The 72,089-nt window shown below is 40.3% G+C and overlaps 1 protein-coding gene across 1 annotated transcript; it reads left to right on the top strand.

Moving 5' to 3' along the window:
• Positions 1–21,826: 21,826 nt before the first annotated feature.
• LOC145405572 (glutamate receptor ionotropic, kainate 4-like) lies at positions 21,827–56,809 on the top strand. The gene is made up of 7 exons (XM_080276902.1): positions 21,827–21,987; positions 23,041–23,199; positions 38,558–38,648; positions 39,331–39,631; positions 39,826–40,046; positions 40,622–40,720; positions 56,699–56,809. Exons 1-7 carry the CDS (start codon positions 21,827–21,829, stop codon positions 56,807–56,809), a joined length of 1,143 nt encoding a protein of 380 aa, XP_080133028.1.
• The last annotated feature ends 15,280 nt before the right edge of the window (positions 56,810–72,089 follow it).

Genomic DNA, 72,089 nt, shown 5'->3' with positions numbered 1-72,089 from the left:
TGTACTGTAACTTATCATCATTATTTTGTGTAGCTTTATATTTATGGTATGCCTGTTTTTTGGCTATTAAGTTACTTTTTACTTCACTGGACCACCACTTTGGTTTACTATTTCCAGCTGGACGTCTGTTACGTAGTGGCACACATGACTTTACCACTTCATTAAATTTTTCGGTGAATATTACCCATGCTTGGTTTATGTCATCGGTTTCAGACATTTGATTCCAATCTGCAGTTGCAAGTAGCGCTCTGAGCCTGCTGAAATTAGCTCTACGATAATCTGGGACCTTTTCTTTGCTCTCCGTTTCTTTTACTTTTTCAGTAGTAATATTAAACTGTATAAGTTCGATGATCACTGGAACTAAACTCAGGTCCTATTTCAACGTTGTTGACTAGGTTATCATTTGTAGTCAAGATGATGTCTAGGATATTGTTTCCTCTCGTTGGGTATTCTACGTGTTGGGAAAGGGCACTTTCTTGAAGATTCATATAAAGCTCTTGTCCTGAGTGTGCCGTCAGTGGTTCACCCCACTTTTTTACTGGTAGATTAAAGTCTCCAAAAATTAAGCTATCCTCTTGACAACAAATTTCCGCAATTTGATCATAAAGTTTTCCATCTGTCTCAGTTGACTGTGCTGGAGGACGATAGATGAGACATATATTTATTTTGTGTGAATTAATACTTAGCTGAACATAACTGGCATCTATGTTGGTAATACTGGGTTTGGATAGCACAAGGGGATGGAGACTAGTTTTCACATATAGTAAAACACCGCCACCAGCTCGATGTGGTCGCTCACAGCTGAAAATATTTTACCCTGTTAATGAGTATTCCGCTAGAAAGTCACGGTCAGATGTGTTAATCCAGGACTCTGTGATGCCAATGATGTCATAATTTTCTAGGTAAATTAGAGATTCTAAATCCTCAAACTTGTTACGTAGACTACGTGCGTTAACATAGCAGACTCTAATTCCGTTCCAAACAGTTGGTGATCTGACTTTGTGGGTATTTACGTTAAGGTTACTGTTCCTGGACGTGCCGCGTTTTTTGATCTGAAGAGGGCGACTTTATCGTGTAGAAGTCTACCTAGCCGTGCCGCTCCTACTGAGTTCAAATGGAGACCATCTTTCTGGAACAGAGTATGTTGCTCATAAAACTGGTCCCACAGATTGACAAAGTCGACTTCCTCTTGCGGAGAGAGTTAGTGGGCAAGAGTCAGTCACAGTCATAGAGGCAGTAAGAGAGTTTGTTAGTGTGTGAGAGTCAGACGTTGAAAGTTAGTCAAAGCAGGACGGAGTAGTCTGTCAGAGACTGACAGTCCGTCAGTCAGTGAAGGGACAGTGAGTGAGTAATAGTGACTGAGGACGGAGGCAGCATGAGAAAGACTCAGTTTTCCCTGAAGTAATAAAACCGGGAAGTGCTGAACAGCTTTTGATTAACATTCTTTTTTGTCTACGCATCGTGCTTGATCTATCAACGAATATTATGGTGCAACAATTTAGTACCGGGAGTAGGGATACGTACTGAGAGATGGAGTTCCGTGGATAAGCTGCCACAACGGCAGACATATCTCTGTCAGATATACTTGCAGTGCTGAGAGCACAGAAGAAAGAACAAAATACTTACAATGTTGAGAATATTTCACGATGAGTAAGAGAAATATTACGAAGAACAAAAGAAATATCAAGAACAAAAGAAATATCAAGAGCTAAGGAAATATTCAGACACAGCAAAGAGAGAGAGAGAGAGAGAGAGAGAGAGAAGATGAAAAGGAATAACAAGAAGCACAGCAGAATGAACAAAAAAAAAAGTCAAGAAAAAAAATATCGGGGACAGCAAGAACAATAGAAATATCAAGGAGAACAACTGAAATACCAAGAAGAACAACAGAAATATCTAGAAGAACAGATGAAATATCTAGAAGAACCAAAAGAAGCTCAAGCACAACACTACTATACTCCGTTCTTTTTATCGAGGCGAAGATGCACTAGACAGATTGGTGATTATTGACTGAATGCAACATCACTTCATAATCTAGAATTATTAACTAACAACAAATACCTGAGGGGGAAATTTGGGTTAGTAAATATTTTTTGGACATGTTGCATTCAGCCAATCATCAACAACCTGTCAAGTGCATCATCGCCTCAATAAAAAAAAACGGAGTATAAGTGAACAGAGACAGAAACTTCACCAGCTATGCAAGGAGCTGCAGAATGGGACCAGGAAACTGAAGCAACAAGAAACGGTGGCGTACAGCAAGGTAAGAGAATAAGCAACAAGCTAAGAGAAAAAGGAAAGAGGTTTCCTGTACAGTGGAGGATAATGTGAGACGAGAAATACAGGAAGTGTGCAACAGAATCGAAGTCCTTGAACAGTGTTTGGCTGAGAGTCAGCACCCAGCACGCCCCTTAGGTGCCAGCGACAGGTGCATGGAGGGGGATGGTGAGATTTAGGGAGCAGTGTACCCAGTGGCCATCAACACAAGTCAGTGAGGATTTTGGTAAGGCAATTATCGGCAACTTCCAGAGACTTTGCAGCGGCTGTGTGGAGTTGCAGGGAACTGCACTGAGTTTGAGGGACCGTTGGGTGTCGAGATGCAGCTGAAAATAAAAGGAGGAAACCCTGACAGTGTGTGTTGCTGGCACTGGGGACCACTGCATCCTGGGCTTGGAATGCAGGGTGCCTCCCCCCCCCCCCTGCTGCCATCTTGACTTCTATTTGATGTGAATGCGGCTAGGAGGAAGAAGCGTTCCACTGGGGGCCATGGTGCATGAAAGTCTACTAGTGACGACCTGATGGACTGCAGTTATTCTCTCTGTGTCAGAGATGCTGCTGCCCTGCAAGATCAATGATATGTTGCTCACTGTGCTGGGATTGGTGAAGCACAGAAGCCATGGCATGATAGAAGAGCAGGTGATGCTGGGCAGGACTTTGGTTGCCCCTTCAGGGGGAGGACTACTCGTCATTGCCAGTTTTTCACTTCATCTTAAGATGCATAAGGGCACAGTTGTGGAATTATGCCAAGAAGTCTGTCAGGACCCACCAAGCAGTACATGCAAGAGAAGTAAGGTTAAGCTGCAGAAAGAGCTATTTGACCACTTGTGTGATCTGTTTGCAAGGAGTGTCCAGTGTCTGGAGAAGCCACAGATGGAGCAACCGAAAGGTTCTTAGTGACATATGCTGATGAATTTTCTACAGGAGACCTGGGCCTGGAAGATACTCTTGGAGTGAAGCTGAGGGCCTATTGGACACCGGAGATGAAAGGAGGGCCCAGGAGAGTGACAGGGCCATTGCCGGCACTGGCAATCAAGGTCTTCTCACAGTGGGCACAGAGGTGGTCAGCCTTCCCTTGCTCAGCACTCAGGTTACTGCAGTTAGAAGGAATGACCCAATGGGCAGTTCAGGAACAGAGGTTGCTCTGAACTCCGTGGTACCTAGACAGCTGAGGCGACGGCAAAGACCTGCTAGTCTGGAAGCTTATATATATATAATTATACATAGATTAGGTGGTTGTGTCGGTCACAATACAGTTTTGAGGCAGGGGCAGTGTTGTGGTGGTAGGATTTGGTTAATGGTTTATATCTGGATATATGAGGAACATTTTAGAAGTTCCGACATGTCTGTTTAATTTTCTTTCTCTCTTAGCTTAAGAATTCATTCTTGCAATTACTGTTATTGTGTATTGAAAATTAAGTGTATTATTGTATAATGTGAATTCTTTCCTAGGCTGCAGAGTATGCATTATTGTCCGAGAAAACGAGTTCTCCCCTAGGCTCAAGAATGTTTTGTGCTGTTCATGTGGTGGAGAAGGGGAAGTTTAAAGGAACCATCCCACCTCCAAGTCAGTCAGCTAGTCAGTGATGGATGGACAGTGACAGAGAAGGGTTAGTGAGCGGGAGTCAGTGACATTCAAAGAGGCAGTAATGGACAAAATTAGTTACTTGGTGAGAGACAGACAGGGAGAATTAGTCAGTGAAGGATGGAGTGCTCAGTCAGAGAGCCGTTAGCGACAGTCAACAAATGAACGAACAGTGAGCGAGTAGTAGTAAGTAAGGATGAAGGTAATGTGAAAGAGAGAGATGCCACATTGTTTTGCTAATGCTCCTCAGCTTTGCCTGGAGGGAATAAAAGCCTGAAATGTTTATCAGCCCTTTATTAACATTTTGGCTTTCTCGACGTATAGACGTACACTGCGATGTATAAATAATTTTCTGTTAATATCATGTAAGGATATTACTGTAAAGTAATCTGCAGCTTTGACCATTCAACTTGGAATCAGCTACAAATAAAATATTTGGATGAAGGGTTTAAGATAATTAAGTTAGAAATTTTTTCTAAATATAACCGAACGTATATGTTCAATATTTTTTTTTCCAATTTGTGGTTTGTACTTCTCATGTTAAATCCAATCAAATATTCACAAGGCAAAACTGGTGATCCAAGTACACCAGTATATCAATTCACTATAATAACAAGTTATTTTACTAATGTAAAGCTGTGAATGGTGGCTACTGGAGTGAAATGCTGACTTACACTTTGCTGGGACATGAACTTCAAGGAAGGACTTGGAAAATACAGTGGTTTACAAAACTCAAAGAGTACAAAGCATTATTACTGCCAACTGTGCCCTTCTTAAAGATATTCGTTGATTCATTTGAAATATCGTATGGAGTTAAAAATTATTCCAATGTACCAACACAGAATCAACGAGCTTTTATGTGATTAACATTTTATTTATTAATTTACCAATCCCTAACTTTCACTCAACAGCTTCATGATGTTGGTGATATTGGAGCAGTACTGGGTGTGCATGTTTTGGGTTTGGGTGTGTTGGGTGTGGATGTGGATGGCCAGAACACCAATGTGACGAAGGCACAGCTCTCCCGAGTGGTCAGTCAGGCTCGCCAGGTAAGTCACAGTGACATACCTGCTCAGCCGGGTAAGTAACATTCTCTCATTACTGCTGAGGCAGGTAGGTCACTGTCACATCACTGCTGAGAGAGGTAGGACACTGTCACACAACTGCTGAAGCACATAGGTCACTGTCACACAACTGTTGAAGCACATAGGTCACTGTCACATTACTGATTAGGTGGGTAGGTCACTGTCACGCTACTGCTAAGGCGGGTAGGTCACTGTCACATTACTGCTGAGGCGGGTAGGTCACTGTCACATTACTGCTGAGGCGGGTAGGTCACTGTCACATTACTGCTGAGGCGGGTAGGTCGCTGTCACATTACTGCTGAGGCGGGTAGGTCACTGTCACATTACTGCTGAGGCGGGTAGGTCACTGTCTCGCTACTGCTGAGGCGGGTAGGTCACTGTCACATTACTGCTGAGGAGGGTAGGTCGCTGTCACATTACTGCTGAGGAGGGTAGGTCACAGTCACATTACTGATGAGGCGGGTAGGTCACTGTCTCGCTACTGCTGAGGCGGGTAGGTCACTGTCACATTACTGCTGAGGCGGGTAGGTCACTGTCACATTACTGCTGAGGCGGGTAGGTCACTGTCACATTACTGATGAGGCGGGTAGGTCACTGTCTCGACACTGCTGAGGCGGGTAGGTCACACTAACCCTTCTAATGAGGCTAGTAAGTCACTCTAACATTACTGCATTCGTGGGTAGGTCACTCTCACATTGTTGTGGCAGTAGGTCACTGTCGCAATACCAGATCACAATATCCACCATCATGTTGAGGTGGGCAGTGTACTGAGATTTCATACAGTTCAAAAAGACATATTATTTCAGAAGAAATCATACAAGGGGTGCACAAACAGCGCCCCAAAGTCTGACGGTGAGTCAGTTGGGATCAGCGTGCCTACCGTTGTCCCCATTCAAGCAGTATCAACTTATTATTCATAATCCAGATTTAATATTGATTCATGTAGATCGATTTTGTGGGAAGACTGTGACTTGGCAGAAGTTATATGCCTGCTTTAATGACACTCGTGTGATTGATTGACGCAAATCTTAAAACAGCTTCCTTTGCTTCGTCATCAGCTGCTTCAAACCTCAGCGTCTGTGACAGTGGTGGTGGTGAGTGATGACCCAGTCTTCCTAGCAGACATTACCGAGCTATTGTACAAAAATCGCCTCCTGGTGTGGCCTACAAGATATCTCGTCCTCACACGTATCCCGTACAGCCGCCTTCAGCACCTCCGTAAGACTCTATCCATGACGAACTCTCTTCTGCTGATTCTTCTCCGAACACGAACACTTGGGTTTGTATTACATTTAACATTTTCACTATGGTGTTAGAAGGACAATTTACAGCTTCAGAACTAAAAGCACTGCACCAATTATACTGTGGCGTTTGAAAGAATATTTATGGGTTTAAAAAGTACAAAAAAAAAAAAAAATCACCGGAGTATGCTGTGACACTGATGGCTGTGTTGGTTTTATATATTAGGCTACTGCGACGAGAGGGGAGGAAATGGAATCGTCAAAAGCAATTGGTTGGACCTTTATTATACCCCTATTCCGTATGTAAAGGAACACAACGAAATAAGAACAGAGTAGTGACACTAAAGGCGGGAATAAATGCCATGGAAAAATTAGGTGCGCCGCTCAGCCACTTTATTTGGGTCTTTGAGCCTGTGATGTGATATTCAGCCACTATTTTGGGATACAAGGCCACATCATCACCCAAGTTACCACAGTTCGCTCTCTCAGATGTTATCCTTGGCCCAGGTGACTGTACCTACCGACCCATAAACGATGGCTGGACACCTGAGTCGAGTGATACATGTGACATGTGGTGGCAGACCAAGGCCGGTATTTTCGTCGGTTAGGGAGGCTTCCTAGCACCTCTTCCTTAGCTATTTATGTTTAGATATTGCTAGTCAATATCCTTTTGCAAGTAATGTATGTAGTGTGAGGCGATATAAGAATTTAAGTAACAGAAGAGAATATTAAGGTGTAATAAGCAAAACAAATCGCAAAAGAAAATGTGTGAGGGTGCTTCCTTAACCGAGGAAAATAGTGGCATAAGTAAAGAATATAGAGAAAGATAAGAGGGGACAGTCGCACGAGTCTCTATGGCAGGAGTGGGGAACCTTTCTCCTATTAGGGGCCATTAGGTTATTATTAACATTATTCGCGGGCCATACAAAATTATCAGCTTAAAATCAACTGTAGTCTAGTACATAATATTCTTTCTCTCTCTCTCTCTCTCTCTCTCTCTCTATTCATTTAATGAGTTTATGAAATTGCATTTATGAATTGCCTCGCGGGCCTGATCAAATGGTCTTGCGGGCCTTATACGGCCCGGAGGCCGGACGTTCCCCACCCATGCTCAATAGGAAAATTGTAACTCTGGGAACGGTGGCGCCACCCGACGGCGGGCGCGGAAATTGTGATACCAGTCGTTAGTGCTGGTTCACACCACACCAATGTTTAAGGCGAATATTAGCACTTATGTGGGTTGTAACAATCTCTTCTGCACCATTATATATATATATATATATATATATATATATATATATATATATATATATATATATATATATATATAGATATATATATATATATATATATATATATATATATATATATATGTATATACAGTATATATATATATACGATGCACTAATTTGGAAATCTTACTAAATATTTTGCAGAAAAAAATGAGTAAATAAATACAAATGAGAGTGGCGCTCGTCACTGACAGCTCATACCTCTCGACTTGACACACTGGCCTCTGACTGTGGTTTACATCTTCATTTGAAGCTCCTGGCACTAAATCAAATGTCATTCAAAAGATTGAGACGTAGGGAGTAAATAAATGAGATATATCAGGCCAAACTATTAAGAAATTGAAACGCTTCATTGCAAACTGACATATCATTTTTAGCCCACTGCATTGCTATCTTCTCACTTTTTTTTTTTTTTTTTTAAGTTGACAGTAGCTTTATTCAGGCTTGAAAAGTTACTGCTACACAGAATACACTCCAAGTAATGTATATGAAAATGAGATATTACTCAACCTGAACAATTATATTAGCAATATCACAGTATGCCTAGTAGAAAGCATTTTCAGGAAGTTATACTGGGAGAACATAGCAATATACATAGATGGAGGAAAGTTTATTGGTAGGTGGGGGCGCTCACCATCCACTCATTCAATGTAAAGCTGCTCTCGGGTGTCTGCTCTTTCCTCTCTTCCCTTCTTTCCTTCCTTCCTCTTCTGTGTTTCTTAACTTCATTCTTTCCTCGTCCTTATGCATACGGGTGACTTTACACTCCCTCTTTTGTCGTTCTTTCTTTCATTCTTTCCTGTTCCTTTTGCCTATGGGTGACTCTTCACTGAGTGACAGGCCGAATGGTTTGCTGTACACCAGGAAACCATTTACTATGCTGGGTGGTTACCATATAATCAAATTATGGCGCCTGGTGGTTTAATGGGTAATTACGGTGCTCGATTCGGATTAAGCCGGTGAAGGTTTATATCCAAGGAATGGTTGGGGTTACTGCTCACGTAATGCCTCTCAGGGATGAGTGAGGCTGGTTACTCTCATGTTAAATGTCAGGACCAACTTGCCTAGCCCCGGGCTCCTATGCTTCTCATGGGGCATTATAGGATTGGATGATGGATGGATGGTTGGAGAAAAGTTTATTCATTTAAGATTCGCAGATGACAGAGTCCCAATTTTAGAAACAGCAGAGACGTTTGCAAGAAGTGTTAAATTATCTTATTAGAGAAAGTCTCAAAATAGGGCTAAATATGAACCGGGGTAAGGTTACAGTACACCAAAAAGCGTCATCAAAATAGGGAAAGAAACTCTTGAAGAAGTTAAGGAGTACAGTTTCTTGGGGCAATCACTAAACCTAACGAAAGACCATAAAGGTGAAATAAAAAGACGTATTACAATTGGATAGAGAGATTTTCGTAAACAAAGAGACATCATGAAAAGTACGCTACCAGTATGTAAGAAATGAAAAACATACAATGAATGCATAATCCCAACCATGACGTTCGTGAAAGATAACCGATTGAGCAACAGGGTAAACTGGACTCCACGAGATCGCAAGTGTAGCAGAAAAAGACCAGACAAGAGATGAGGATGAAATATATTAGTTTGCAGGCAAAGCCTGGCAGATTTTAGCTCAATCAAGGAACCCATGTAGAAGGTTGGGGAGACCTTGGATTCTAAATGGATGATGCAGATCATTGCATCACTGTTCACAGTCATACATTGAACGCAACTAAATTATTTATGGAAGGTTGGGGAGGCCTTGGATTCTAAATGGATGATGATGATCATTGGATCACTGTTCACAGTCATACACTGAACGCAACTAAATTGGTTATGGATTTCTAGCACAACATAACAAGTGGTGCAAGCACGTCACACCTCGCCCAGGCCGATAACAATTATTCTAGTGTTGGTAAATACTGATTAAAGTCTACTGTAATGGCGCAACTAACTTCAACTTAGAGTTTCAACAACTAACCCCATGAAACTTTGAACTTGTGTTTCACCTTTTAAACTTGAAAGACATTATCACCACAATTAAATCAGTTGCTTTTGGGACCCATCTCCTTGACCCATAACCAATGGCGTACCGAGGGAGGAGGGGATGCGGCCATGGCCCCCACTTTACAATATATATATATATATATATATATATATATATATATATATATATATATATATATATATATATATACTTTCATTTAGTTAATTTCCTCTCTCCACTGTCTGGTTCCTGCGAGTCACTGGCACTGGCTCCAGGATAAAATATTTTACTGCCTAAGAAATCTTGATGAACTCTGGTGACGAAGCAATGGCCCTCAGTTCCGTGCAGCCCTTAAATGGGCAGGGGGTGCTAAGAATCCCACGATGTAAAAATAAGTTCATAAATCCAAAAAGAACCTTAAGAATAGGAAACTGGAATGTTCGAACTCTCAATCAGGCTGGTAAAATGGAAGAACTTATTTCAGTGTTCAAGGAATACAAGATGGATATTTGTGCTCTTACAGAAACGAGGTTGTTTGGAGTTATAAAATGAATTTGGAAGATGGTATTACTATGTTGGTTTCTGGTAGGAGTGATGGAAATCATTACCAAGGAGTAGGCTTACTGCTGAGTAGAGATGCTTGCAAGGCACTATGTGAGTTTGAACCAATTAATGAGCGCTTGCTTTATGCTCGCTTAAAATCTGACCATGGTAATATCAGTATGGTTGTAGGATACGCTCCGACAAATGAGGCTGCTGATGAAATGAAGGATGACTTTTATGAGAAGCTGCAGGATGTAGTGAATAGAGTGGCAAGACATGATGTGTTAGTTTGCATTGGTGATTTTAATGCGATTGTTGGCAGTAGTAGGGATGGCTTTGAAGATTGTATGGGTAAGGAGGGTGTTGGTATAAGAAACGAAAATGGGGTGCTACTTGCAAGCTTTTGTTTGGCAAATGACCTTATAATTGGTGGAACTACCTCTGAGCATAGAAAAATACATAAGACTACTTGGATTTCACCATGTGGTAAATATTGTAACCAGACTGACCACATTGCAATTAGCAGAAGGCATAGGAGTTATTTGCAAGATGTTTGCGTAAGGAGGGGGGCAGATATAGGTAGTGATCATCAACTTGTTGTGTCAAAGATTAAAAAAAAACTTAAGAGAAACGTTAATGGTAATTGTACAGGAGGTAATAATTATGATTTTGATGAGCTGAGAAGTGATGAGAGCACGAGGGAAAAGTTTCGGTGCGAATGTAGAAACAGGTTTCTAGTCCTGCAGACTTTGATGGAATCTGAAGACAATGATATTAATCAAATGTGGAGAGAGGTAAAAGAGGTTTTGCATGAGAGTGCTAAGGTTACTATTAAGAAAAAGGGAAAAGCGAGAAGGAAAAAGTGGATGTCAGATGAAACATGGAATGTAATTCAGAAAAGGAAAGAGGCTAAGTTAAGAAGTGAAGAACAACATGTTGATGGCCAGGTAGTTGAAGTACTTAGAGCAATGTACTGGAGTTTACATTCTGAAGTAAAAAGACTCGTTAGACGTGATAAGAGGAGACTATATGATGAAAAGGCGACAGAGACAGATTTTAAATTAAGCAAAAATGACGGTCAAAGTACAAGAGCAGCGTATCAGGCCATAAAGGAGTTAACTGCGACTGAAAAGAGCAGGAAGGAAATACCTGTACGAGATAGAAATGGTAATTTGATGACTAAAGATTTGGATATAAAAGGAAGATGGAAAGAGCACTTTGAATCTGTTCTAAATAGACCAATCCCAGCTGAAGAGGACATTTTGCCAGCCGAGAGAGATTTGCAGATAGAAACAGGGGATATAACTTTGGAAGAGGTAGCAAAATCTATAAAGGAGTTAAAGAATTTTAAGGCTCCAGGTGAGGATGGAATATTCCCTGAAATGCTTAAGGTGGAAAATGACGAGTTGATGAATGCGCTTTTGAAACTTTGTAATGTGGCTTGGGATAATGGTGGAATTCCAGAAGAGTGGAAAAATGGAGTGATTATAAAAATACCAAAAAAGGGAGATTTAAGTGTGTGTGGCAATTGGAGGGGGATAACTTTGACACCTGTAGTTGCAAAAGTCTTTTCCAAAATCTTGTTGAACAGAATAGAGCCAGTAATTGATAAAATTTAAAGAGAAGAACAAGCGGGATTTAGAAAGGGTCGAGGTTTTAATGATCAGATTTTTATTGTAAGGCATCTAATGCAGCAAGCTAATGAGATGAAAATGCCACTTAACATGTGTTTTGTGGATTTTGAAAAGGCGTTTGATAGTGTTTCACGTGGAGCTATGTTGAAAATTATGAGATTCTATGGTATACCAGAAAAGTTTGTAAATATTATTAGAAGCCTGCATGAAGGTACTTTTTGTAAGGTAATGGTGGGTGGTTCTTTGAGTGATCCATTTCAAGTTAGGTCAGGAGTGATTCAAGGAGGAGTTCTTTCGCCATTGTTGTTTGTTTTGGTTATGGATTATTTTATGAAAAAGGTTGTAAGGAGAACAGATGCAGGAATTAACTGGAAAGAAAATAAGAAGCTGATGGATTTGAACTATGCTGATGATATTGTACTCATTTGCGGAAGTATTTACGAGATGCAGAGGGTGCTCGATTGTCTGGTGGAGGAAGGAGAAAAAGTGGGATTGGTAATAAATTGTGGAAAGACTGAAATTATTAATATGAACGTGGAGAACCAAATCGATTGTGTAATTGGGAATAATGTGGTGAAGAATGTAGAAAACTTTAAATATCTGGGAACGATTGTATCATCTAATGGATCATTAAACAATGAAATTGAGGAGAGGATTAGACAGGCTTGGCGAGCTGTTGGAATGTTGAAATCTGTTTGGAATAATAATATGCTTTCGGTACATACTAAAGTGAAAATTTACAAGTCCATGGTTAGACCAATATTAATTTACGGGCATGAGTCATGGTACAGTACAATTGCAACAGATCAGAAATTATTAGGATTTGAGAATAAAATACTGAGAAGGATTCTTGGGGTAAAGTGGCAAGACAGAGTTACAAATGCAAGAGTAAGGGATATTACGAGAGTGGAACCAGTTAATGTATATGTGAGACTGTCTCGCTGGAAGTGGCTGGGGCAAATATACAGAAAAGAAGGTTGTTTAATACAGGATGTGCCAGAGTGCATTGCTAGAGGAAGAAGAGGTAGAGGTAGGCCGAGGGAAACCTAGTTGAGGACAATGAAAAAAGAAGCAGGAGAGGAGTGTTGGTGGGACCTGAAGGAGATGGCAAGAGACAAATATTGGTGGAGAGAGTTCATTGAGACCCGTGGGGTGCCACAGGAAATGACTGATTGATATATATATATATATATATATATATAGTATTTCTCTCTCTCTCTCTCTCTCTCTCTCTCTCTCTCTCTCTCTCTATATATATATATATATATATATATATATATATATATATATATATATATGTATAAGCAGTTCTAAAGGAAAAAGTGCAGTTCTGAAGGTAAATGTTTGCAGAACATATTACAGAAATAACAAGAACAATGTTTCCTCAAATAACATTAAAATACTTTCTCATATTACTTATATTCCCCTATTTACATATGCTGACAACAAAAACAGTCTTAAAATCCAGCTTAAATAATGCCTACCTGAATAAACCGCTTATCTATTATCTATCTATATACCTAGGCTGCTTCCCCCAAGGAAAGGGAGGTAGCCGAGACAACGACACACTCCCCATTTACTGATCCATTCAAACACATTCATTCGCATCTTAGCCCCAAAGGGGAGAAGGGGCAAAACCTCACCGCACCACACCGCACAAGGGTCAACTGCACAGTGCAATCAGTGATATCCACAACAGGGCCCGACAGCAGAGCTGGTTTACCCCTGGCACATCATAATAGACCCATCCCTTTACCCGCACCTGACCTGACTAGCTGATCAGACCAAATGCGGGAGAATATCCCCTCAGGGCTGCGTCATCATTTATTCATTCACAATTTCTCTCCATTTATTTCTGTCACGCACAGCCACTCTTCCTTGCTCAACAGACATCCCTCTCGCATCCAGCGCTCTCTTAACACTGTCCATCCATCCAGTTCGTGGTCTCCCTCTCAGCCTTACACCTCTCACATCAGATCTATTTATCTTTTTCACCAATCGCTCATTATCCATTCTCTCCATATGCCTAAACCATCGCAACACCCTCTGCTCAACTCTACCAGCCATCTCCCAAACAACTCCAGTTCTCCTTCACACTTCATCATTTCGCACTCGATCCATTTGCGTCACTCCACACATACTCCTCAGGCACCTCATCTTCAGTACATTCAAACTTTTCCTCTCTGCTACACCCATATTCCATGTTTCAGCCCCATATAACGCAGTCGGTACCACAATACCCTCATACAGCCTTCTCTTTACATCCCTTCTAAGCGAACGACATCTAAACACTTTTTCATTCCTCCCATCACCTTACCTACTTCATTCATTCTAAACTTCACTTTTGCATTTATTCTTCCATCCACAGCAACATGTGACCCTAGATATTTAAAACACTCTACCTCCTCAAACAACTCACCATTCAAAACTATATTCATCTCCCTGCCATCTACCAACCTCGTACACTTCATCACTTTACTCTTATTCTCATTTACTTTCAATTTCCTCCTTTCACACACCCTTCCAAACTCCTCTACCAACTGTCTCAATTTCTCCTCTGAATCAGCCACCAGTGCAGTATCATCTGCAAACAGCAGCTGCTTCAGATTCCACTCTCCACCATCAACATTTACCAGACTCAGACCTCCACCTAAAACTCTTGCATTCACCTCCCTTACAACACCATCCATATAAATATTAAACAACCAAGGCGACGTCACACATCCCTGTCGCAGCCCCACTCTCACGGGAAACCAATCACTCACAGCATTTCCCACTCTTAAACACGCTTTACTATTTACATAAAAAACTTTTCACCCTTTTTAGTAACCTACCATCAAGTCCATACAATCTTAAAACAGTCCACAAAGCCTCCCTATCAATTCTATCATACGCTTTCTCTAAATCCATGAATGCCCAAAACACATGCTTGCCTTTCGCTATATACTTTTCACACACTTGTCTCACAGCAAACACCTGATCCACGCTTCCCCTCCCTCTCCTAAAGCCACACTATTCATCACCAATCACTCCCTCTGTACCCTCTCTATCTCTCATAATTAACATTCTACAAAACACCTTACCTAAAACACTCAACAGACTTATACCCCTAAAGCTAGTACATTCTTACTTATCACCCTTGCCTTTATACAACGGGACCACACAAGCACTTGCCCAGTCAGCTGGCACCATGCCTTTCACAAAGCATACATTCAACAATCTTACTAAACAGTCAATAATAGTCACTCTACCACCCTTCAGGCATTCCACAGCACACCCATCCATACCTGCAGTTTTCCCTGTTTTCATCTCCTTCATAGCCTTCTCCACTTCCTCCTTCGTGATCAAAGAATCATTCAACTCTTCCAACACATTTATTTCTTACACCCTTCCACCCACCACAATTTCAGCCACCCTTTCCTCCCCTACATTTAACAATCTTTCAAAATACTCTGCCCATCTCTTCCTTACTGCATCCATCTCAATTAACATTCTTCCATCCTCTGCTTTTACTCACTCTTCCTTCCCAGACTCTCCCTTTCGCACCCTTTTAACCTCCTTCCAGAACATTTTCTTATTCTGTTGAAAATTCTCAATCAGCCGCCTACCCCACCTCTCATCTGCTGCCACTTTAGCATCATGAACAGCCCTTCTTGCCCTATTCCTCTTTTCCTTATACCTCTCATATGACACCTCATCCTTCCTCTGCAGCCACACTTCATATGCACGTCTCTTCTCAGCCACAGCCATACTTACTTCCTCGCACCACCATTCACTTCCTTTTCTTACACCACCACCCACACGTCTCACACCACACACCTCTTCTGCATGCCCCACCACAGCACTCTTAAACAACTGCCATTCCTCCTCCACACTGCCATTTTCCTGATCTTTCACTGCGTTCCACTCATCTTTCAATTTCTCCTGATACTGTATCATTTTCTCTCTTTTATCCAACTCACTCACTTTCAAAACCTCCCTGCCACACCTAACTCTCCTAGCTCTCACCCATCTCTTACCTACTCTTAACTTTGCCTCCAATAGGTAATGGTCAGACATACCTCCACCCTCCCCTCTCAGAACTCTCACTTCCAACAATCTTCCTATTACATTCCTAGACACAACCACATAGTCCATCAATGCTTTATCCACAACCATTCCACCCTCCTGTCTCACCCATGTATACTTATAAATATCTTTCTTCTCGAACAGCTTATTTCCAATCACCATCTCTCGCTCAACACGCATCCCTATCATTCGTTCCCCATTTTCAGTTCTTCCAGGCACACCATGCATACCAACTGCACCTTCAACTGCTACATTTCCCACTCTAGCATTCAGATCTCCCATCATTACCACATTCACATTCGCTCCAAAACTCTGCAGACACTCAACATCATTCCAGAAAGACTCCCACTCTTCTTCATCCCTTTCACTACCAGGCCCATATGCACTCACAAACACCCAAAACTCACGTTCAAAATTCGCATTCACCCACATCAGTCTCGATGACACCTCCTTCCATTCAATCACACACTGCTGTACTTCCGGACTCGCTAACAAGGCCACACCTTCTCTTGTCCTTCCTCTATCAACACCTGACCATCTTCCATTCACACATCTAAACAAAGACTCACCCTTCCCTTTCATCGTCGTTTCCTTCAAAGCTAACACATCCAACTTTCTTCTCACAAACATTCTCCCAATTTCCTCCCTTTTAGCCTCAATCGTACTACATCCACGAACATTCATAGACCCAATCTTCAGGGTACGAGGATAACTCGATCCCCCATCCCATTCTCTGGCCTGTCTCTTTTTAGGAACTAAAAAACAGAGGAGGGGGTCCCTAGTTCCCTCACCTCGCCCCTTTTAGTCGCCTTTTACAACACGCAGGGAATGCGGTGGCTGTATTCTTCCTAACACAACCTCGCCACAGAGTAGTAGTACCACTCTATAGTGAGGCCAGATTGTGTTCCCCCCGCCATAGGGGGGTATCTCAGTGGTATCTCAGAAATGACAGTTTTCTTATATTATCCACTGGGTGCTTTGAGAACTGCTCATCAGTTTCGTCTATTTCAACTGAATTTTCAGCAAGAAAATTATGTTGGGTATGTCTTGTCTTTAACTTTTTGTAATTGAGACTAATACAGTGATAAAATTATCATAAATTTTTAACGATATCGTTACTAGTTTATTAACCCAGATAACATGGGGTTATTGGGCCAATATCGGCTCATTCCGGATTAGTATCGGCACCGCCGGCTTGCGGCAAATCGCACGTGACCTGCATTGGCTTAATACACAAAATACTCTTCCATTCCAATTCTTGCAAACCAGAATTGAAACAGAATATTGTTGCCAATGCTAGCATATACCTGAATTGGGTCTATATAGTCAAACTCTTATCACGCTGTTTCCAGCTGTTTGTTTAATGTTTGCCTATTTATAAATTTTACAGTTTATAAGTTAACGTAATTTTAGGTAGAGATCACTGAAACAAAAAATGGTTAGTCAGTCGATGATCTTAAATAATCCATTTTACTTGAAAATTAGAGAATTATGCATTGTATTATAACTTTTCTGGATAACAATTGGTTATTTATTATTATTATTATTATTACTATTATTAGTATTAGTATTATCCGAAACAGTGAATTTGCACTGGATTTTTTCCTTATTTTTCTTACTTTTCTTCCACCGCCAGCAGTAACACTGATGTCTATCTTCCCCATATTTGCAGGACAAATTACACTCAATTACACTCATTTGACTTGGCAAAACTCCGTGTTTTCTTGATAGTTCAATAGATGCTTTGTTATTACTGTGGTAAAGTAAATATTGATTTTGTGTAGTTTGTACTTTTTTCCCCCTTCCTATGCTTAACCTGCTTTTATTATTATTATTATTATTATTATTATTATTATTTTTTCAAACTATTTGATTCCCATACAGGTCTGGCAGTCTGTCCAGTAGAACTATGTGTACAATATAAACCAAACATGCTTTAACAAAGAACCAAAAACTATAAATTGCAGACGTTTGACAGCCGCAAAACGTAGACTTATCACAAACTTTTTCCAAGCTGCAAAACCACCTTTAAAGCACCTTGTATTGTGCTGAATATCATTATTCAACGAAGATATGAATTATGTTCAGCTCAGTTCAAGGTAATTCAAAGGTGGTCTCTCAACTTGTAAAAAGAGAAGAAAACGGATATGCAGTTTTGCCTTTAATGGTCTGATACAAAACCAATGCTTGCTAACAGATGGTTTTGTAATGGTTATGAATAGGTCTGATACAGCAGTACATATTTACATGAATCGACACGTACCCAACAAACACTGAAATGACGGGCCAGCACTGGCATATAACGGAACTAAGAGAAAACGGCAACCATGCACTGGACCGATTCCTGGCCATAATATTCGGTTTATATCGGGCCAAGTGATGTAAAACTTGCGTTGGGGCGATATATAAATAAAACCTTTTTTTCCGACACTGGGCTGAAACGGCAACCATACACACACTGAACCGATTCCTGGCAGTAATGGTTTTATATATATATATATATATATATATATATATATATATATATATATATATATATATATATATATATAGAGAGAGAGAGAGAGAGAGAGAGAGAGAGAGAGATAGTTATAGATATAGATATTTAATGGGCCTATTGGTGTAAAACATGTATTGGACGGATATATGAATATAACTTTTTTCGAAAACTGGAGCAAGAATGGTAATAAAATGTTGGCCCAATCTATGTATTGCTGATCACGACAATCAAGCAGCTAACAACTGAGCGACAGTTATACATCATCCATCACAGATCATTTTCATATACTGGATAACTGAAATATATTTTATGTCTATCTGTCTATCTATTGCCAGACGCCATAATCCCGTAAGGGGCGACCATTTGAGTTATTGGTTTTATGGGGAGGGGCACTAACCCTCCACCAACCCACTTGTTGACACGTAGGGAGCACGTATGGGTTGGTTATATGGTTACCACCCAGCGATGTAAATGGTTTCTTGGCTTACAGGAAATCATTTGGCTTGTCACTCAATGTAAAGCCACCTGTAAAGGAAAGAAGAGCAATAAGAAGTGACAGGAAAGATGGGAGATACAGGAAGAGAGGAGGGCAGGCACAGAAAAAGAATGATAAAGGATAAGCAAGAAGTAGGCAGCACTACATCAAGTGAGTGGATGATGGTCGCCACCACCTACCACCATGTTTTATATAATACAGAAATTTCGACAGAGACAGTTTTCCACAGGCAACTGTCTTGTTATAAATCGATATTCTTATTTCTGGTAATGTTTTTGTGGAACTGAACTTGTTTTCATCTTACTGGATCATAACTGATTATAATAATAATGTTAAAATGGCATTGGTATACGCACAAAATATATACAAATGCGTCTATAAAATGGTCAGAGTTGCACTGTTTAACACGAAGGTTGTCCGTGATTCAGTGGTAGGATACGCATATCTTATGTATTGGAGGCACGGGTTCGAGACCCACACGAAGCAGGTAATTTGTTTCATTTCAGACATTCCATTATTTGGCAACAATTCGGGACAGACCGAGATACTGAGCTGGGAACATACTGTGTATTCATTGATGTAACTTGGGTAAGAGAGACTCCACTCAGTAAATTAGCTCTCAGGTGTTGCGGACGTGCTGCACGGCAGGCATTCTGAGGACAAAGGTTCGAATCCTGATTTTTTTTTATTTTTTTTTTTTATTTTTTTAGGGAAGCATTTCAAGGATAAAAGTTTACAATGTTATTCCCTCAAAGGAAGAAAAAATAAATTTCAAAAGTTAATTTCGAGCTTTTTAATTTTAATAGTATAAGGTTATTAGAGAGACTGAATCATAACTCAGTGGTACAGAATACTTAAAAATGACTTTAGAATATGCTATATTTATGTCGTATACCCATTCCATATGGCCTCAAAATGATCATAAAATTGGCCGATATGCAAACTTTTCTGGGGGGGGGGGGAGGACTTACAGCCCTCCTCCGAACCTCCCAGCTGTACGGGCTCGCTGCACTCGCCAAAGTCATGGGCTGCACAGTTAAAAAGATATAACCCCCCCCCCCCTTTTAAACTTTCTGGGTACCTCACTGCCAATAAGTTAACACCAGCAACCACAATAGTCTATAGATAAAAAATCGAGAAATAAAATAGCATAAGGAACATAAAAAGGGCCTGATACCCTAGAACAAGGCTCAGTAACCCAAAACACGGTAAATTAAATACCAAAGCAACATTGAGAGAATAACCAACCAGATCGACATTTCTGAAAACTTTATCAGCGAGAACTTATTTTACATAAAATGTGATTAACAATATATCACTCACCTTTCCTTGTCCTTTGGGAATCGAAAAAAAGATAATCCCGGCCTTTTTTGCCTAGAATTTATGCAGTTAACAGCAGCACACAACTATCTGCACGGCATGATGTTTACATTCTCAAGCTTTGTTTTCGCGCCTGCCGCTTGGGGCGCCACTGTCATCCAGAGTTACACGGAGATGGTGCGACTGTTCCCTCTTATCTTTCTCTATGCTCTTTGGCATACGTGGCAGGACTCCTCTGTAACTATTATATCCCTTCACTGGCAAGGCATGATAGGTATAAGCTTTCCAGAATTGATGTTTGTTTATTTTGCATAACAGAAGAATGAATTAATGATATATATATATATATATATATATATATATATATATATATATATATATATATAGAGAGATAGATAGATAGATAGGTAGATATAAAGGATGGGGAAGTGATGGGGAAGTATTGCATTTAGTTCGTAGTGTCAAAATATTCAGCTCTACCTACTTGTCTCATTTGAATACTGAGAGTTTTATGTGTAATATGACCAATATCTTTCGATTGATACTGTTAAATCGAAAACTAATATTTGTCATCTGAAGGGATTAAAATTTAAAGTTAAAATGCCTAATGTCGAATCATGTTGACAGGACAAATATTTAGATAAACAGTTATCACCAACACGAGGGTCGCGAGAAAATTAAGTTTTTGCCGATCCCGAATCATCTACTACAGTTCAACCCCCAACAATCAATATTCCATCCAGGGGCTATTGCACTTCTGTGTGAACAGGGACAAGGGAGATAGATATCTTCATCAAAACACACACACACACACACACACACACACACACGGCTTAATCGGTAGAGAGGTGGCCTGCGGTCCTACCGGACCCAGATTCAAATCCCCGCTGGGGCAGGGAACAGTTTAAGGATTTGAATTTCGTGTAAGGCAGACTTTACCGATCTACCAGAAGACCCGCTGACATGACGTAAAAATACCTCCGCTAATACCAATACACCAGTCCTGTTTTAGCTTTGATATAAAACGAACACAGCAGTCATCTTTGCAATACCTGGTAACGTTTCAACGTCGATGCAAAAGACTTACAACAGTATTTCCTGCAGCACCAGGTAACGTTTCAGTTCATGCAAAAGACACAATATTTATTGCGATGTCAAGAATGTTTTAATGCTCATTCAAAAGACCTACAGCAGTATTTCATGTAAAAGACGCACCGCAATATTTCTCGCAACACATGTACGCATCAGTGTTCATGCAAAAGACGTAGGATAGTCTCTCTCGCAACACCAGGTAACGCTGCAGTGTCGATGTAAAACGGGTGTGTAAATAATTTTTTATAAACCAGGCAATATGGAAATAATTTTTATATACCAGGCAGTGTTTTGGTGTCGATGCAAAACAAATGCATCAATCATTTCTGTGACAAGAAAATATTTAAATACCAATGTGAAATAAAATAAGTACCGTCATAGCAAACATTTTTCGCACGTTTTGATTATGAACCAGCAGGGTGTGTGTGTGTGTGTGTGTGTGTGTGCTCGACTTTAGGCATAGGCTTCACAGCTTGTTCCCAAGGCCCAGCAGTCCTCTTATATATCATACACCTGTACATGTCACCACTTCGGGGCTAACACTCACTGTCCATATTGAATACGTGCTAGGGCTGTCTCCATACAGAACTTGACCAGTATTAACATGAACTCAGGGAAATGTTGGATGGGAGAAAAAAAACACAGGTTACAGCTTCGATTCTTGTTTTCTCTAATGTTTTGAGCTACAGAGAAACTGTATATAGTCACAATGGCTCATCAATATCAGGAAATCAGTTTCAGAGGCAGGCTGTACACGGAGCAACCCTTCAGCCCCAGAGATGCCAAAACACAGCCTGTCGCATACTGGACACCAGGAGAAGGTCTTGTTATGCCTTCACACCTCTATCTCTATCCGGAGAAGTTTATTAAGTAAGTGATTCGCCCTCGTTAACAAAAGCAATTTATTAATGATAACCTATTAAGTATGAAGACATGGATATGTGTACTTGACACTCAAAGTCAGTTATAAATATTTTATTTATCTGTCGAAATGTGTATTATTTATTATTATTATTATTATTAATCTCTGTTATGTCACTTGAGCAGCAGGGAAATGAGCGCGCGCGTGTGCGCACGCGCGCACGTGTGTGTGTGTGTGTGTGTGTGTGTGTGTGTGTGTGTGTTTTGTTTAGTAACTGTTCTTATCCAATCGTATACTTTCAGATTTCAGCCATGCTAGCAGTGGAACCATACGTTCCTTTAAATTAATGTATGGTTTTGGCATATGAAATATTATCTATTTGTCTATATATATGTCTGTCTGTAGTTGCCAATATATTTGTTTTTCTCTCTATCTATCTCTCTCTCAATATGCCTGTCTACTTGCTTATCTATTTATCTGTCTGTCTAGCTATCTGTCTACTGTCAGACGCTTCTCGTAAGGAGTGGCCACAAACAAATCGCCTTCACGGCGCTCTGTCCTCTGCCATTTGATTACCCTTCCTTTAACTCACACTTCCTTCCCTAATATATCTCTCCACGCTATATTATCCTAATTTTTCTCTGTCTCTGTCTGTCTGTCTCTTCTCTCTCTCTCTCTCTCTCTCTCTCTCTCTCTCTCTCTCTCTCTCTAAACGCAAGAGTCAATCTGTTTTTTCTCGTCTGTTTTCATAGCATAAAATTGTCTCTCCTACCGTCTCTTTTCGCCCGGCACTCCATATGGGGATCTATGGGTAAATCTGACTGTTGCTGCACGTATGCTAGAGGAAAAGGGACACCGAAAATCGATTGTCTGCTAGTTTCAGTCTCGTGCACTCATTACGCATTATTATTATTTCTTCTTCTTCTTCTTCTTCTTCGTCGTCGTCGTCGTCGTTTTCCTATTCTTGTTTTCAAACATCATCATCAGTATCACTGCCATCATCATCTTCATTTTCTTCTTCATCACCTTCCTCGTTTTCCTCCTCCTCCTCCTCTCCCCAGGCTGTCCCAGGGCCCTGAGCTGCGTGTGGCGAGGATTGTGGATGCCTCAGAGTATAATGTGACGGTGGACGACCCTAATGTGCCAGGCGGGAAAAGAGTCATTATTTTGAGTTCTGAAAACTCCCTCCTTGACACTGTCGCTGAGGCCATGAATTTCTCGTAAGTTTCTAGCACACTCAGTAATAGTAATTCCTTCAGCCAGGGCATTTTCTATTCATTTCATCATTGCAAACATTTCATTATCTCAGACCTTTTATGGTGGGTCATCTTAAGTTTCGTTTTTTACCACTGCACCTTCAAAGGTTCCGCAAAATTAAATGCTCGTATAAATGTTTGGGTCTAATAAAAAATATAACAAGGACCATCTGAGTTATTGTTCTTATTGCTTTGGCCGGGCAGACCAATCACCTACAGTTAGGCAACTTTTTTCTGTGTGGCCGTCCTACAGAAACAGTACAGCACATCGTGCAGGGAACCGGCGCCCTCTTGTGGTAGACAGCTCTGAGCCATTGTCCGACCAGGGTCCTTCCCCACGATGAGAGGCAGGGAATATATATATATATATATATATATATATATATATATATATATATATATATATATATATATCCCACTGCTACTTGGCGCATCCCCAGGTGGTGGATAGGGGAAGGCGATGGGAACCCCTGTAGATATATAGGGCTCCACCGAATATACAGTAATCAGTAAGATGGTACAAAAATTAAATCTCACCAGAAACTATGTGGCAGGAAGGTGAGATTATTTGCCACAATCCTTCCGACCAAATACGAGTTCTATTGCAAATGATTTGACAGGCGAACTTGTATCATCGTTTGCTAAAAGTCCAATGGCACTGCCTCTTGTGCTTACGGGCAGTGTGCCACCGAAAGTGGGTAGGGATTGTGTTAGCAAGTTAGAAACTTGGATATTAAACAAACTGAAATCCATGAAGATCTATGCATACAATGTAAGAAGCCTCGCAGAAGATTACAAACTTGATAAGTTAAGTACTGAACTGGAGCACATTAGCTGGGATATTGTAGGTTTGAGTGAGATTCACAGAAAAGAATAAGTAATTCAACTCAAAGACTTCAACCACTTATTTTACTACAGAGAAAGGCAAAAATTAAAGAGTTAGTGGTGTAGGATTTCTAATTAACAGAAATCTTGCAGACAACAGTGTCAAATTCAGCAGTGTATCTGACAGAACAGTATTGGTTATAATTAGACTATGCAAATAATATACCCTGAAAGTAATACAAGTAACGCACCGACTTCTTAAAGCTCAGATGAAGAAACAGAAACATTCTATGATGACATCTCCCAGATTATGGAAGAAGAAAAAACCACATATACTATACTCATGGGAGATTTCAATGCAAAAGTTGAGAAATCAAGAAAATGGAGAAGCATGTATGGGAAAATTTGGAGTGGGAGAAAGGAATAAAAGAGTGGAAATGGTGGTAAATTATGCTGATATTTATAACATGAGAATAATGAACACAATGTTTCACAAAAGAACAGGAATAAAGTGGACATGGAGAAGCTCAAATGAAGAATCAAAGAATGAAATCGACTTCATTAAAGCAGATAAGAATAACACGATCACAGATGTCACAATTATCAACAAAGTGATTATAGGAAGTGACCATAGAATGGTGGGTTGCACAGCCAAATTCTATTTCAGAAGTGAATGAAAGATGATTAAAGATAAAACGATGTGCACAATAAAATTAAACGAAAACAATGCACCCTTTCAGTTGGAAATAAGGAACAGATGTCAGGCTCTAAGTAATGCTGAATGTGACATTGATGAGCTGAATAACAGACTAACAAAAGTGCTAAGAGAATCAGTGGAGGTAGTAGGAAAACCTGTCAGGACTCTAAATATCTTAATACATAACAGCTAGCAAGATACATATATGGTCTAGAGGTTAGGTCAATGTCAAACCTAGGGGCCAAAAGGAAATGACGTTAGCACCTCTCCAGAATGTCTCATACCAGCACAATAGCCCACAAACAGCACCTTGTGACCATACACACACATACACACATACACACACACAGGCTTCTAGAACATTTCAACAACAGTATAGCACACGTGACACGACCCCTGCTAAACAAGAATGTAGGAATCAAAGCTCAGAAAGGGACTGGCCATAGAACCGGCAGGTAGTGGAGCGAACGAATATGAAGAGGGGTCCAACTAGACTTAGTTAGTATATTAAGTCCCTTGTAATACATACGCTGCTCAACTTAGACTTTCTCTGAAGATAATAAATCAAGATCAACTCCCTGTATTCATCTTTAACTCCTCCTGCTCTTCAATTACCAAAATAACTTTAACCAAAACTCAAGACTTAACTATTACAAGATTAAAGAGTTACATATATATAAATGGTGGCTACGAAGTTCCAACATTAAATGGTGGCAGTAATGATCGACTCTACTTCTACGAAACATCATTTCTACAAAAGCAGGCGAAACTGTAACCAAGGTCAGCTCCAGTTCTACGATTGATTCTACATTACTACAATTCTATGATCAAGCAAGCGAGTATACAATAAGAGGAACGAGTCTACGAGTCTTCGAGTCTACGAGTCTACGTGTCTGCAAGTCTATGAGCATACAGTGGCAACGACGAGTTATGAGTGAGGATCAACAAGCTCTACGATTAACTACAAATAACAAGTCTACAAGACAACTCTATAATCTTCTTTACGCAACTTCAAGCAGCAGCAAGAAGAATAAAAATCAAAACAGGTAAACGAAAGCAAGGACAAAGCAACAAGCACTAGATCCCCAGCGTTCTCTCTCCTACCGCCCCTCTACCTCCATCACTGACGCAGTGGTTAAGACACACGGTAAACACCAGAGCCACATTTTTAATGCATCTTACTCACCTTTCCTCACTCTGGTGACTCATCACTACTCAGTTACTCACCACAGCTACCAGTGTGCGAAGCCGACATCACCATGTGTATCTGCTGAGACGACATCACCATGCGTGTTTGCTGAGATGACGCCACACCAATCAACGTGTGACTGACACCAGGCACTTCTCACCCACTACTCGTTACTTATTATTTACATAGCTCCTTCTCATACTCATTTATTTCCACAGTATTGAGTGGGAATTCGACGTTCTATGGTGAGGTTCGCCTGTGACTAGAGCTGTTAACCACTACATTCATCAGGCCATGAAATTTTCAGAGTAATATCGTCCATCAACGCAGCCCTAGAATTATCGAGAGGAGATCTTCATTCAACTCTGCATTTATTTTTGGAGATCGACAGTTGCGTCGACACGCCTCTCTGAGTGGCATCTGTATCAAGTGGGAGTAATTATACTTAATCATTTCTTTTCAGTGCTTAAATTAGGTACAATCAACTCTTTACTTATTTTTATATATGCACTTATACACTCACTATCTATCGTTTATTACAACTCATTTACTCATCTATTTAGTTAGGACATAAACAAAAGATGTATTTCATAATACCATACCTTAGCAACATGAATTCTTTTTAGCTGAGTGATATGACAGGAATATTTTCGCCTCCACCCACGTTAATACCAGATGATACACAGTTAGCGCCCACTGCGGATACACAGTTAGGAGAGCACCACCCTACAAAATTCACCACAAACTAAAGATAAAGAAACAAATACGTCAGTTCTAGATGATGATTGGCAAACCCCCTTTGATATAGTGAGTGAGGACTTAGTCTCCGCCTTGCATACCTATGAAAATATACTTGATATAGTTCATCGTTCAGGGAAAACCAATTCCACTATTCCCTCACACAACGGTAAACAAGTCCAAGCTAAATTAACAGAGCAACCAGTGAAAATGAACACCACAGATCAAGCTCAGATATGAGGATAAAACTGCCCAGAAATTCTCTGGCACAGAAAAAGAATGCATTGACGTCATTTCATTGGTCAATCAGTGCGAACAGATCTTCATTAAAAGACACATTAAAGATGAACAAGAGAAAATTGCTATTTTTTCTTCTTGGATTAATCAGGAAAGATGTTAAGGTCACATAAGCTCCTCAGAGCTAAGACATATGATGAATTTAAAACTGAATTTTTGAAGAAATTTTCTGAAGGTATGAAGTTTTTGCCAAGTATAATTCCAGAATTACTTAAGATTGTAGATCTTGTAAGGGAGCACACTACAAATCATGTGCTCAGTGAAATAACTGCTGATATCTCCACAATCAAAAGAACATTATTAGCTACCTTAGAAAACTCAAACTGGATAACAGGAGATGGAAAGATGTCCCCAGACCTCGTCGTGGACATCACTAGTTATGTAGCTGCCTTGTGTAAATTACCTGATAGGACCCTTAAGATCCCCAAGACGATCGCGTACACCCAGGGTATGTGCTTACTAGCGTTAATGAACGAGGTAGAGATGCAGTGTAGCGCGGGTGACCGAACCACAATCACATTCTAGTAGAATGAGAGTGCCTGAGACAGTATCAGCTGTGAAAACAGCTACACCTACATCAGACAGAGAACAAAATCGATCGCGACCCGAAAGCAGGCAGAGCAAACAACCAAGCCACAGGCAGTTCCATAAGTTTCCCCGCAGCCCGAGCAGATCTCGCGCCACAGACACCACTAAATATGGGAAGTCATCTCGTTGATCACAGTCAGGAGATAGGTCCATTCTATGTCATTATTGTGCAATACCAGGACAAGGTATGAATGCTTTATCAAAACAAAAGAGGATAGACAAAAGACACAAGGATTTGGTCCCTACTAGCTGTAGGCATCATCGGTGCCAAGGGCACTGGACCAGTAACTGCAAAACAGTTGAAAAACTAGTGTCCATTCTCAAATCGGGGGAAGACAAAGTCACGACAAAAAAGGATCAAACGTAAAGAAAAGCAAGTGTAAAATTCACATAGGAGGCATGCTGGGAAATGAGTGTATCTTGATACCAGCTCTATGTGAGAATCAAAACGTTTCCTTATTCTTAGACACAGGCTCTCCAATACACAAGAAGAAATAAATAGAATTTTTAGAAATAAGAAGAAAGTAGCTTTTCTGGAATAATCTGATTTAGACTTATATAGAGTAGGTGGCAAACAAATCACAGCAAAAGGTATGATATGGTTAAACATCAGTTTCACAGAGACTACAAGACCAATCTCTGCATTTTTCTATATTGTTGAAAACTTAGTAATTAAAGCTCATATGTTACTGGGCTTAAGATGCATGAGAACAGAGAAAATAACTTTACTCCCACAAATGAATGGAATAGACTTTGATAATGAATTCATAAAGGAAATACCATCAGAGTCCTCACCGATTAGTAAAAGAGAACCAAAAAGAACTGGTAATATTAAAAGCTTAAACAAACATACATAAACAGATGAGTGTATAGATCCACTCACCTCCCCCCCCCCAGCCTCCATAACTAGAAACCCAGGTAACGGTACTAATTTATCAGTTTTTCCCGCCCATCTCACCAGTGATTTAGTTATACCACCTAACTCCTATATGAAAATTACCATAAAAGCAAGTTACGGAATAGTACTGTTCTTGTCTTAGAAGAATTATGTAAAGGGAAATTATGTCAGATGAACGACGAAGGGCAACCTCAGATATTAATAATTAATCACATGAATGGGGAAGTACAGTTGAAAAAGGGGACTTGTATAGTTAATATTGAAAAATGTCCCACCCCTGTGAAGGAAATAGTTGTAGCTGGAGTGACAAGTGAGATAAAATCTACGGATAGGGAAAGCATAAAAGAGAATTTAATTCACTCAGGTGAATTTGATGAAGAAAATGATTTGTTAACCCTGTTGGAAACACACAGGGACACCGTAGCATTACCCGGAGAACAATTAGGGTGTACTAACCTGATTAATCACAAGATTAATGTGCACCCAGATACACCACCAATTTTCGTACCAGCCTACCGGATCCCACAATCTCAGCGTACACTCGCAAACCAGTATGTCGATGAAATGTTAAAACTTGGAATTATTGAGCCATCAGTCTCCCCATAGAATGCCCCATTATTCTTCGTGCCCAAACGAAATGGAGAAATGCGTGCGGTAGTAGATTATCGTAAACTAAACAATCACACAATCCCAGACCGATTTCCCATGCCATTGCTAAGCGACATCTTACAGAATATTGGACCCGAAAATAATGTATTCTCCACGATCGATCTGCTAAGTGGTTATTATCAAATTCCTGTAGATCTGGAGTCACGTAAATACACTGCCTTTCCCACTAATAGAGGACACTATCAGTACAGAAGGATGCCAATGGGACTGAGGATAGCCCCGTGCACAGTCCAGCGTCTTATGAATTACGTATTGTCCGGAATTTTAGGACAAGAAATATTTGTTTATCTTGACGATATCATCATTGCAACGAACGATATCACAGAACATCTCAAGAAATTAGACCTACTCTTACAAAAGCTTGGTGATGCTGGTTTAAAAATTAAGCTTTCTAGATGCAAATTTTGCTTTAAGGAAATAAATTTCTTAGGCCACAAATTAAGTTCTAATGGTATTCACACCACTGATGACAAAATACAAGCAGTGATAGATTTTCCTGAACCCACTACGAATGACGAAGTTAGACAGTTTTTAGGTCTAGATGGGTACTATAGGCCATTCGTACAACAATTCTCTCATATAGCGTTTCCTCTATTCCAACTACTCAAAAAAGATGCTATATTCCAATGGGAAGAACAAAAACAAGCATTTAACAAATTAAAAATTAAACTAACAAATGCACTTTGTTTGGCATATCCGGATTTCACAAAATCATTCATTATCTGTACAGTTGCATCAGTTAAAGGATTAGGGGCTGTACTGATGCAGGAAGATAAAAGAGGAACGAATCAACCAATTGCATTTGCCAGCAGACAAACAAAAGGTGCAGAGAAAAATTATTGCACTACAGACTTAGAGGCACTTGCAGTGGTTTTTGCATTACAAAACTTTCAAGATTTGGTATATGGTTACGAAATACACTTATTCACCGACCATAAACCACTGGTGGGTATGTTTAAAGAAAAACTCCTCTCTGGGAGGAGAGCAAGATGAAAATGTACAGTCGAAAACTGCAATGTACAAATTCATTATATACAAGGCAAAATGAATCTAGTAGCTGACGCATTATCTAGGAAGCCGAACACAATTCAGGTCGCGGCATTAGATCTCAAAGGAGACATCCCAAACCACGATGATATCGCAAAAGCACAAAGACTTGATCCAACATGGTCCAAAGTTATATACAAGTTAGAAAGTGGAGATGACATACAATTACCCAAACTACATGTACCACTAGAACAATTCAATAAAACTATATACAAGATCAACTCAGGACAACCAAATTGCCGAAGAAATAATAACCAATTAGTAGTACCTAATGACACGATACCTCAAGTATTACGAACGATACACGATAGCCCACATGCAGGACATCCTGGAAAGGATAGGACATTCAAACAAGCCCAGCTGTTATACTGGCCATCATTATGAAAAGATATAAACAGTCATATAGACAGATGTGAATCATGTGCCAAACACAAAGGATATCCAATTTCACCTGCACCGATGGGTAATTATCCTGTACCACATCAACCATGGGACGTTGTCGCGGTTGATTTACTCAAGATGCCATTATCATACAATAATAACCTATACTTATTCGTAGCAACGGATCATTTTTCCCGTTATGTCATTTTAGCTCCAATTAAAGATACGACAGCACAGACAGAAGCAAAGGCAATAATAGATAATGTAATATGTCGCTTTACTACCCCAAAGGTGCTAATAAGTGATAATGGAGGAGAATTTTATTCTGAGATCTTACAAAAAATATGTAAACAATACAATATCAAAAATGTTAACGTTTTAGTCTATCACCCAGCATCTAATGGGTTAGTAGAGAGACAAAACAAAAAAGTATTAGATGTGCTACGACACATTCTCAGTGAAAATTATGCAAGCTGGGATGATTGGATTCCCAGAGTAGAAGCCTCAATTAATGGATCTGTAAATAAATCCATAGGTGACACACCACATTTCATTATATATGGGACAGATAAAAAACTACCATATGAGCTCCTAGAAGGTGACAGCATGCCTATATACAATTACGATGATTACTCTAAACTCCGTTTACGTGAATTCCAGGACATACACAAAAGAGTCAAAAAACAATTAACGATGTCCAAGGAAGAAATGACGGAGGCATTTAATAAAAAGGCAAGAGACTCGCCTATCAGCTCAGGAGACATTGTCTATGGTATCATTCATACGGGAGACAATAAATTATCCCCAAAATTTGAGGGCCCATACAGAGTAAGTAACATAAAAGCAAACAAAGTTTAAATTAGGCCACTGTCAAGTGGCGAAGAGAAACAAGTTCATATTGACCATTTAAAACGAGTTTCAAGGGAACTATCCAATAATTATACAGCCTCAGATACAACCGAACGACCAAACGTAACTCATGAAACCAATCAAGAAAACAACAATAATTACAAAAATAAATTAAGGTCATATACCAAACAATCAAACATAGGTGCAACAGTTCCAATAAAATCTACAGTACATCATTTACGAGATTTAAATATCGATTTAAACTCATTCTATAAATGAAATAACAATCAAGTTACTGTTCTACTTTAGTCAACCGTAACGCACATCATCACTATCATCGACCACAGCATGACCATATTAGAAAATTAAGATATTTTTTTCTGTCGGTAGGTAACGATGAAGGGACTTATGCTATGGATTCTCCTCTACATAGCAAGAGGATATGCCCACTTAGACCCCCAACACATAGTACGGCAAGGATGCCTCATAGCTCCCACGGCCACGACATCAATCGTAAGAGATGTCATGAGTACTGAAATCAGCTTGGATTACTTATACGAATTACCTTCTTATCTAGAGAACATTGCGAGACCAATGAGAACTCTGGACATCATGATAGGAGGCTATGTTTCACAAGCACGTAACACACAAGAAGTGGATGATATGATGAAGTTAGTGAAATGGAAGATAAAACAGGGGAAGTCAACTATGCTCATCATAATCCAAGATCTCCCATCTCTTGGAACGAAGGTACTGAGTGCCACGAACAACATTACACGTACTCCCCAAAAGCGCGGTTTGTTCGACCTTGGTGGTGCAGTTCTTGCGAACATCTTTGGATTGGCTACAGAGGAAGACCTTCAAGAAATAAACAACAAATTTAATAAAATAGCTCCGCTACTAACATACCAAGATAAATTCATCTCAGGACATAACTCAGCAATGAAGACAACCGTGAAAAATCTGAAAAAGGCGGAAAACATAGCTCTCGAAAGTGTAGATAAAATAAATGACATGGAAGGAAACATAACACTTTTCCAACACTTCATCATCACGGAACACAATGACACAATTCTACTCCAGTTAGACAACACTAAAGTTCGTTACAGGACACTTATGCAAGGAATTTCGAATGCCGGTGATGGCAAGATCACAATTGATTTACTTCTAGTTCATGAGCTACGTCAGATAATTAGTCAAGTCATACATAAACATAAATTGAAGCCTTTGTTCCGAAGTAGGGAATTCATGCAATATTATCCATATTTAGAAGCAACACTAACACCAACATCAGTAGTAGTTCATGTACCATTCATAACTGACGACCTGTTCACAGTATACGAAATACACCCCTTCCCTTCTAAGAATAATAATACTTTGGTCATCATCAACATCAACACAGACACTGAACTCATCATGGTCTCCAAGAGACGGAACACTGTCACTTTCCCAAGTGAATCAACGATTGAACGAAAGTGCCGCACATCCTTACATGCTGTTCACCTTTGTCCTGAGTACATTTCCACGTTTCAGCCTACTGAAACAGTCCCTTGTGAAATGGCTATCATCAGAAATGACAATATTCATAATCATTGCAACTTCACTTTTGCCCCAGATAAGTTTGTACAACATCAACGCATCGGACACTCACAGTTTTTTTCATTTCACTCATAACACATCAGTTTACATAGTCTGTCCAGATATACCACCATCTTATACTTCAGCATCAGGATTATACATAGCACCAGACTACTGTGCGGTATTTACACCAGCGCTGTCTGCTTTATCCACCATCAATCACTATGCCATTCTCATACATACACACAAACATTCCACTCACTGCCTAATATGGACTTAACCATGAGCACAAATATTAAGCTGACTTCACCTAAGTTTGAAACTATGCAACTGATCAATGAAACAATGAAGCCCTGGGATGATTTGAGTTTGAGTATGTTCAATCCATATTATGTGTATAGCTCAGCACCTACTGTCTTTATAATCTTCTGTATTGTATTTGCAGTAGTGCTCTTCGCAATGCACAGAATACATGCAAGAATTGCAAATATGGAGTCGGTATTTACTGGGGGTGGAGTGAGCATTCAAGTTAACCGCCCTGAATGAAGTGTACATATTTGTATATGGTATTAATTTTATTTTAAAAAAGAAGAAGAAGAATGACACATGATATAAAAGTATACCAGTATCATTATCTCTATACGAAATATTTATAGCTCTTACCATAATCTTAACTTTGAACTTTTTTTTTTTTTGCATATATGCATTTTACTATTATACATACACATCTTACAAAATGTCATACAATAAACAATTTTACCATATTGCATTTATTCAATTATGTATACAACTTGTTTAAAATGTAATATTACTGGATCATTGCAATATTACCATTAATATTATATCTATACAATATTATAATCAATATTATGTATTAAGAGTGAAGAAGAAGAATATTATGTGTTAATAAATTAGCATATGTCAATGATGACTGCTGTCGGAGGACCGCCAGCTGCGTGACCGACGTATGTCAGGACTCTAAAATATCTTAATACATACTAGCTAGCAACATACATATATAGTCTAGAGGTTAAGTCAATGTCAAACCTAGGGGCCTAAAGGAAATGACGTTAGCACCTCTCCAGAATGTCTCATACCAGCACAATAGCCCACAAACAGCGCCTCGTGACCATACACATACACACATACACACACACAGGCTTCTAGAATATTTCAACAACAGTATAGCACAAGTGACACGACCCATGCTAAACAAGAATGTAGGAATCAGAGCTCAGAAAGGGACTGGCCATAGAACCGGCAGGTAGTGGAGAGAACGAATAAGAAGAGCGGTCCAACTAGACTTAGTATATTAAGTCCCTTGTAATACATACGCTGCTCAACTTAGACTTTCTCTGAAGATAATAAATCATGATCAACTCCCTGTTTTCATCTTTAACTCCTCCTGCTCTTCAATTACCAAAATAACTTTAACCAAAACTCAAGACTCACCTATTACAAGATTAAAGAGTTACATATATATAAATGGTGGCTACGAAGTTCCAACAAACCTAATACAACCAAAACCAAGTAGTACTCAGAGAAGACACTCGAGCTTATGAAAAAAAGGAAGGAAAGGAAAATAAAAACAAAGAAAGATGAAAAAGAACAAGCGGAATTAAATAACCTTATCAACAAAAGACAATAAGAAGAAAAAAGTAAGAGAAACGTGGATCAGATCAAAGTAACCATCAAAAAAGGAAAAAAGTCTGAAACAGGTCCGATGTAAAATGGCACTAGGAAAGCAACAAATTACATCACTGGAAGACAAAAACGGAGAAGTCATTATGCAGAGATAAGATGGGAAGAGAGTTGAAGAGTTTTACAAAGAACTGTATGCATCAAAGACAGTAGTACCAATAGCTAACTTTTCAGTTGACACAAGTAAAATAGCTGAGGTAACACAAGACGAAGTAATATTTCTCTTAAATATATGCAAAGAGGGTAGGTTCTGGGAGAAGATGGAAGAGTAGCAGTTTTACTATTGGATGCTGGAGTAGAAGTACAAAACAGGCTTGCTCACTTATTTACTCAATGTATACAGTAGAGAAGAAGAAAATAACCAAAACATGGTGTAATGCAATAGTTATTTTACTTTACAAAAAAGGAGACTCAAAAGACCTTAGTAACTATCGACCCATTAGCTTATTATTAGCCATTAAAAAACCCTTTACTAAAGAGCTTATGAACAGAATAACAACAATTTTGGAGGAAAACCAACCTCGTGAACAGGCAGGATTCCGAAGCGGGTATTCTATTAAAGATCATCTACATACATAGGTTCGGGTTAAATGAGAAAACTACAGAATATAATAAACCACTGTGCTTGATTTTGTTGATTACGAAAAGGCTTTCGAATCAGTGGGGCACATAGCAATTATAAATTCATTGCAAAAACAAGGAGTGAATGACAGCATTCTATAACTGGTCGAAAACATATATAAAGAGGGAACTGCTACAGTGAAATGACATAAGGACTCGGGAAAAAATAAGATTGAGAAGGGCGTGCGTCAGGGAGATGCGATTCCACCAAAATTATTTACAGCATGCCTAGCAAGTATTTTCACAAAGCCAGACGGGGAAAACAAAGTAGTGAGCATAGATGGGGAAAAGCTAAACCATGTAAGATTTGCAGATGACATTGACATTGTCCTAATCTCAGAAACGGCAGAGACATTGCAAGAAATGTTAAATGACCTGAACAGAGAAAGTCTCAAAGTAGGGCTAAAAATGAACCCGAGTAAAACTAATGTTTAATCCACAAACACCAAAAAAGCGTCATCAGAATAACCGAAGAAATTCTTGAAGAAGTCAAGGAGTACAATTACTCAGGGCAAATATTAAAATGAACAAAAGATCATAATAGCAGAATAAAAAGACTCACTACAATTGGATGGAAAGCTTTCGGTAAACACAGAGACATTATGAAAAGTAGTTTGCCAGTTTGTATGAAACGAAAAGTATATAACGAATGTATAATTCCAGCTATGACGTATGGCTGTGAGACATGGAAACTGACAAAATCGATGGAAAATAAATTAATCCGTTCTCAGAGAGCAATGATAAGGTCAGTGTTGAGAATATCTTTAAGAGACAGGAAAAGAGCAACTTGGGATAAAGATTACACTAAAGTAAAAGATATAGAAGTTATAAAAGAACAGAAATGGAGGTGGGCGGGCCATGTAGCAAGAATAAGGGATAACCGACGGAGCAAGAGGCTAACTGACTTGACACCAAGAGATTGTAAGCGTGACAGAAAAATGCCAGACAGGAGGTGGAGAGCTGAGATAAAGAATTTGCAGGGAAAACATGGAAAAGATTGGCTCAGTTAAGGAATTCGTGGGGAAGGTTGGGGGAGGTCTTTGTTCAGCAGTGGACTTGTCATGGCTGCTGCTGCTGCTGCTGCTGCTGCTGATGATGATGATGATGTATGTACATGTATATATGTATACTAGCAGGGGTACCTCATATTGCTGGGCTAAAAAGGTGAACACTCTGATACTATTTGTTCTAGTTCAAACTTTCTTTCTATTCCAGAATGACTATGTACCTCTTATGCTTGAAGAGGGATTATGAGAGGTCCAGGAACTTTCTATTTCAGCTTTCACAAACTAACACATAGCTTTTGTGTGCACTTGTTTACTGTTACCGGTGACCTGAAATGACCTCCAACCAGTGACCTCAAATGACCTCGGAGGTCAACCTCACATAGCCTATGTCTGAAATGGAGATTATGTGAGTCTCCATACCAAAAATTGGGCTGCAGGGGTATCCGGCGTTGCCCGGACCAAAAAGGCGAACACTCCTCCGACTTCAAATGACCCAGATCTAAATTTTAATCCCCCCTAAAACCATCCTTGGGTCACTCTCATTCAGAATGTATTTGGGTGTCTCTGGCCTTTGGTGTTTGTGTGACTGAAGGACAGTTTTCTTCTACTTCTCTACAAAGAAACACAAAAATATAATAACAGAACGAAATTCAAGATCCTTTCACTTCGAACTGCGTAAACACATTGCATTTAAAAGATTGGAGGTCATACGCAGTAGGGAATACAGACAAAGGAAGACAGTATCAGGGTTCACGCTCTGCACACATGAGAGTTGGACAGAAAAGGAACGAGAGTTTGCTGCCAGAGTGGTTGTGGAGAGATGAAAACAGACAGTTCAGAAAAGCAGTGGCCATTCAGGTAATGAAAGAAACGAGATAAAGATGATAAAGTGCGTCGAAGAGACAGAGATTGAAGGGAACCAGTAAGAAGAGGAGAGTTAATTAGACGACTAGCCTTTTACTTAACTTTTTTTTAGACGAGCTGTATAAGGGAAGCCTCCGCACACATGAGAGTTGTACTCGTACTCTACACGTAGACGAATGAAACCCGTGTAAAGCCAACAGCCATTCTGGGGTAAAGAAGACACGGAGTCGGCTTAGCACACCTAATCTCCTAGAAGTAGGTTTAATAAGAGAGGTAAACTGATCTCAAGATAAATCTCGAGAGAATGAAACCCCAAGTCTATTCAAAGATGATACAGGATTGAGTTTGATGCAGTTAAATTTCGGAGGATACAGTATTCCTGTGGTAGATTTTAGCCAGTTGAATGATGTAAGAACTGAGTTTTTGATGCATTAAAAACAACTAGAATACTTTTTCCTCAGAGCTATGAGCCAAATGAGGCATTAGGCGTGCTATAGCTTAATCCCATGTTTGCTGGCGTACCTGCAGAGATGGACGCTGCGAGTAACGAATGTAAAGGTGAAGGGTGGAGTCATCAACGTATGATTCAATAGGGCTAGGTGTACAGCTTAGAAGGTCACTGATAAATAGAAAGAAGAGAGTTGGTGATAGAACAGAACCCTGAGGAACGCCATTGTTGATAGCTCTAGAGACGAATGGTTGCCGACTAAAACTGCAGTTTTAGAACGACCAGAAAGGAAGCTAGAGATAAAAGCACAGCCAGAAGGACAGAAACCGTAAGAGGGCAGTTTGAAAATTTAAGATTTTGGCCAGACTCGATCGAAAGCCTTTGAGATGTCAGCTGCAATGGCAAAGCTTTCGCCAACGGTGCTGTGACTGCCGAGGGAATGCCGCAGCTGCTCTAACCAGGATGCACAGTGCCACCACGTGTAGGCTCATTGTCAGAGACATGGTGCATCTGAGTGAAAGGGTTAAGTTGGAAATTTGTGTCCCCGGACTGATAAATAAAGAATCGTTCAGAACTTTAATTAATTAGCTTATTTGTGCGTACGAGAAATGCGGACACCTAATACTGACGTAGTTGACATTCTGCTGATCATTCTTCCATGGAATATATTCCTGTATAAACTGCGTTAACCTTTCAGTTTGAGGACGTCATTTGTAGTTTACTTTTGGTGCTTCTAGACGAATTTATTAAGTTATTTTAAGAAATGATAATGAGGAGGTAAAAAATAAAAAGCTGTATTTAACCCCTAGAAAGTTTATGCTAAGCTGAATATAATCCCCTCTATGTAGTAAGAAGTATAGCCACATTAATGAGCTACAGTATCTGACAGTCTTGGACGTACAGATAACCTATGCACCATTATCAGTCAGAAGTGGTTGGCGCCTCCTGATGGACAGTTTGGGATGCTGCTTCCTGATGGCTCCTGGACGGGCATGATTGGAATGACCGTGAAGGAGGTGAGTAGTAACACAATTTTTATAACCAATTTTTATCTTATCTCAAAATACCAAACCTAATCAAAATAAAGGCAATTGTTCACATAGGAAATAATGATCCTGCTTTGTATAGGGTCTAAAAAAATTGGGTCCAAACCCATGCCGCTTTCTGGAACTCCGGTATATGTTTCTACCTGCATCGCGAGACACCAGGTAAGTGACAGCAAGGCAAAACAAACTTCTTATGGCTGTGGTTGTAGTTTTTAGAGAAAACTTTGTAATAAACACTTACTGCATTCGAACCATTAATTACATAGAAACCACTTCTACAGGCATGCTCTTATGGCCCCTCCCCACCCCACCTCAGTTCCACCTCATTCCATTCATTTATTTCACCTTCACGCCCTTTTATTTAACCTTCCTATGACCATCTGATTCTTGATGACTGAGATAAACTGTCACTACACTCAAACCACTAACCGTACTTTCATTTTCACATGTCCCAGTCCAACAATTCTTCAGATTTTCAGTCCATCCCACGCCTTCCTTTGCTCACCATAACTATTTCTCTACCACCCTTTTAACTGTTGCTGAGTATCATCGTTTTGTTGTTGTGTCGTGGGTACAACACTATCCTTCGGAAACAGTTTGAAAACTTTGAGAAAAGGACAACTCTTCTCAATCATTTTATGTGTCTCAATAGGAAGTGGACATTGCTCACGGCCTCTTTCAAATCACGGAGCCTCGAAGCAAAGTGGTGGACTTCACTTTCTCTGTTTACACCGACTACCTTCGTATTCTGGCTGGTCGTGGGCGGGAGCAGGTGGACCCTTGGGGATTCCTGCTGCCCTTTGCACCCCTGGTGTGGGTGGCCATACTGATGGTACTGCTGACGGTGCTGGCTGCCTTGGTCTTGTTGCTCTTGGCACTTCCATTTTTGGCGATTAATCTGGAGACGTTGCTGACCAAGACTGCTTGTTTTATTCGAGTACTTCTGCAGCAAGGTAAGATTGTCTCTCATTGGTTGTTTAGGTGGTCAGGAACTGACTAGCAACAACAAAAAACCAGGATTGAAAATGTTGGAATACTCTGAACTCAGCTAGAGGGATTAAGCTATCGCAAACAATGACTGCTAAGATTTTGATGATAATATTCTAATGTCGATGACTGCGAGAATAATATTGTTGGTAAATTTAAGATCTGGCAACAACGACGTATCTGTGGTGGTGGTGGGAGAAGGTACTGCTGGGCGTGTGGATGTTGACAACTCTGGTGCTGACACGAAGCTACGCCGGAAACCTCATGTCCCTCTTGGCCGTGAGACACATCCCGCTGCCCATACAGTCCTACCAAGACTTTGTGGATAGTTCTTTAACGGGCATGCTGAGAATTGGGACAGCGCAAACGCAGTCCATTATGGTGATTATTATCTCCTTTTCTCTTTCACATGACCCAGATTTTCGACCTTTTACAGCTAAATTCCCGTAGCTCAGTGGCATACTTTCCATAGCACTCCCTCGTGACTAGCATCATATTACAGTGTTTCTCTGTTGTTACAGCTCAAGAGTTAGGATGGAGAGGGGACAATATTAGGCCAAGTAAGAGTAAATCGACATAGTTTGCCCTCTCTCTCTCTCTCTCTCTCTCTCTCTCTCTCTCTCTCTCTCTCTCTCTCTCTCTCTCTCTCTCTCTCTCTCTCTCTCTCTCTCTCTCTCTCTCTCGCGTGTTAGAAGAGGAAACATTTTAACAGCAGACATTTGTGATAACAAAATTTAGCGTGTCAGGAAACCCTAGGTATTTGAAAGTGGCATACACTATTTAATCTTCGTTGTTATTAAGAGATTATGAGGTCTGAGTAAACCATGTAGGGTCTTCAAATTTAAATGTTGAAAGGTTTTTGGATAACAAGATAGATTACAAAAAAGAGAGGAGAATGAGTTAAGCTTAGAATATCAGCCGCTGGGTTTGATGCACAACTGCTTATATTATTGCAGAGTGCAACGAGTGGTGTTCTGCACAACGTTTGGGGTCTGCACAAAGAGGACCGCATTGCTTTGCTGGATGAGATTAATATGGACGATGTGATGGAGAGGGTGAGGGAGGGACTCTTCGTGTACATGGAGCTGGATTTGCATGCACTCAGGTCAATTGCAAAGGATTTCACCAGGACGGGTTGGTGTCTTTGCTTTTAACCCCATTCACTAATATGGCGTAATTATTTTCACCTAATTCTCCCTATGCTCTGTTCAGTTTACCATGGCCTAAAATTTCAGTCTCTCCACAATCAGTCATGAGCTGCAACAAAACATGAATATGATGGTAATCGCAAAGAGGTGATACTGAAAGAATGTCAAGCCATGGCTTTTTTTTCATCTGCCACTGAGCTACGTGAAATGGTAAAAATCTGGACCTAACAATGAATTATAGACGTTTTTATTCAGTTTTGGAACTATCCGAACACCGACAGAGTAAATGAAAGCCGTATCCAACATCCTTTCCAGTCTGAAACTTTCAAGTGGAATAGTGTTGTCAGAAAGTAGGAAGAGTATATAGCAAATATATGATTGCACTGAAGGGATTAAGTCTGGTGCTTGTAGGAATATCAGTCAGTGGTCGAATTCCTGTTGTATGGGTTAAGTAACTCTGTATGACCACCTGAACTAGTGTACTGCAACACAAAACTTGAATCGTTTCAACCATTCAGTCCTCTCCAACCATCCACAATAATGAAGCAAAGCATTGTGAAATGTTTTACTAACATCGTTTCACTAAAAGTTTATGGGGTTTTGTGAGTGTGAAAAATAGGAAGGCATAGTATTAACAGGGCCTTGAAGCAGTTGCTCCTGCGGAGGGCTCTCGGGCTTCAGCCTCGAATCTCAATCGTTTGTAGTTACACGGATTCGGATTCAGTAATCTCACGAATGGAATAGAATTACTGAATGTATGGGAAATCTGTTTACATAGGCCATTGCAGACACATAGCACTGGTGCCAGTGGCGCAAAATTTAATCCCGACGTCTAATTATGAAGTGTCGTAATTGTGTGAAGAAAATGTTCAGTTTTCGGTATTAATGTCAAGATACGTGACCAACTCAGGAATCAGTTCAGTTTCTCTGAGTTTCGAGTTGAACGTGTTAGCTCTTGTAACACCTGCATCCCTGATGTGACTATGAAAACTATCCCTTCTTGTTTGTAGATTCCGAGTCTTTTAGTAAAATGACGACACACACACACACACACACACACACACACACACACACACACACACACACATACACACACACACACACATACACACACAAACACACACACACACACACACACACACACGTGTGAGATGTGGGCCCGTAAATTTACCATCAGGATTTCAAGTTGATCTTATAGACTCGATAATACTACTGGAGGCTTGACTGGGAGTTCAGATGATACACTTACAGAGTGTATTTGATCTCTAACTGTCAGACAATTTTTTCTGGGCACAGACAGAGAATTTCCTTTGTGTGTTGCCCAACGTCACCCCTACACTGTTAACAGATATAACAGTCTCTCGTGCAGAATTTGCAAGAGGTCTGCTGTCTCAGCCTGACTCAGGAAGTTCACAGATGCCTCAGCACGAAGCATCCTGTTGTTTACTCCTGGCATATCTTTTTCCCCCTGGGTGAAACAGATATCTCCTGATAGTTCTTTTTTCTTTCTTACATATACAGAGATTATTAGAAATTAATTTAAAAAATAAAATGATACTGATATTTTAAGTGAATGGTAAGAAAATTATATGATAATATATTAATAAGAGTCTTCTATAATCATGGTGCGCTACTCTGAGGTGTCATTATCGTGACCTGACAACCTACCCGTCAACAGTGCATCCGATTTCGTGTATAATATGATACGCCTGTGATCTATGTATAATATGTTTGTGTATGATAATATCAGTGAACTGGAATGAAATGGATCTGGACAGCATGTGGAATGCTTATAGGTATTGCTTAGTTAGTAATGCTAAAGCGGTGTGTGGTGTGGCAAGAGTAACAACACAGAAGAAAGATACGGCGCGGTGGGATGAAGAGGTTAAGAGAGCGGCGGAGGAAGAGGAAGAAGTGGCTAGAGTGGTTACAGAACAGGGGTTCGATTGAAATAAGAACTGAATATACTGAGAGCAAGAAGCATGTAAAGAGATAAGTGAAGAGGAAAAAGGAGGTAAATGATGGTCTAGGAAGAAAAATGAATGCAAATTACCCTGAAACTTGGAAGTTATTCTGGAAAACGGTGCGGAAATGTAGAAGTGACAGTGGAAAGAAATGTGATAGTGTTAAGGATGTGAACAGTGGATTATTAACCCATGCGGATGAAGCAAGAACCAAATGGAAAGAATATTTTGAAAGCCTGATGAATGTGAATAGAGAGAGCAGTGCCGCTATAAACATGACTGGTTTTGGGGGTGAGCAGAGAAGGAATGCAGTGATAGGAAATGTGACACTCGTACAGGTGAAGAACGCTGTGAAACGGCTGAAAAATGGGAAAGCAGCTGGGGTTGATGAGATGTATGGAGAGATCATTAAGTGTAGTGGAGATAGTGGAAGGAAGTGCTTGCTGGAGATATGTAAGAAGGCATGGATGAGTGAAACTGTGTCAGCAGAGTGGAAAAAGACTGTGATTGTACCCCTGTACAAAAATAAAGGTGAGCGAAATGAGCGCAAGAATTATCGTGTCACAGGTTTACTGAGTGTTGTAGAGAGGGTATGTGGAAGAAGTATTATGGAGAAAGTAAGAAAGTTATAAGAAGTCCTGGTGAATGATGAATAGGGTGGCTTTAGGAGTGGCAGAGGACGTGTGGATAAAATATTTGCAGTGAGACAGATAGTGGACAAGGCTTGTGAGAAGGACTATAAGGTGTTTATGGCATTCATGGATCTAGAAAAAGCATACAGCAAAGTAGACAGAGAAGGATTGTGGAAGGTTTTTGTGCATATAAGATGTAGATGATAAGCTGACAGATGCAGTCAAGCGTTTTTACGATGGTAGTGAAGCATATGTAAGGGTAAAAGGGCATCTAAGTGAATGGCTCATGATCAGTGTCGGCATTCAACAAGGTTGTGTGATGTCCACATGGTTGTTCAGTGTATATATATATATATATATATATATATATATATATATATATATATATATATATATATATATATATATATACAACACAACAGAGGAAGGAAAAACAAATTAGTAAAAAATATAATCCATACACTAGATTACTGGTGTCCTCAATTCATAAAGTATGTGTAACAGTTGGACTTGAACTGCTGTTGGTTGAAGTTTGGAGGGAAACAACTCTGGGGAAGAGAGTTCCAAAGAGATGCAGTTCGGGAAATGAAAGAATTCTGATAGGTAGAAGTTTTGCAATATGGCTGAGTGACGTTCAGGTCATGAGTGCTACCAGATGCCCGTGTAGCACGAGGGAAGGCATGGAGAGGTGGCACAATGGATGCAACTTCGTCTGAGCATTTGCCATAAAAATACTTGTAAAATAATGAAAGGGCTTCTTACTTGTAGGGGAGATAGTTTATTTGTAATAGCAGGGTTATTTATAATTCCAGCAGCTTTGTTCTGAATTTTGTCTAGTTGTGTTAATGCAACCTCTCCACATCCACTTCACAAGAGTGAGCAATATTCAAGCTGAGAGGACACATGACTCTTATAAATTATAGCTAACTGCTCGTCATTAAAGAAGTTACGGACTCTGTGCAATAATCCAAGTTTCCTTGAGGCAGTTTTAGCAAGTGATCTGACATGAGAGGTCCAACTGAGGACATCAAATGAGACACCGAGACTTTCAATACTTTTGTAGATGGGAATATTAGTAGCATTGAAGGTAATATGAGAATCTGGCAATATCTGTCTGTTAGTAAATTGTATATATTTGATTTTACTACCATTAAATGAAACAAGGTTTATATGTTTCCATACATTGATCGTAGATAAGTCTTGATTTATAGAGATGGCTGTACTGAGTTGAGAGTTAGTGACATTAGACTTTGTAAATGGGTGTCTGAGTGTGAATGAACTATGAAGTGTTGAGTCATCTGCATATGAATGGATGGGATTGTGGGTGACAGTTAAGAGGTCATTAATATGTACCAGGAACAGGGTTGACACCAGAACTGATCCCTGTGGCACACCGGCGTTAATTGAGTGGAAATTGGAATACACATCATCTACTTTTACTCTCATCTTTCTGTCGCTGAAATATAAGGAAAGTAGAGGAACAAAAGACGTTAGTCCATAGCAAAGGCGTTTGGACAGCAGGGAACGGTGCCATACTCTGTCAAAAGCTTTAGAAATATCAAGGGTTACTGCATGAGCTTCTCCATGTAGGTCGATTGATTGATGAATGGTATGAATCAGGAGACCGAGTATGTCAATAGTGGATCTTTCGTGGCGATAACCATATTGTCTATCACTAATTAAGTTGTTGGATTCAAGACGTTAAGTATGTGCTTATTAAAATTTCAAATACTTTACCAAGAGATGTGACAGCTATTGGTAGGTAATCAGAGGGGTCAGAGGAACTTCTTTTCTTTGGAATTGGATGGATATTGGCTTCTTTTCATGAATTAGGGAATGAAGAAGTATGTATGGAAAGTCTGAATAATTTAGCTAGAACAAAGGGAAGCTTCGAGGAACACTTTTTCAGAACAATTGGAGGAATTCCGTTTGGTCCTGGAGCTTTATTGGTGGGTAAATTGTCTAGGATGGGTTTTACGTGTCTTGTCAGTATTTTAAGTGGAACAATTTCGGGAGAGTCAAGTTCAAGTACTGGGACATTCTGGATGACTTCCTCTATGGTAGAATTTCTGGCAAATGTACTAGCAAAGATATCTGCCTTCCCACTCGGGTCATTTGTAATGTTACCATCTCAAGATTTTAGTGGGGGAATGTATGATGTCTTGTTAAAGTTCTTATTGAAAGAACTGAGAATTGACCAGAATCTTCTATTGTCATTAGGGTTGTTATATAGTTTTGGTGCTTTATTTTGAAGAAATTTAGATTTAGCAAGATTTAATACAGCTTTTGCATGGTTTCTAGCAATTTTAAATTGAAAGAGTGATTCAGATGTTTTTTATTTTAAGTAAGAGTTATATGCTAATGACTTTTGGGCCGTTGCTCTGGCACAGTTGCCATCAAACCATTTTGGAGAATTCGATTTTTTAGTGAACTGTTGACTTGATATGAATAAATCCATACCAGATAGTATTAAGTCGCAAATGTGGGACTGGGTAGAATTGGCGTCACTAGGGAAGAAAAACTGCCATGGAATGTCAGCAAGATAGTTTCTAAATCCACCCCAGTCTGCCCCGTCAAAGTGCCATCAGGTCACTCTGACAGGTTCAGAACGGGGAGGTTTGGGGGTGCTAACTAATGAGGCTTTGATTAGATTGTGGTCAGGGGATCCAAGTGGTGGCAGCACTTCTATCCTGTATTGATCTGGATTATTTGTCAGGAATAGATCCAAGGGATGGGCATTATGGTCAGGGTTATCTGGTATTCTGGTTGGTTGCTTTACCAGCTGCGTGAGATTATACGATTCTGCAAACAGGTCGCACTCTAGACCGGCATCTTCGGTCCTGGCAGAATGCAATAACCATTCTTCATTATGTACGTTAAAAAAAAATCACCCAAAATAGTAATTTCAGTGCTGAGGGCAACATTAAGGCTACTCAACTGTGTGGATATGGAGTCAAATACACTGGGTTCTTAAGAAGCATTGCGGGAACAATAGACTACACGGATATATTTGGTAATATTTAGGCAATTTAGTTTGTACAATGAGTAATCAAAACTGGATGAAGTGAAGTTTAAAATAGTGTCAACTGCCTATTGAGATTTGATATAACAATAGGTGCCGCCCTTGTTACGGAACTTTATGAGGAGATGGCAGCCAGGAAAACAAAATGGGGATATTTCTGTAGAGGGTGAAATATGAGGTTCTGTGAGGAATAGGGCCAAAGGGGATATGGACCGTAGGAAAAAATGAACTGACTTTACGTTGGTGTTAAGGCCACGGATATTGGTAAAATATATAATGCCGCTCCTTCATTTCTCCGCTGACGAGCATGACTGGAAATTACAACATTCGCTGCTGGCACAGTCACTTGATGGCGACCGGGAGGACCCTGTGCCGCCAGCCCTATCCTGCCAGTGCTGACAATCCGGGTACCACACACACACACACACACACACACACACACACACACACATATATATATGGAGAGTAAGATGGCGTTGGTAATGAATGATGATGAATGGAATATCTCAAATTTGCTGTTTCCTAATGATACAGTACTACTTGCTAATACCGGACAAGAACTTGATAGACTTGTGCGGAGTTTTACTGATGTCACTATTGTGATGTTACAGTGAATGGAGAGAGACTGGAACTGGTGAGAGAGTTCAAACATCTGGATACTGTGATAGGAAAGAGAGGAAATGTGCAAAAGAAGTGGAAAGTAAAGTGACACAAGGAAGGAAAGTAGCTGGTGCAATAACGGCCTTGATATGAAGCAGAGGCTTGAGTGTTGCAGCTGCACGATGCTTACATAAAGGAGTATTGGTGCCAATTTTTAACATACGGATGCAAGACTGTGGTGTGGCATGAAAATAAAAAGCCAAGAACGAGAACAGTGGAGATGGGACTGCTGAAAATTATCTGTGGAGTACAGAGATTGAATAGGATACGAAATAATGTGATTCGTGAAAGATGTGGCTTGAGAAAGTCTGTGGACACCAGAATCGAAGAGAGTATACTGAGAAGGGTCATGTCGGGAGAATGGATAAGAACAGAGTGGTGAAAAAGGTATATCTGAGCTAATTTGAAGGAGGGTGGGGATGAGCTAGGCCAAGGAGATGGTGGAGGGATATAGTGGATGAGTGTATGAGAAAGAGAGGTTTGGAAATCGGTGAGGGTAGGGGACGGACAAGAGATCAAACTGGTTGGATGAATATTGTGAGGAGAACACTTGATTAGGGATTTGGCACCCTTTTTTAATGTAACAGCGTCGGGATTGACTCTATCCGATACGTTTGTATGAAGCTGCAGAACATGGTGGATGTTTTTGGCGTATCAGATGGAGCCAGGATTCCGGGGGCTTGAATGGTGAGTGAATGGAAGCGTGGCCCATTGGATTGGGCAAATTTGGGCTTTCTGGACGTTGCTACTCCTCACCCTCCCCTGGGGTGGGAAAGGAGGTCCGGAAGATGATGATGAGGATGTATAATAATATTCGTGCATAATATATTCGTGTAGAATACTATGATTCTTGTATAATATGATACGAAATCGGACTTACTGTTGACAGGTACTACAGGTAGGTTGCCAGGGTACAATAATAACAACCACAGAGTCGTGCGCCGCGACTATAGTGAACAGGTCAAATACATACAGTAGATCAATATTGAGATAAGTAAATTACAAGAAATTTATAATATATTAAAAACTAATAATAAAGGTGTACTATTTAACAGGGAAAATGCATAGACACTATTGATATTATAAGCGAATGACTAGAGAACTATATGATAATATATTGTACTAATAATAAGAGTATACTAGTTAACATGGAAAATATCTAACTAAATGTACATTGATAAAAGAATGATAAAATACTGACATATGTTAGTGATGAATAATGAAATTATATAACAGGTGGTTATACAGGAATCACAATAGCACCGCGCAAGAACAAGGTCTCGTAATAAGTAAATAATGTTCACATAATTATGTATAGTAAAGGTGGTGTGGGCAATGTGGTTTACCTGTTTCGTTATAGTCCCACTTATAGTTCTCCAGCTTCAGCTTCTGGTTGCAATTTCCTCTCGTCACATTCACATTTATCAAGTTTCGCTGTTTTCACATCTAACAATTTTCACTGTTTTTCTTGGTTCATGTTGTAACCTAATTCATGGAGTCATTTTTCCATACATTTAACACAGCAGTAGACAAAAAATCACTAAGAATATAAACAAAAATCCTACTATAGTGAATGCAGTAAGAGAATATACAGTACATATAAAATGAGGGCTCAAAAAATAAGTGATGAAAGAAGTGAGATACCTGGATTATAGTATTCTTACATGGAATAGTTGTGATCGGGAAGATATCACAGTAAAACAACGGACTAGGACGATGGCCTGAACGTGGACGAACACAAAAGGAAGAGTTCAAACGGGACATATGGTCGTGCGAAAGGAGAAAGAATTCAGAGTACAAAAAATGCAGTATGAGTGTCATTGTGAGGAAGAGGGCAGGGAATTAGTTGGAAGAGATGAAGATGTCCGCAAACGAACAGGAATATGATAGTCGTGGAAAGGGGGGTAGCTTCTAGTATGCGACAGGATAGTACGAGCCCATGGTAAAACCATGCGAAGATTTGAAATTGAGACAAGGTGTATAACATGACAAAGATGTAATGATTATATATATCTATATCTATCTATCTATCTATCTATCTATCTATCTATCTATCTATCTATATATATATATATATCTATATATATATATATATATATATATATATATATATATATATCTGTCTATCTATTTATCTATCTATGTATGTATGACATGACAGTTGATAAATTCTCTACCCTGAACATAAATTACTGGATGATGATATACACTCTTTTTATAAAAATACTGATCTTACCATTTCACTAAGACATTCAAAAGTTTGGACAATTACATACCTATTTCATTCATATATGTAACAGCACTACCTAGTAACAGATGTAACAATATAATAATCCTACCAGGTAACATAGATGTAATGAATATATATATATATATATATATATATATATATATATATATATATATATATATATATATATATATATATATATATATATATATATATATATATATATACATATATATATATATATATATATATATATATATATATATATATATATATATATATGTATATATATATATATATATATATATATATATATATATATATATATATATATATATATATAAAACAGTACTACCTAGTGACAAAAATTTAATTATGTATGTAATAATACTAACTAATAACAGAGATGCAACAGTATATGAAATAATCTACCTGTTATACAGAGATGAACTACGAGTGTCTAATGCTAACAATATAATTTATAGATTAATCTACCTATCATCCAGAGATGAACCATAGACATCCAATGCTACCGAGGGTGTCGTCTCTCTCCACAACATCATACTTATAAATGAAATCAGGATTAATGTTCAGATCAGCTAAGTGGTCCTGATGGACAGACACAAGTAAGAGTGGGGCGAGTTGCTGAGCTAAGTTTTTGTCTGTACTCATTAACATGCAGGATAGAAGGTGATGAAAGAGTAGCAAGGAAACATGGAGGAGGAGGGGAAGAAGAAGTAGTAGAAGATGCATCATTTTCTTGAGTTTCCTCCCACTCCAAGTACCTGGGAGTTCCCTTAAGATCACCTGCATGAACCCACTTACTCTTAGATGACGACAAGTCCTTAATATCAAGTTCTTTACATTACGAGATATCACGCAATGTCGGCCTATAAATCTGTCATCTAATTTTGAACTACCTGTATATGAACGTGTAAATACAAAATGCCCATCTTTTGTGTTGACAGGCGATGCAGACCTAAGCTGCCATTGTATCTTTTCCTCATTAGATAAGTCCAGGTTAGCCTTCACATACTAATGTCTTTTCTGGAATCTATCATTATTACCTTCACGTAATCATCCAAATTATAGAGTGGACTAGATTTCGATAATAGCACTGAATATATATATATTTTTTTTATCAGATCCATATTAGACAAGAAATGGAGTTTCGCCAATGGATTTATTGATGGAACTCTTGACTGAGGCCGCAGCTTGGGGTATCCACTCATTCTAACAAGGTCTATGAGAACCTAATGCCTCAAGCATTCCAACTCCTTACGATTTTGCCTTTCGACAAGGCCATTGGAAGCCTATTGGGTGGGTATGACATTACCTTTACTGATGTTATACTGTTTACAAAGCTCAGCCAATAGTTATCAGTAAACTCTCAGCCATTATCGGTAATAACGATGGATGCTGTAGTGAGTGGACAAATGATGTGATCAATGAAGACAAGTGCAATATTCTTAGCAGTCTTGTCTTGGAGAGCCACGAGAACACAGTAACGTGAGAGGTGATCAGCATCCACAAATACTCTGCACCATACTTCGTGAGAGACAAGTTGAGGAGGTCAATAGAAACAGTTTCCCATGGACGTCATGGAATTGGATATTACAGAAATGGAGCAGGTAATCCAGATGACCCTTTATGACAATTACATGGAACACAGAAATCACAGTGAACATTGATGTCCTTATATATAGTAGGCCAATAAAATGAAGGATGTGCCTGTCTCAAACACTGATCCTTTCTCGGATGGAATGCATTAGGTGTGTTATGGATGATGTGGAGTACTGCGGGTATAAATCAGTGGGAACAACAAGTTGATTTATCAATCTGTTAGGTATGTCTCTCCCGGTAAGGGATGTCTTTTTGTACAAATTATCACTTTCTAAAATGTGATCATCTACTGACACTGGCTGAGTAGGTAAGGTTGATGCGTCTCCCGATTCCACGAAATAAATGACCCTAGGCCACAGAAAGTCTGTGCGCTGACAATTGTAAATAACATCTGAGGATAGAGTGGTGTAAGGACCTTCACTTGGTTGACATGGTGAAAATTCAGGGTTACATGTCGTGAAAGAGCATCTGCAACTACATTTGATTTACCAGGCACGTACCCAAAGGTTGGTTTGAAGTCTAGGATAATAACTGACCTTTGTGCTAGACGTCCGGTAAGATTTCTTCCTTTGAATAAATCACAAAATGGGAGATGATCTGCTTCGATAATTATGTACCTCATATCCGTAGATTATTTCTCTGAAATGTTAGAAAGATCAAGCAACTGCTAAAGTCTTCCAATCAGTAACACTGTAGTTACGTTTAGCGGCATTAAGGGCGCGACTAATATAGGCTTTTACATGTTTCCTCCTTGCATGATCAATTTGCATCAGTATCGCACCCATTCCCACCTCAGATGCGTCTGTACAAAGAAGAAAAGGTGTCTTATAATCATGGAATGCTAGGACTGAGGCATTAATAAGTGCTGTCTTCAGCGTTTCAAACGCATCAGACAGGTCGTTAGTCCAAACCAAAGGTTCATTTTTCTTAAATAATTAATTAAGAGGAGAGGCGATTTATGCATAAACTTGCATAAATCAACGGTAGTAGTTACTCGGTCAAAGGAAACTCGTTACATCATCAGCACTGATAGGTTCTGGGAAGTTAGAGGCTGCCTTAACTTCTCGTCTGAGGCATTAATTCCTTCAGCGTCAACCACATATCCAAGAAATTTATTTTTCTAATATAGAAAGTTGCATTTACTGAATTTAGCCTATAGACCTGTCATCTGGAAACGATGAAAAATTTGTTGTAGCTTGGCAAAATGTTAAGTGATTGACTTACTCTCTATAATGATGTCATTTAGCTAAGCAAAAAGAGAATGACCAATCTTACCACTGATTACAGAATGGATAAACGTCATGAATACGGATGGAGCATTTACAAGACCAAAAGGAGGTCTTTTGAAATGATATTGGCCAGAAGGGGTGCTGAATGCTGCAATGGGGCGAGACGACTCATCCATTTCTACTTGCCAGTAGCCACTAAGTAGGTCAGGCGAGGTGGAAACAACGTTATCCTCGCCAAGTGATTCTAGTAAATCTGGCAAGAGGTAATGGGAATCGATCGGGTACAGTGACAGAGTTTACTGTGCAATAGTCAACTACGAGTCTAAATTCACCACCTTTCTTCGGAACCAGGAAATGATGACTATTCCACGGACTGACGAAGTGTTCAATGATATCCTGATGTAGCATATCTTGTACTACCGTATCTCGTCAGTTTCTTTTCGTAAGCTATGGGATAATCTATATGCCGAGACATAAATTCGTTCTGTACCAAGAATCAATTCAGTATTATACTTAGTTATACCGGTCGTACCAACAGATTCACCAGGTAAGGCCATAACATCTCTATGTGTCTTCAAAAGATATTTTAATTGTTCATCATACTGAGGGAAGCCGCCCGGATCTACTTGCAAGGTGAGATAAGCTGAAAGAGTCGTAGCAGATTCCGTAGATTTTCACTTGTATTGAACAAATTATCATCATCCTTACCAGTTACAGAGAATGGTATATCCTGGCACACCTTTACGGCCAATGGGTACGCCTGAAAATCGCCAATCTTTGTACCACTTTTAAGTTTTAGTGGAGCATTTGTTACATTTCATAAGTAAAGAAAACACAAATTATCCTTCAACAAGGAACACAGTGCTGACTCGTGTATTAAACCATTCACATAACACGTCTCAGGTAATGTTAATGCATTCTCTCCTTCTTTAGCACCTACAGCACGGACAGAGACTTTCGCTAATTCGTGCGGCAGCAAAATTCTACACCATTTTGTCACTGCTTGTTTCATCTCTGTGTGTTGCAAAATGTCATCCATATTATTTCAGGTAAACAAATGCTACAGGCATGAGTCAACCATTGTGTCACTGCGAAAGGGGGTGTCATGAGATACTATTATATGATCTTCATTGCTATCTACTTGTTGTGGTGGAGTTGTGATAGTCTGTGTGATGGAATTTACCTGTGAAAGAAGAGGGTATGGGCAAGTCATGTCTGATACATAAAGTTCCGGTACTTTAATACTACCACAAGTAGGTATCAGTTCAATAGAATGTTGAGCCATTGTATCAACAGCATTTAAAACATCTACAGGATACCGAAGTTTGTATGAGACTTAAAACTCAGCTGTGAAGGGTTATATTACTTCATCGAGTTGTATCCCAAAAGTTACCTTGCCCTTCATATAATTCTGAGCCGTCAACACCACAGAGACGAATGTCAGGCTGCTCAAGGATCCAGACCCGTTTCATCCTTCCTTTCATACTGTTTAGGGAGGAATCAGATATTCAGTTCACCATAGACCCAGAGTCCATAAAAAATGATGTAGGGACTCCTTCATCTTTACCTAAGATAACTATACCTAAGCGAGTCAGAGGGTCAATTTGGCGAATTGGGAGCTCAGAATTTTGTGTCGTTATGGAGCATTCGGTTGGTTCTGGCACGAGATTTCCCCCGACTGTGTATTGGCAAGGGCACAGCTTTTCCTAGTGGAATGATTATGGCTTTTATGTTTACTATTCATTACCAAGATCGTTAAGGTGACCTGCTATCACACCTGTGTCCTCGTTCATCAAATCTCTTATAGCAGTTGGATTCACGATCTGGTGGTTTATAGTACCAAGAAACTTTCTTCGTTCTGCTTGTAGATATCGGCTTATTGTGAAAGAAACTGCTTTATGACGCAGGTCTTGCACGTGGCATGGCTGGTGAACATAGTGTGACGTTTTGTTTGCTGAGTGAATGCGAGACGTGTCTCTGATCTAAAGTCAGCAAAGACTCTGCGTAGCTAGTGACTGGTTGATCTGTGAGTACAGTTTGAGAAGGTATGATATCGAGTTCCTCTTCTGTCTGTACAGATAACATGGTTATATTATCCCTTGAAGAAAACTGAATCTCTAACGCTGCATCTAAGTCATCTTACCAAGACGATTTAAGAATATAAAAAAAAAAAACATAACTGTTACTGCTGACACCACTACCGCTTCTAACAGTGGATTTCTGAAGAGATGAACTTAGCCAGTCTCGTCCTTTGCAATAATCTGTACACGCTCATCAAGCATTCTGCCTTTGTGTGGTTACAAAAAATCTTCGAATTTGTTACAGCATTCATCAACGGAAGTAAACCTTTCAAAAAATCTCCAATGGACTAGTGACCCAACTTGTGAGTAATTATCATCTAATCTGTTGTTGTATGTCCTTTGTAACTGCAGACTGTACATCACTGATGAACTCATACAAACTAACTGCAGGATTCATACCAGTGACTTTGGGACGCGATGCATGTTCTAATATAATTGTCTGGGGGACAGAGAGGGCTACCATATTTTAGAAAGTAGAAGCAGAGGGTAAATGAGAAATGTGTGATGTACTGGGGGCAAGATATTCAGCTAACTGAATATTATCTTGCAAATAAGTCTTTCTCTTTCTTGACCAAGTATGACTGTCGTGTAAGATTTCGATCTTAGTGAGATTTATTTTATCTCAGGGAGTATATGTATCATGTTCAGATAAATTAATTTTCTTAGAGTAAGAAAATATCCATAAATATGAATTAGAGAGAAAAAAGTACAAGGGAAATATTAGATGAGTGAATATAAGTGAAGGGATAATTTTTTTTATACTACCATTAACTATTATGTGGAGAAACAGTTAACCCGAGGCGTCCCGATGACGTATGGAAACGTCACCACGTTTTGTCTCGGTGACACCCAACGACATATCCATACGTTTTGCAATTGCGAGGTCCATCATTTGCACATTTTTCAAGTTTCACGGGTGATTTTTGGTAGGCATATGTGGGAGACCTTCCTCTACCCAATGCCAGGCAGGGATAACGCCTGGTCCGACCTAACCCCCCCTTCCCGCCTGCATGCCATTTTCTCGGCAACTCACCTGTTCATAGTGGCCTGGCCAGTAAAGACATGTCACAGCACGGTCTTTCTAATGACGTTCTTGGCAACTCACCTGTTAACAGTGGCCTGGCCAGTAAAGACGAAATTTAACCCGTCACGTCCCGAGGTTTTCCGCACCTCCGACATCCCCCAGTCCCGAGGTATTTTCGATTTTTTTTTTTTTGGCTAAAACCTTCGCTTTTGGTGAGAAACATCGAAAATTCATAGAGAAATCGCTCACCTGAGGTTTAAAGTGCCCAATCCAGGTAGGAGTTCCTCCTTACCTGAGTGGGTTTTCTGACATGCTGGCACCAAAGAAAACGAGTTCTATGGGAGGGTAACTATTTTATCCACTCATAAACGGTATTTATTTATTTACTTGGTACGAATGTATATGTAGTATGACAGTATATTGGTTTTCAAGCAGTAATAAAGGCATTATAAGCATTGTTTCACTCACTAACTAATCACCATACCTGACCTATTTTTGCCACACTACCTGATCATTATTTCTGGCTGTTTCTTCTTCTAATGCTATGTAAACATTGTCCTCCACATTGTCATCGATTGGGGAATCACTCTGGCCCTGAATAACTTTATTAGCCAGGTCACTGGTAACAGGTCCTTTGCCAAGACAATGGCATGAGGGGGGGAGGGGGGAGGTTATGCAGTGTAAGGCATTGTCCCTGCTTGGTTTCTTGTACAGGAATAGAGGAAGGTGTCCCGTGTATACATACGAAAAATCACGTGCGAAAATTGAAAATTGTGCAAATTAGGTACCTTGCAATTGCACGACGTACTGGTACGTCGCCGGGACTGGCAAATGCAAATCGTGGTGACGTACCCATACGTCGTCGGGACGGGGCGGGTTAAGGCGAAAGTGATTCCTGAGGTGGAGGACAAAGGAAGAAATAAGGCAGAGGAAGTAACAAGCAGAAGTGATGAGGCAGTAACGTCAAAAAAGAAGGTGCCATATGTTGATGTTTTTGGTGAGTGAACAATGCTTATATCACCTATATTATTGTCTGAAAACCAGTATACTCTTGTACTACATATAAATTCGTACCAAATAAATAAATATCTAACCAGTTATGAATGGTTTGAAATAGCTACCCCTCCCATAGAAAACGTTTTCTATCAAGTATGGCCTGAGAGAACACGGTAACAAGGTAATGGTACTATTACTTCTACCATATTTCTAAACTCAACTGAGCACTTTCTCTCTGAATTTTCAATGTTTCTCATAAAAAGCAGAGGTTTTAGCCTAAAAAAAGCTTTTTGAATATCTGTCGGGACTGCAGGGGGTCATTGGTGAAAAATCTGCCGGGACACGGAGGGATAAAACTTGGGTATATATATACAGGGTGTTTCAAAACTCCCTCATTATTTTTTAAAATTCATTAAAATTGCAGTTACAAGAGAAACCAAAAGACAGTTTGGTTGCTGAGTCTACGATTCACGAGAATTTTGGTGGCATCAAACTTGGCTTCATAAGTGTACTGGAAAGTCACTGGTACACCTAAACGTGGGCACCACCTTTTCGAACAAGAGAGTCACCGTTTTACGCATTCTTGGCCGACGTTGGACAACATTTTGGGAGTAATGGAAGCACATGCATTCTTGATGCATTCTTCTAGTGTGGGGAGTTCTCGCAGCTTGGTGGTGTACACTTTGCTCATAATGTAGCCCCACAGAAAGAAGTCGCATGGTGTAAGAACTGGTGAGGAGCAGCCAACTTGATGGGACCATGGCGACCAATCCACTGATCTGGGAACTGCTCATTCAGAACAGAGCGAGCCTCACACGAGTAATGAACAAGGGCACCATCTTACTGGAAAATGACTTTTTGGATGTCGGCAACAGCTGACGGCTGGGGGATGCAGAACCCCTAAAACATTCGAAGGTAATTGTCTCCGTTGATGTTCACGGAATTTCTTTCTTCATCCCGGAAGAAGAACTGACCAATCAACCCAGCTGAGGAGATGGCACACCAGGCGACCAATTTCGGTGTGTCCCTTTCATGTTTACAGATTTCCATAGGATTGTGAGTTCCCCAGATGTGGGTGTTGTGCCAATTGATGCGACCAGAAAGGTGGAAGTGAGCTTCGTCACTGAACCACATGTGCTCCAGGATTGATGGGTCTGTTTCGTAGTGATGCAGCAGTGTCTCACACATCTCCACCCGGCAATCGTAGTCTTGAGATTCCAGCTTCTGAACAACAAGGATCTTGTACGCATACAGCTTGAGATCACGCCGCAAAATCCGTTGGAAAGATGTCATGCTGATGTTCAATTCAGCAGCTGCTCGCCTAATGGACTTTACTTGACTCTGAGCAAAAGCTTCACAGAATGTTTCGACATGCTCCTCACTTCGTCCGCTTCGAGGTCTTCCTGATCAGGGTTTGTCGAGGGACTTTTAGGCATGGTTATGGGGAGTAAAGACGTATTTCATCTGAGCTCTCCTCTAGCTATAGGGCTGCCTGACTGGCATTAGTATTTTGTTTTTCGCCACTAGGGCATTTTTTTACTGTTAGGTTAGCTAGTACTCATTTTCCTCCCTTCCCTGTTTAGGTATACAATAGATGTTTGTATCTATTCCTGAGTTTACCTTTGATTACTCGCCCACGGAGGCTTCCCCACACTGATTGCTCTGGAGCGTAAATAAAGATGGTCAGGTCTCCCTGAAGTGGTTTGAGAGGGCAACCTTAGATGTAGGTGTTCGGTCCCAGGTTGTTTGTCCCTTGCTCGTTCTTCTCCCCCTGTCAGGGGGAGTGGTCACTATGGCGGATGCCTTTTCCACCTCCCCCCCTCAGGGGGGGAGGTGGTCCTGACCGACCCCTGACTGGTTTACAGACTGACAGCCCTCAGACAGAACAGCCCCAGACTTGTTTGCCTTGTGACATCTCTGTAAATAATGCCTAATTTGTCACCATCCATGCTCAAGGTTCCACTCCCTTGAGCAGTCTCAATCCCTTCATGATGAAGAAGGTTATTGATGACTGGGCTGGGGAGGTGGAACTAGTTAAAAGACTTGCAAATGGAGAACTACTTACAAAGACTTGTAATTCATCTCAAGTTAAGGAGTTGTTGAAGCTGCGCAAGTGTCATTGCAATGATGTCGAGGCCAAGATCACGATTTCCATGAATTCCTGCAAGGGTGTTATCACTTGCAGGGATCTCATGGTGATGAGTGAGGACGAGATCATACAGGACCTCGCTCATCAGGACGTCATTGATGCTAGATTTATAACCAGATTTTTGGAGGGTGTCAGGCCAAAGACTGTAACTATCGTTTTGACTTTTGGTAAAGTGTTACTTCCTAGCCATGTAAAAATTGGTTATGAAATTGTTCATGTGTGGCCATATATCCTTAACCCTCTACTCTGTTTGAAATACCAGTTGTATGGGCATAATGACAAGTCTTGTCGGGCTTCCCAGCCAGTGTGTGGCAAGTGTGCAAGCCAGGGTCATGATGCGGAACGTTGCACATCTAAGACAGTATGTTGTTTTCACTGCAAGGGTACTCACTCCACTTCCTCTACGGGCTGTCCCAAGTGGAAGAAGGAGAAGGTCTGCACGGTGAAGGCAACTGAGGGTACTTCCTTCTACAAAGCTAGGAAAAAGGTGAGGGAGTTGCATGCAACTCTCATGCCGAATAGGTCCTATGCTTCGGCGGTAACGTCCCGTCCTGTGATGTGCTCTGTCAAGTGCAAACTAACCTTGTCCTTCTCTCCCCTGCCACTCACTGTCCCTCTCCATCTCAATCTCGGCCTCCTATCCGCTCCAACTCTCTTACTGACATCCTTAAGGCTTCAACATATACTCAGGTGGCTGCTGCTGCATCTCCATCAGTACAACCTAAACAGAAATCTGACGAGTCTACTAAGTGTAACATGACCATCCTCACAAAATAGTCACATCCTCATGTTCTTCCAGCTTCCACTCCAGTGAGGGAGAGAAGGGGTAGCTCTTCCTCAGTGGAGTCTGGGAGCCTAGTTATTGATGAAAATATGGAGGTTTCCACCAAGAAGCACCGGGATACGTCCACCAGAAGTCGCTCACCTGATGGTGGGTGGCACAAAAAGACTAAGCACAATGGACCCGAAAGTAAATCTTAAACCATCGCATTCACTATATTACAATGGAATTGTGAGACTCTTGGGAATAAACTACGTAATATAGCAATCTTGCTTTCAAAACAGGCCAGACGCTATTTGTTTACAGGGGACGCACTTCGTGGATCACCCTGATCCTCCACAGTTCAAACCCTACCACTCATATAGAAGATATGAAGAGTCACGGAGGTGCCATATACACACAAATCACACCCACAAATGGAAGTGATTCTAAATTCTGCTCTGGAAGCTGTTGCGTGCAGAGTTAAATTAAATAACATGTATCTGTCTATTTGCTCTCTGTACTGTCCTCCACATGGCCCCATTGATAGTGATGCTTAAATTCACTATTTTAACATCTGCCTGGGAATAGGTTAGTATTGGGCAACTTTAACGCCCATTACTATCAATGGGGTAGCTTGAGGATGCATGGTCGTGGGGAGAAAGTAGCCGAAAAAATACTACAGTCCAACCTCTGTCTTCTGAACGATGGTAGAGCGACTTGTGTAGGTGATTGTACTGGCAACTTTTTGGCAATTGACTCATCTCTGGCCTACCCTGGTATACATCAATATTTCCCGTGGAACCCTTCCTTGGGAAGTGACCATTTACCCATCTGTCTTTCTTATACACGTGACATCGTTTCGGACCCTCCACCCCACAAATTTATAAAAAAGCAGATTGGGGATCATTCTCAAGGATCGCTAATTTAGATATATCTGGGGAGACCATTGATGTTAAGGTCGAAAATTTAACCAATTTCATATTGCATGTGGCTGAGGCTGCTATTTCCAAGACTTCTACAGTTCATGCGAAGCACAGATTGGTGGACGCCGGATTGCCGACAAGCATTAAGAAAATGCAATAGGAAATACAAGATTTTTGATAGTCAGCCTATGGAGGAAAATTTTATTGCATACAAACAGGCACGGGCTGAGGCAAGGAAAATAATTAGAAGGGCGAAACGTGACTCCTAGCGGTCCTTTGTGTCCACGGTGAATCGATCAACTCTACTCACTAAAGTCTGGTCCAGAATAAAAATATTAAATAATAAACGCCCAAAAAATCTCTGTGACCACCCTGCAGGTGAACAACACCATCTATGACGATCCTGTGGGTGTTGGTAACAGCCTTGCCAGGAGTTTTTCTCATATAAGTAGCTCAATCAATTATGACTCGCATTTTCAACATCATAAACACACAGCTGAGCTACAGATGTTAGACTTTGCCATAGAAGACGTAGACTCTCCATGCAACCAAGGGTTTATGATAGATGAACTGCTCCCTGCCCTTAAATCCTGTAAAGACACCAGCCCTGGACCAGACACCATCACGCACAGTATGATCCAGCATCTTAATCAGGACAACCTGATAAAGATGTTAGCATTGTACAATGAGATTTGGGCGTCTCGAACCTTCCCAAACTCATGGCACTTTGTGCATGCCATACTGATACCCAAAGAAGCTGGTCGTCATGAATCCCAATTCATTTCATCCTATTGTGTTGACTTCTTGTCTATGTAAGGTCATGGAACGAATGGTTAATAATAGACTTCTTTTTGTTTTAAAGTCAAATAATTTGTTAAATGATCAACAATGTGGTTTCCATAAATACAGAAGTTCACTAGATCATTTAATGAATTTGGAGCATTGTATTTCAGAGGCATTTGCCGATAAAGAATTCATGACAGGGGTGTTCTTGGACATCCATATAGCCTGTGACATGACATGGCGACACTGTATACCAATGGAGCTCTATGCTTATGGTTTAAGAGGAAGTTTACCCATTTTTATTTCAAATTTCTTAAGGAACAGGACTTTCTCTGTAAAATTACCAGTAACATAACATCAGATATATTAACGGGGTGTCGCAGGGATGTGTGCTTAGTCCCACTTTACTTAGTATTATGATCAAGTATATTCTGTCATTACCTCCCATCCCGAGGAATCTTAAATACTCGGTCTACGCTGATGATTGTGCAATATGGCACTCTTCCTGTAATGTACAATTTTCAGTTGGGCGGATTCAAGCAGCCCTTAACTCCGTCCACCAATGGGCCTTGAAGTAGGGATTTGAGTTTCCCATCCCTAAGTGTGCCGCTGTAGTTTTCACTAATCGTAACATACATAATTTGTGCTTAACTTTGGATAATCAGGCGGTACCTTTTCAAAATTCTGTAAAGTTTTTGGCCTTACATTTTGATCGTCCTTTGAACTTTTAAATTCATGTTAATAATTTGCTTGTTCATTGCGATAAACTGGTTTGCGAATGTGTCTTAGAGCTGTCCGGTGTATACTTGCACCTCGAGTGGAAGTGGAGGCGAATGTACCTCCCCTCCATATTCGCTGAGACCATCTGACCCTATCCTATGGTGTGCGGACAATGAGAAAAAGTAATGTCAGCAATGTGGCCCGTACCCCCCTGCGTCCACATCAATATCTTATGTGCCGGGTGCATCGGCCACTTTTTTTTGTTTTTTAAGCGAGGAAGAAGGAACCAAAGGCCATAAGCCCGCAGTAACAGTTCCCTTCAAGAGAAAAACAAAATACAATAGAGACCCAAATTCAAGATCCGATCATTTTGAGATACCTGGACACACTGCGTTTGAAAGACTGGAGATCATAGGCAGCAGGAAATAGAGACAGAGGGAGACAGTTCCAGAGCTGACCTGTTGCATAAATGAAAGACTGGGAGTAACGGTTAACTCTTGCATTAGAGAGTTGGACAGAAAAGGGATGAGAGTTTCCTGCCAGGCGGGTGCTACGTGGCCGTCGTAGAGGTGGAGGAATGCAAGCAGACAGTTCAGAGGAGCAGTGACCATTAAAGTAGCGATAGAAAAGAGATAAAGATGCAACAGTGCGGCGAAGAGACAGAGGTTGAAGGGAGTCAGTAAGAGGAGGAGAGTTAATGAGATGAAAAACCTTTGACTCCACCCTATTGAGAAGAGCTGTATGTGGGGATCCTCCCCACACATAAAAGTTGTACCCCACACAGGGGCGGATAAAACCCCTGTATAGAGTCAACAATTGTGCAGGGGTAAAGAAAAAGCGGAGTCGGCTTAGCACACCCAATCTCTTGGAAGTAGATTTTACAAGAGATGTAATATGATCTTTCCAAGATAAGTCCCGAGTAAATGAAACCCCAAGCATGTTCAGGGAAGATGCAGGATTAAGCTGAATATTATTAAACATTAGTGGGTATACCTGTGGAAGATTTTGACGGGTTGATAGGTGAAAGAACTGAGTCTTAGATGCATTAAAAACAACCATATTATTTTTACCCCAGTCAGAGATACGAGCCAAGTCAGACATTAGGTGTGCCATAGCCTCATCCCTTGATTGTTGAAGTAATTGTTGAGATGGGAGCTGCGGGAACCGAATGGAAAGGTGAAGGGTGGAGTCATCAGCATATGAGTCGATAGGGTTAGATGTACAGCTTAGAAGATCATTGATGAATAAAAGGAAAAGAGTTGGTGATAGGACAGACCCCTGAGGAACACCACTGTTGATAGATCTAGGAGAAGAACTATGGCCTTCTACAACAGACGCTATAGAACGACCAGAAAGGAAGCTAGCGATGAAGGCACAGATAGAAGGATAGAAACCGTAGGAGGGCAGTTTGGAAATTAAAGATTTATGCCAGACTCGATCGAAAGCCTTTGAGATGTCAAGTGCAATGGCAAAGCTTTCGTCAAAGTCCCGAAAGGAGGATGACCAGGAGTCTGAAAGGTAGGTGTGAAGATTGCCAGTGGAGCGTCCCTGACGGAACCTGTACTGATGATCGGAAAGAAGGTTGTGATAGGAAAGATGCCTTAAAATTTTTCTATTGAGAATTGACTCGAAAACTTTTGAAATACAGGACGTTAAAGCAATTGGATGATAGTTGGAGGATTGGGAGTGGTCACCCTTCTTTGGGACTGGCTGAATGAGAGCAAACTTCCAGCAAGAAGGAAAGGTACAAGTTGACAGACAAAGGCGAAAGAGTTTGTCTAGGCAGGGTGTAAGCACAGAAGCACAGTTCTTGAGAACAACAGGAGGGACCCCATCAGGCCCATATGCCTTGTTAGTACTGAGGCCAGTGATGGCAGAAAATACATCAACTGAAGAAATTTTAATGTCAGCCATGAGGAAGTCAGAGGGGGGAAGTGATGGAGGAACAGCATCGGAATCGTCTAAGGTGGAATTGGAAGAGAAAGTCTGCGCGAAGAGATCTGCTTTATCAGTAGAAGAAATAGCTACAGAACCATCAGAGTAGAAAAGAGGAGGGAAGGATGATGAGGTAAAGTTGTTAGAAAGATTTTTGGCAAGGTGCCAGAAGGAGCGGGAAGAATTCGAATTGGAGAGTTGAGAGCATTTAGTATGGATGAAATTATTTTTAGTAGAGTGAAGAACAGACTTAGCACGATTCCGGGCAGAAACGTAAAGATGATGTGATTCAGGGGTGGGTTGGCTCCGGTACCTTTTGTAGGCCCTCTTCTTGTTGTGGACAGAATTAGAACAAGCGTGATTAAACCAAGGCTTTCTTGCGTTAGTCAAAGGATATGAGAAAGGAATGTATGCTTCCATGCCCGAGAGAATAACCTCTGTAATGCGCAAGGCACACTCAGATGGCTCCCGGCCATGGAAGCAATAATCATTCCAGGGAAAATCAAAGAAGTACTGCCTGAGGGCCTCCCAGTCTGCGGCTCCAAAATGCCACAGACGACGTTTCCCTGGAGGGCCCACAGGCCGTACCGGAGTGATTGGACAGGTTAAGATAATAAGGTTGTGATCAAAGGAGCCCAACGGAGAGAAAAGATTAACAGAGTAAGCAGAAGGATTAGTTGTGAGGAAGAGGTCAAGTATGTTGGAGCTCTCTCCAAGGCGGTCAGGGATACGGGTAGGGTGATGTACAAGCTGCTCTAGGTCATTAAGGATAGAAAAGATGTAGGCTTGTTCACCAGGTGGATCCGTGAAAGGAGAGGAGAGCCAAAGGTGGTGGTGAACATTGAAATCTCCTAGAATGGAGATTTCAGAGAAAGGAGAAATGGATAAAATGTGTTCCATCGTAGAAGTAAGATAGTCGAAGAATTTTTGATAGTCAGTAGAATTAGGGGATAAGTAAACAGCACAGATATATTTAGTCAGAGAATGACAGGAAAGCTGAAGCCAGAGTGTAGAGAATTCAGAAGATTCGAGTTCAGGAACACGGGAGCAAGATAAGTTGTTGCGTATATATACACAACAGCCACCTTTGGCTTTGAAATGAGTATAGAGAAAGTAGGAGGATACAGAATAGGGTTTGCTGTCAGTTGCCTCAGACAGCTGAGTCTCCGTTAGAAAAAGAAGGTGAGGTTTAGAGGAGGAGAGGTGGTGCTTAACAGAGCGAAAGTTAGAGGAAAGGCAGCGAATGTTGCAGAAATGAAGAAGAAGAGAGTCAGACAGTGGTTCCAGGCACCTCGAGTCGTCACTGGGAGAGGGGCGGATGGTGGGGGCATTTATGGTCACCCCCCCTGGGGACTCCGAAGCTTGCCGTTCGCCTCCACTTACTGACTCAGGAGCTTGGTGTGGTGGACCTCACTGACTGTGACAAGCTGGTGTTTAAAAATATAGCACCTTGGGAGCCACCTGGATTCACTGTTGATGTATCATGGCTCTCAGCACCTAAGACGAAGGCGCACAAGGCGGAGTTCCACAACTTGTTTTGTAACATCATCGTCGGTCACTTGGGATCCCACCAATTGTACACCGATGGTTCCAAGTCGAGTGAATGTGTGGGTGATAGTGTGTGGTCAACTGAATGTGCCCTCAGGTATCGGTTGCCGACTCATTCATCTGTGTTTACCTCCGAACTTTTTGCCATTGACAAAGCCATAGACTATGCTCTAAATTCTCGGCATGACTCATTTGTCATATTTTCAGATTCGAAATCAGCCCTTCAGGCAGTTGTATGTTGCACTATGGACTCGCACGAGATCCAGGGCCGCTTCATTAATAAATTCCATTCGTGCAACTATTCATTCGTGCTGATCTGGGTGCCTGGTCATTGTCGAATCTATAGCAATGAGCAGGCTGACTTACTTGCAAAGTCGGCTGTAGAGCTCGAGGAGACTTGGGACGTTCCTCTTGATCAACGGTCGAGTCCTCTCTCGGAAAGAAATCAATAAATCTTCTTTGGCAAAGTCAGTGGACCACAATAAATATTCCACATGTAAGCCGTACCTGGGCGACTGGGATACGACCAACCGTCCTAGTTGCCTGGAAGAAAAAGTGTTGCCTCATTTACGGCTTAACACAACCATTATAACTCATATGAAACCACATCTGGAAAAATGATTCCCACTGCACAGTGATACCTGTGATGCGGTGTTATCTATTGGTGATATCATCCTGCGCTGTCAGTGATATGTTCGTGAACGCGCTTCGCTTATAAATTACTGCAGTGCAGCAGACGTCCCCATCACCCTTTCCACCATCCTGGATGATGGGGATATTGTTATGACTGATAAACTGATGGCTTTCTTGAGAAAGACAGGATTGATCAGAGTGATGTGACATTTTTTCACGGTATGGTTATAGTTTTTATCGACTGTAAATATGTATATACTGTACTATTAATTAGGGTTGATAGTTGACATATTTGAAATGGTTCATGCTTCCTCTTGATCTATTTCTAATATAGATGTCCCCTACATTAAACCTTGTTCCTCGCCTAACAGTCACCACATGATGAGTGGAAGTGTGCAGTATAGAAGTGTATTTGTCATTTTCATTCGATTGTGTTTTGTTGGGCGAGGTCCTTCACGTTTTTGTATATATGTAAAGCCTTTATATCTTCCTGTAAATGTTATCTTATTTTGGAACAACAGTTGACATATTTGGAATAGTACTGACTCCTCTGGTTCTCTTTCATCTATTGATGTCCCCTATATTATTTTCTGCCTCGACTGACAGTCAGCAGGTGATGAGTGCAGGCATTTAGAAAGGCATTACATATCTCTCCAGTCGATGGTGTTCTCTTGGCCGAGGTATTTTTACGATTAGTGTAGGTTTAGTTATTTGTAGCTTTAGGCTAGAGTATAGGTTAGCGATTTGTCTGTTAGGTCATTAGATTAAGAATTTTTAAATTAGGAATATATATGTATTTTTTTTCTAAAAAATGGTACTCCCCTCAGGCAGTACTTCTTTGATTTTCCCTGGAATGATGATTGCTTCTATGGCAGGGAGTCATCTGAGTGTGCCTTGCACATTACGGAGGTTATTCTATTGGGCATGGAAGCATATATTCCTTTTTTCATGTCCTTTGTCTAATGCAAGAAAGCCTTGGTTTAATCGCGCCTGTTCTAATGCTCTTCGCAACAAGGAGAGGGTCTATATACCAGAGCCAACCCACCCCTGAATCATATCTTTTTAATGTTCCTGCCTGGAATCGTGCTAAGTCTGTTCTTCGCTCTGCTAAAAATAATTTCATTCGAACTAAATGCTCTCAACTTTCCAAAGCAAATTCTTCCCGCTTCTTCTGGCACCTTGCCAAAAAACTTTCTAACAACTTTACTTCATCATCCTTCCCTCCTCCTTTTTACTCTGATGGCTCTGTTGCTACTTCTTCTACTGATAAAGCAGATCTCTTCGCCCAAACTTTCTCCTCCAATTGCACCTTAGACGATTCCGGTGCTGTTCCTCCATCACTTTCCCCCCCTCTGACTTCCTCATGGCCGACATTAAAATGTCTTCAGCTGATGTATTTTCTGCCATCACTGGCCTCAATATTAACAAGGCATATGGGCCTCATGGAGTCCCTCCTGTTGTCCTCAAGAACTGTGCTTCTGTCTATACACACAGCTTAAGTAAACTCTTTCGCCTTTGTCTTTCATCCTGCACCTATCCTTCTTGCTGGAAGTTTGCTCTCATTCAGCCAGTCCCAAAGAAAGGTGACCGTTCCCAACCCTCTGACTATTATCCACTTGCTTTAACATCCTGTGTATCAAAAGTTTATTGAGTCTATTCTTAACAGAAAAATTTTAAAGCATCTTTCCTATCACAATCTTCTTTCTGATCGTCAGTATGGGTTCCATCAGGGACACTCCACTGGTGATCTTCTCACCTACCTTTCAGACTTCTGGTCATCCTCCTTTCGGGAGTTTGGCGAAATCTTTGCCATTGCACATGACATCTCAATGGCTTTCGATCTAATCTGGCATAAATCATTAATTTCCAAACTGCCCTCATACGGTTTCTATCCTTCTATCTGCACCTTCATCTACAGCTTCCTTTCTGGTCATTTTATTGCCACTGTTGTAGACGGCCATCGTTCTTCTAAATCTATGATCAGTGGTGTTCGTCAGAGCTCTGTCCTATCACCAGCTCTCTTCCTTATGTTCATCAATGATTTTCTAAGTTTTATATCTAACCCTATCCACTCATATGCTGATGATTCCACCCTTTACCTTTCCATTCGGTTCCCGCAACGTCCATCCCAGCAGTTACTTCAACAAACAAGAGATGTGGCTATGGCACACCTAATGTCTGACCTGACTCGTATCTCTGACTGGAGTAAAAATAATCTTGTTATTTTTAATGAATCAAAGACTCAGTTTTTACACCTATCAACCCGACAAAATCTCCCAGAGGAGTACCCACTAATGTTTAATAATATCCAGCTCAATCCAGCATCATCATTGAACATGTTTGGGGTTTCATTCACTCGAGCTTTATCCTGGAAAGATCATATTACATCCCTGGTAAAATCTGCCTCCAAGAGATTAGGTGTGCTAAGCCAACTCCGTACCTTGTTTACCCCTGCATAGTAGTTGACTTTATACACGGAATTTATTCGCCCCTGTATGGAGTACAACTCTCATGTGTGGGTAGGCTCCCCACATAAAGCTCTCCTTAATAGGGTGTAGTCAAAGGCTTTTCGTCTCATTAACTCTGCTCCTCTTACTGGTTCCCTTCAACTTCTCTCTCTTCACGGCACTGTTGTCTCTCTATCTCTTTTCTATCGCTACTCCCATCGTCATTCCTCCTCTGAAGTATCTGCTTGCATCCCTCCACCTCTACGACGGGTGCATAGCACAGGTCTGGGAATAAACTCTCATCCCTCATCTGTCCAACTTTGTAATGCAAGAGTTAACCGTTAATCCCAGTCCTTCATTATGCAACGGGTCAACTCTGGAACAGTCTCTCTCTGTCTGTATTTCCTACTTCCTTTGATCTCCAGTCTTTCAAACGCAGTGTGTCCAGGCATCTCGAAATGAACAGATCTTGAATTTGGCTCTGTTTTGTATTGTTTTTGTATTTCTTGGAGGGAACTGTTTTGCTGGTTCCTAGCTTTTGGTTACTTCTTCCTCTCATAATATATATATATATATATATATATATATATATATATATATATATATATAGATAGATAGATAGATTGATAGATAGATAGATAGATATAGATAGATAGATAGATATAGATATAGAGATAGATAGATAGATAGATAGATAATCATCTTTATCATCATCATCAAATTTCTCTATCTCATCTCTCCATCTCCTGTCTGGCCTTTTTCTGCTACGCTTACATTCTCCTGGTGTCCAGTCCGTCAGCCTCTTACTCCATCGGTTATCCCTTATTCTTGCTATATGGCCTGCCCACCTCCATTTCTGTTCTTTTATAACTTCTATAATATCTTTGACTTTGATCTCTTTTCTCACCCAAGTTGATCTTTTCCTATCTCTTAAAGATATTCCCGACATTGGCCTTTCCATTGCTCTCTGAGAACGGATTAATTTCTTTTCCATTGATTTTGTCTGTTTCCAGGTCTCACAACCATACGTCATAGCTGGAATTATACATTCGTTATATACTTTTCGTTTCATACAAACTGGCAAGCTACTTTTCATAGTGTCTCTATGTTTACCGAAAGCTTTCCATCCAATTGTAATGCGTCTTTTTATTTCGCTATCATGATCTTTCGTTAATTTTAGTATTTGTCCCAAGTATTTGTACTCCTTAACTTCTTCATTAATTTCGTCGCTTATTCTGATATCGTTCTTTGGTGTTTGTGGATTAAACATTAGTTTTACTTCGGTTCATCTTCAGTCCTACTTTCAGACTTTCTCTGTTCAGGTCATTTATAATGTCATCCTTAATCTGTCTTTGAGCTTCTCTCCTTATTCTTGTATAATCGTTTCTTGCCTGTTTATACTTATTTTATACCCTTTCACTATTGCGTCTTCTGGATCTATTCCACAACAAGTCTTTTTTTTTCTTTTGATTTCTTTACGTTCTTTATCAAACCATTTCTTTACTTTTATTTCTGCTTCTTTGTGCTGTGGGATGTAATTTAGGACTCCTATTTCATAAATTTCACAGAATTGTCTATATTTAACATTTAACTCTTGACCTCTAAGCTCTTTTTCCCAGTCTGTTTCTAAGAAGCACTTCTGTAGGTCATGGTAGTTGCCTTTTTCGTTGTCTTTGTAACTTTCATTACTGTTAACTATGTCATATGCAATCCTGAAGTTGCAGTTCAATACGGCATGGTCGCTTTTGCCGAATGGAGAATGATACATTTTCTTGTTAGTATCATTTTCCTGCTTAGCAAATGTAAGATCTAATACTCATGGTACATCAAGTCCTCTTTTTCTGGTGTTTTCCATTGCATGTCGTGTTAGGAAAAACTCCTGCACAAGATCCAGGAGCTTTTGGTCCCAACAGCTTTCCTGGCTTTTTATAGAGTATTCCAATTTATATTTGTACTGAAAACTCCAGTTAATATAATTCTTATAGATTTCTCCTCCATTCTGTGTAGTAATGCTCTTAATCTCTTAACTGTACTCTGTCTGGTTTTCATATTTGCCTCTTTCCCAAGTGTTTGATCTATGTGGCATGTATACATTTGCCACAATTACTTTCCCTTCAGATGTATTAATCTCTACTGCAGTCAGTTATACTTGTGAGGGTATATCTAGTTCTAGTTCTTTGACATGCAGATTTTTCTTTGTTGATATTATACTTCCTCCTCCTTTTCTTAAGCTCCTACCTCTCCTTCATAAATTGTATTCCTCTAGGCTTAGGGTATCGTTTTAAATCCTTGGTGTTAGTTTTGTTTCAGTTAGGCAAATAATACATGGTTCCATTTCTTTCATATAATCATTCATCTCTAATAATTTAAATACCATTCCACTTACATTTGAGTACTTCAACTTACTTATCTTGTTTACATACTTGTCATGAATTGGGTCGACTACCTTCCTCCATTTTATTCCTTTCTGGTTATTTACCACTTTCGTACCTGCAATCCAATTACTGTGTAAAAAAATGTATTCTTCTCTACCCCTCATCTTCCCACGTTCTTTGTTTTTGCCTCCTCCCTCTTCTCTTTTAGTAATCCTAGTTCATCTTGAGTTAGGCATCTTTTTATCCATGCATTTTTGAATACCTCTTTTTCCATAAGTTTGTTTGCATTTCTTCGTATCATCTCCACAGTGTTTAGACTCTGGAAGGTTACTTTGAGAGGCCTTGACTTATTTCTCTCATATTTCCCTAGCCTTTTGTGTTCCTCCATGTCTTTATTACAGATTTCCTCTGATACTTCCTTCAATATGCTCATTAAATTTGCCATCTTGTTTTTGTCTCCCTGTATCTGTTTTTTTTATTTCCTCCTCACCTGTACCAGTGATCACTATATATTTGTTGATATCTACTGAATATTAGACCAATTTTGTATTATTTTGGATTATTGTTTTAACTTCCTTTTTAATGCTTTTTTTTCTTTGACTCTTGCTTCTAAGTCTTTCTTTACTTTCACCCTTTCAGCGTACGTAGTTTCCACATCATTTTTGTAGCTTTGCATTGCTTCATTCACCTGGGTTATCTTCTCCTCAGTATCACTGCTCTGATCTATCAGACAGCTTGCTTGCCAAATTACATCATTCCTGAACTCTTCCATAATACACTCATGGTTGACAACTGTGCTTCCCATTTCACTAATCTTCATTCTAAGTGAACCCACCTCAACTGACAGCTCATCTATTGTTGATTCTTTCTTGTTTACTTCCTTTACTAATTTTTCATTTTCCTCCTTCAGCATGTGCAATTGCTTCTTAAGTGTATCCATTTCACTTTGAAATGCCTTCTCTAACCTGTGTACCTGTTCTGCTAGCTTGATGTACGTCTCCATTTCAACCAGTTCCTGGTAGAAATCATCATCCTGTTTTCTACCTTTATCCCTTTTCTTAACTCCTTCCAAATTCTCTTTACTAAAGATGGTGGTCATCTTGTGGTCTATCTATCTATCTATATACCTAGGCTGCTTCCCCCAAGGAAAGGGAGGTAGCCGAGACAGGACGACTCACTCTCCATTTTCTCATCCATTCAAACACATTCATTCGCATCTTAGCCCCAAAGGGGAGAACGGACAGATCCTCACCGCACCACACCGCACAAGGGTCAACTGGGCAATGCAATCAGTGACATCCGCAGCAGGGCCCGACAGCAGAACTGGTTTACCCCTGCCACATCATAACAGACCCATCCCCTTACCCGCACCTGACCTGACTAGCTGATCAGACCAAATGCGGGAGAATATCCCTCTCAGGGCTGCGTCATCACTTATTCATTCACAATTTCTCTCCATTTATTTCTGTCACGCACAGCCACTCTTCCTTGCTCAACAGACATCTTGTGGTACTAAAAGAAAATTCTACTTACAAGTAC

This window comes from Coenobita brevimanus, chromosome 67 (genome assembly GCF_032717465.1).
Source record: "Coenobita brevimanus isolate Jiangsu-jjx chromosome 67, ASM3271746v2, whole genome shotgun sequence".
NCBI classification, from domain to species: Eukaryota; Metazoa; Arthropoda; class Malacostraca; order Decapoda; family Coenobitidae; genus Coenobita; species Coenobita brevimanus.
This window is presented reverse-complemented; position numbering and strand designations above follow the sequence as displayed.

Coding starts and splice junctions, on each gene's coding strand:
- LOC145405572 (XM_080276902.1), top strand. CDS start 21,827: ATGGCTCATCAATATCAGGAAATCAGTTTCAGAGGCAGGCTGTACACG. Junction 38,649..39,330: donor TTGGAATGACCGTGAAGGAG/GTGAGTAGTAAC, acceptor GTGTCTCAATAG/GAAGTGGACATTGCTCACGG. Junction 40,047..40,621: donor CGCAAACGCAGTCCATTATG/GTGATTATTATC, acceptor ATATTATTGCAG/AGTGCAACGAGTGGTGTTCT.